This window comes from Quercus lobata, chromosome 12 (assembly GCF_001633185.2).
Source record: "Quercus lobata isolate SW786 chromosome 12, ValleyOak3.0 Primary Assembly, whole genome shotgun sequence".
Taxonomy (NCBI): domain Eukaryota; kingdom Viridiplantae; phylum Streptophyta; class Magnoliopsida; order Fagales; family Fagaceae; genus Quercus; species Quercus lobata.
Window position 1 is genome coordinate 32,369,414 of NC_044915.1, and position 69,396 is coordinate 32,438,809.

Sequence of the window (69,396 nt, forward strand, 5' to 3'; positions counted from 1 at the left end):
TTTTCCTTTTCTAGTTTTCTTTCTCTTTAACTTTTTATTCATAATCAAGTGTAATTTGCATTGAGCAAAAAGTAAAACGTAAATGTCCCACAAGTGGTCAAATGCTAGAGTAGCTCTAGGTCTCTTAAGCAGAAAAAATTCCTTCAGCGTGGAAATAATCCACAAAGTTACTCATTAACTCATTTCTTTCCAAAGTTATTTTGCAAATGGGGTCTTCCAGGTCTTAACAACTTCAAGATGGTGACAGGCTAGTGCACGCCGCAGTGTGAATGCTACCAATTCCAATACCAAACGCAACTAGAGGTAAATCAGCTATAAGTTAGTGCTTGTACAATTGTAACTTTTGAGCCACTTTAGAAAGAGAATCCAAAAAAGACACTAAATAGTTCTCCCTAATTGTGTTTTGCATATGGGCCGGGGGGGGGGGGTTCTCTTAATATCTTCAGTTTGTGACAAGTGTATATAGTTAAAGGCAATAGTGTGGCTACAGCCAATTGTGAAATTGAATACCAAACAGAATTTGAGGTAAAGGAGATGTTAGTGCTAGTAACTTGTGTGAGGCAAAGTAGTGTTATTATGTCCGCAAAATGGTTTGTCTGTGGGGCATATATCCTATCCAATGAACTCTTTGAACTACTAGATTTTTCAATAACCAAGTTCTTCCTTTACACTTCCTCTACATGTGTCTTTCTTTCTATATTTAATTGAAAAGGTGGTTTTCAACAAAGCACTAAGCCGCCCCTTTTTTGGTCGTGAAAACCACTACCCCTTATAGACCACATCTTCAATTTTCAATGGGACAAGAGTTGGTGCCCACTGCTCTTACATAATATAGACCTTATGATAAATGGGACATTGATGTGTGGATTTATTATATATTTACCTTCACATCATAGAAAACGAGGACGTGCCAAATGGATTGAGAGAGAAAGAAAAAAGAGTTCAAAAAAAAAAATGAAGAAAAAGAATACTAAATAGCATGTTGCACATGCAAAGAGGTTAAAAAGGGAAATATAATGATGTGACTTGCTTTGCCATTGAGAAAATATAATTATGCATCACATTGTTATTGAACTAAAATGGTTCTACACTTTCAAAACGATGAATGCTGCCAATCTCTCAAAATTATTGTGGTGTATGTACCCTCCAAAATCAAATTGTGTTCCCTATCAAATTCTTTGCTATTACCCCACTCCCCAGATAATCACCAATTATATGTATCCTCATCATACATGAACAAAATGTTACTTTTCCTATTTTTGTTTTCCATTAATTCATACTTTCAAACTTCAGTAATTCATATAATATGTAGGCACTCTTCATACTGACTAGGCAGGGGCACAAGATGATACGTTTATATTGGTACAAGTTTTGTGAAATAAAATTCCCACATAAACTTGTGATTACTGGCTGATTAGTGATTAGTGTTCCTTATCCACAGTGGTTGTGTTATTTAAATAAAATAAAAAAGTAGGCTTTTGTTTTTACTGTATGTAAACCTCAAAGAAGTTGTGTGTGGTTCCAAACTTGTCTTTCTTAAGTTTCTTGGAATCGCATATAGATTTTGAATAAATTCCTTCTTAGATCTACCCATCTTGATAGCTCCTTTAACCTAATTTTACAATTAGGCCTTAACCAATCAGTTTTTGGTGTAGGTGGGAATCGAACCCCAAATCTCTTATATAACCATCAGAGATTTTACCAGCTAAGCTAACTGAAACCCACAGGCCTTATATTTAACTATTATCTTATATATTATTCCTTTTATTAATGGACTGGACACCACTTCGTTTTGGCTTAGTTGTAACACTTGTTTTCTTACCATTACTTTCCAACCATAAATCTTGGCAAGATCTAATATAAGCATTTTTTTTCCCTGTTAATGTGCGCCCAAAGTTTTTCGAACACTCAACTATTTTCTTGGTGAATCCAATCCCTTGGGAGTTGGGATTGATTGAAAATAGACTTTGACTATCTTCTCTATCTTGCTAGTTTTTTTTTTTTTTTTTTTTTTTAAATGAGTCTTGGTCCCAAGGGAAGAGGGGAGGTTCGAAATCCTCCACACTTAATGAGGCGTGAATCGTGATCACCAATTAATTGTGCTAACCTGGGGTTAATTGCCATTTTTTTGTTCTCTACAAGCAACTACTTGTATTCTTCAGTATGTCCCACTGTTACTCTAACAAGAAACAATCATAGAGGGCTTTTCACTAGATTCTTGTGAAAGAAGACACTATGATCTAGTCCTAGGAGATTATGTGGTAAGAGACGTATTATCAGGGACTCCAACATACACAAAATCAACCTTTAAGTACAACACGTTTACATAATTCTATATCTATGCAAGATTCTTTCTTGCCCTTGTTCACTTACAAAGCTTGTTAACTTTAGGTAGCTAGAATTCAGATTTAATTTACTTTATTTGCAGCAAGAATTTCCGTAATATTAAATATTTTTCCACCAAAATGAGCAACGTTCTTTCATTGAGACAGAAGCTAAAAATCCTTAGGTGGGTCAGAACACATAAACAAGCATGATAAACCTATGGCAGTTAGTTGCAAGCTCAAAGAGTTCAGTAGTTAGCCAATGAGCCTATGATATGAGCTGCAACATGAGTTCATAATCTAGAAAGTATGAATGAAATCAATCAGCGAAGGAGTCGTAAATCATAATTACATCACCGGCCATTCTTTTTAAAAATGAGAAAGAGAAAACGAATTACACAACTTTAACTATCACATTTGGTCAAAATACTACAAGCCTGCAGCCAAGTATTGGTAATTCAAACCTGAGGAAAATGCAGGTGTGTCCATCAATGAAAAGTTTTTTGGAGACATAAACATCCCGCATTGCTGTGAAGAAATATCAATATCCAGCAGCTCAGATGTCCATTGAAAAGGAGTTTGAACTTCATTTGGCAGCTCAGCCATCTCCACAGTTACCCAATTCCAAAGGGGACTCGCAACCTGAAAATACAAAATAAGTGATCCATATGTATACCAGCTTTAAGAAATTGAAAAAGGAACACATTGTGGGAAAATAGGGACAGAAATGCAAACCCACCTTTCCTTGGCGCTGATCTAAAAGCACACTCTCTAACAACAATTGCATTGAAAAAAGGGAGCACAATTAGTAATCAAATACAAGCATAGAAAAGATTGTTAGGCATGGCTTTAAACGAACAACATTAAAAAGGATGAGGATTATTACCATCATCCAATCCAAGTATCCTCACAAAGAATTCCATGTCAGCTGCCCTTGTTTTCAATTGGATGCACCCTTTATGATTGTGCAGGAATTTTTCATCTTCAACAAAGCTGACCTTGGAATAATGATTAGTCTTTGAAGCCTGATGTAGATATAGAGTTTCTATATTTAAAATGTTTGTTAGTGCTTTCCTACCATTTACTTTATCTTAAGCAATAAACTGATGGCTCTTTGTTGACTGGCTTATAGTGGGTTCAAAAGCATTGACCTCCCCTTGGACAGAAGATATTGGCTTAGAGACATCAATTTCTCTATTGTCAATGCTCAACTTGTCTGTATGGTTCTTCTTTGATGCCTTAAGTGTAGAGGGTTTCTCAGAGTTTGGGAACTCAATAAGGACTTTGATCTTTCCTCCAGAAGGAGATGTTAATTTACACACATTATGCTCTCCACCAACAGCAACCAACTTGTTGGAATGGTTCTTCAATGCCAGGCATGTTGAGGGTTTTTCTGAATTTGAAAGGTCAGCTAGTGCTCTTTGACTGCCCACTGATGCAGTTTTCTTTCTAGAAACTATAAGTATGAAAGTTGAATATTGAAACTATAATAAGACACAAAATAATTACAATAAAAACAACTATAAAAAATAACATGTACAGAACAAAGGGTTAGACAGAGCTTCTAGTACCTCTACAGTGGAGTTCAAATTCTGATCCTGAATCAAGCCACCAGATTGAGTTGCCATTGTTCTTTTACTGTGAAAGAAAGTAAGGTGTGCTGCAACAAATATTCAGTGCAACATTATCAAATAGGGTTTTCAATATGATATCTATTCTGACACTGATGCTTGACATTAAGCTTGTGATATTAAACCATGTACAATTCACAGAGTGGAAATGTTATCCAGGTGGTGTAGATTACAAGCCAAAAATGCTTTGCCATTTAACTTACATCTATGTAATTAGATAGTCGAAGCTTGATCTTTCAAAGAAGCATGAATCGTGATAAGAAGAAAGAACATATAGCATATCATATGAGATATGCAATCATATATTCAAACTTCTATCCAATGTAATGATGAAAAAGCTCTAGACCAAAACTACCCAAAGCCACAAGAGGCTTAGTAAGTCATGATAAATACATATTAACAAACCTGAAAAATTAAAAAGGTATGAATTAAATACTTAAGTCAATCATTAAAAAAAAAAATCATAATGACAAAATATTTGTATGCAAATTTGTATATAATTTAATTTCTTTATCCTCTTTCTTGAATTTTTTTTAATAATTTGCGGTCACTCTGCTTTAATAACCACTAGGCCAGATTCAAGACCATGTATGAGTGAGGTTGTTAACTTGCCTAACCAATATGAACCTTCCTGCTTTGGGGCTATATAGTAAGTCAATTTGTTTTTTTCTTTGTATTCAGGTAATTGCCATCCTTAAAAGGAGGAAAATTTTGTGATATGAAAATTAGCAATAGTCTTACAAAGAGGAAGCTGAAATGTTTGCACCCCAGCTCACAATGAGGACAAAAGTACGGTTTCCCAATTCTCTTACATTAAAACAAAAAAACAAAAACAAAAACAAAATCAAATCGACTCTTCCAAGAATGTGTTTCACCCATTAAATTATGAATTTTAAACTCCAACCAAGTACTAGGACTATTATTATTATTATTATTATTATTATTATTATTTTATCAATCACAATTAAAGATTACCACAATTCTGTCAACACAAGAAAACACCAAGAAAGACTCATCAAGAAAAATAAAGGAACAGCAACAAAAAACAAAAGCAATAAAGAAACTAAATGAAAGGCAACATTTAATTTATAGGGGAAGGGCAGTGTCTCACCAAGAAACTAAAGGAACAGAAAGAATAAAAAGAAAAACTCACATTTGGGTAATCTCCGAATAGTTTTGCTGTCTATGAAATTTTGTCGAGTTGCTTCTATTTCATGGAATAGTTGTCTATCAAGTAGTTTTTTTTGTCAAAATGTTTCAACATGTTTGGAGCAAAACCTTGTCCATAATGTTTACGTAGTTGCATGATTATATTATAATCCACATCACACATTAATCACTTCTTTCCACGTAACTAAATTATCCAATCCTTCTTCTTCTCCAAAAAAAAAAAAAAAAACCAATCTCTCAATGCATTCCTAAATTTCTTTTTGACATTACACTGACCAATTGCTACCAGCCTACCACAAATTAATTTTGTCACGTTGACTCCAATTTGATTATTCTACGCTTATATAAATTTTTTTTTAAAAAGTAGATCATATAAGCAAATTAGTAAAGATGAAATTACTCCATAATTCAAATGTGGAAGGCTACTAATAATATTGGTTGGTTTGTATATGGAGAATGGGAAGAATCCAACATGAACCAATTCATGAATACTGTTTCAGTGTTTGCCTTCTATGTTTCAGATTTTGTTGTTGTTGTTGTGTGTGTGGGGAGAACCTATGAGGCATAGGTTCAAATTGACTATATAAACCAACCACAATGATGTAACTTTGGAACACTTTTAAGTTTTAATTAATAAATTTTATAGATTCAAATCACAAAAAGTCATTTTTACAGTGGTGAAGAAAAAGTATATCTTAAAATTATTATAATTTTTTAACTGAGAACTTGCAACATGGTATTGCGCTTGACCCATTCATGACATTTCCTACCCTAATTAATCCCTTATTCTTTTCATTTTTATTTTTATTTTATATATAAGTAATCCCTTATTCTTTTCATACAATGCATTCATGACTTTTCTTACCCTAATTAATCCCTTATTCTTTTCATACAATGCATTCATGACTTCTTTTCCTACCCTAATTAATCCCTTATTCTTTCTTATTCTTTTCATTATTATTAATCCCTTATTCTTTCTTATTCTTTTCATATGATAATGTATGAGCATCTCCGATTCATTCATACAATACTCATCTTTTTGCTTCTAATTCCGTACATCATACAAGACATATCATGCATCATACAATATTATACAATACTCAATATCTTTTTATTGGAAATGAATTTTAATAAATCTACCATTAGATTCCATCTTCTTCTTATATTTTCTATGACCAAACTAATTTCTTTTAAGATTACGGCAAAACTTGATTTTTAACCCATCTTGTCAACATATTGTTTTTTTTTTTTTTTTTTTTTGGTCAAACGGATACTTAAAAAAAAAAAAAAAAAGGAACTAAGGAATTACAAAATTTCTAGGGCACTGCCTGGCAACACTAGTCCCATTGAGATCAGCCTCCACAACCTCACATAAATCCACAGGCGGATTTTCATACAAAACACAATTTAAATACTAGTTGGCACCTTTCCTAGCAAGTCTATCCGCACACCTGTTGGCCTCACGGTAACAGTGTTTAATCCTAACTTGAGGTATATGCGAAATAAGGTACTTGCAGTCCTCTAACAGAGGGGCAATAGCGTTATTTGAGTAATGGGAATCAACCAACATATCCACTACAGCCTTAGCGTCTAACTCCACCTCAACCATGGTCAATCTTCTTCGATACAGAGCATCAAACCATCCCGAATGGCCCACAACTCCACCAATAAACTCATCGCTACACCAATCTTCCTAGAAAAATGAGCAACCCATTTTCCAGCCCAGTCCCGAATAACACCTCCTCCACCTGTAATTCCCGAGTTTCCCAACGACGACCCGTCAGTATTTAACTTCATCCACCCACACTCCGGTCTATCCCATTTAACCAAGTTTGTCACCCGATTCCGAATATCATTGGTTGGGCCAGCACAAAAGAAGAACTCCAAAGCATAGTTGGAGATACTCTTTGCTAACCTTGGATTCTGTGGTCACCTCTTGAACATAGCTTGGTTCCTATTCTTCCAAATCAACCACACGGCAAAGGGAAAAGTTATTTTCCACGGAGGAAAATTTTGATTGTGAGCTGTATCTGATTTCCCATTGAGCACCATCCAATCTTCAAAATTTGAGGAGAAGAAATCCCTGTCAAACCCCACTGCTCCCAATTCGTTCCAAACTATCTTTACCTTCTCGCAATTCCAAAGAGCATGAATAATAGACTCAAGCTCCTTACGGCAAAGCAGACAGAGCGAGTTGATGTTCATTCCCCTGGCAGCAAGACATTCATTGACTCCAATACTATTATGGGTACATTTCCACAGGAAGAACTGAATCTTTGGGAGTACATGAAGCTTCCAAATCCAGCCTCCATTAAATTTTGGTAACTGGTCCACCCCCACTGCCATACTGTAAGCACTTTTCATATAAAGTCACCCCTCGACGAGCCCTTCCACATTAATCTATCCTTACTGCTAGCAGCTAGCGCATAAGGAATTGCTTGAATCTCCATTTTTATGTCTTGGGGAATATCAAATGGAATACTATCCCAGCTTCATCCCTCCATGGAGGCAATGTCCTTAACTTTCCACTTGGCCACCCCTATAAGCAAAGGGCCTTGAATCAGCTGTCTTAGAGGTCCCTTATGGGTCCAGTTATCAAACCAAAAACTCAAATTGCTTTCTCTGCCAATCACCCACCTAGAACCTTGCCGGAAAAATTCTTAGCCTTTTTTTATCCCTTTCCAGGTTAGAGAGCAAGGAAGGCTGATTGGATTCCTAGAATTAATTCTCCGGGAAGAGCAGTATTTTGCCTTAATCGCACGAGCCCAAAGGCTTTCATTTTTGGTATGAAACCTCCAATTCAATTTAGTTAGCAATGCAATGTTTCTGCCTTTTGCACTTTGCAACCCAAGACCACCTACTTTCTTTTGATTTGTCACCTTATTCCACCCCACCCAGTGGATTTTCCTAGCTGATTCAAACGACCCCCATAAAAAATTCCGACTGACCTGGTCAATGCCTTCCAGAACTTTATTAGGGAGAAGATTACATTGCATGACATAGGCGGGGATTGTTGAAGCCGAGGCTTGAATGAGAACAGTACGACCCGCTGGAGATAACAGATTAGCCTTCCACCCTGCCAATTTTTGCTTAACTTTATCCAGAATGAAGTTGACATCCAAAGGAGAACCTAGGTGTTTAATGGGAATCCCGAGATATTTACCTAGATGTGGGGTTGATGCAAAACCCAAGACATCGCAGTGCGACTCCCTACTATCTCTATTCACATTTGGAGAGAAGAAAACCCGGCATGTTGAGATTGGCCTCTTTTTCCTGCGCACCCTTTTTCATTTCAAAACAATTGAGATTTCTCTAGAGATGGGATATAGTTACTAATTCACAAATACAAAATTAATTTTTTTCAGCAAAAATGTTGAAGAATAAAGCTCAAGTTCAGACGGGTTTAAGGATTTGGGTCAAAATTTGGCAGACCTCTAGGTTGTGAACATTATTTTTCCTTTTCCTCCTGGAATCTGTAAAGCATTTGATAGTTAATATAATTAAATCAAGGCAACATAAAATAATTCTGGTTTGTAGGTTTAGAAGAATTGCATGGGTATGAGGTGCTTCTATCATTTGCAACTGAAGAGGATATCTGCTTGCATAGGATTTCTGAGGATTTCAGGAGCTATACATCCCCTTCACCAATCCAAATTAACAAAAATGTAAATCCAGATCCATTATTTTTCTGGGAAAGGTACAAGTAAATTATTGCTAATTAAAATACAAAATGTAAGCATCGTTTAAAAAATCAAATGTCATGAACAATATAATATTTCTTTTGAAACCGCAAAAAAATACAGCTCATCTATTCAAATAAATCATAATTTTGAGTTGTATGGACACTTATTTTCCAAAATTTCCATTGAAAATTACAAGAAGGGCAAAAGTCATCCTCGTCAACTAGCTAACCTTGGGTACTAATCAAAGGAAAAAAGTTGGTATTGAAAACTCAGCACGAAGATGAGTGAATGCTTTTCAGTCATCATAACCATAGCCATCATCGTCATCAAGCTCCACTTCATCATCAGATCTATTCATGAAAGTGAGAAAAAGTAGAACTGAAACGAGCTGTGCTACCACAAAATATTTGGCCCTTTTTCTAAAAGTTTTCTCCTCCTTTGTTTTTTCCCTCTTGGATTTGCTTTTGGGCTTTGAACCTATGATTGATCCAAATTGTATGTAGAAAGAAATGATAAGCAAAGGTACCAATAAGGCAGAGACAAGAATCCCACATAATAGGAATGCATAAAACTGACAAAGCATAATTTTTTTTTTTTTTTTATAAGTATAAAACTGACAAAGCATAAATTATTTGTGTGCTAGTGGTGAAACATAGCAATACAATTTATTTAAGGTCAGAATATTTCAACCATATTGATATCTCACATAAAATGAAAAACAGCAAAAATTTTCAATTAGTCATGCCTCTGTTCATTCGCATACACAATAAAGTTTCTATTTCTGACGTGAACACAAACAACAAATGCATAAACTGAAACTTTCAATTCCAAAGAGACCTACAAGGAGAACCTTGTCTTGACCAAATTCTACTCCTTTGTTTGCTCAGAAGGAAGGTCTATGATTCTACTAGTACACAAAATGCTATTATGGAATGGTCATAAGAAAGTGACTACTGTCAAAATGAACTGGCAGGATATTTTACGTTGTAGAATTGGCAGTGTGTCAATGACTTATTTGGGAATGCCTTTGGGGACACCTTCAAGGCTATCTCTGTGAGGAATCCTATTTTGGAAAAGATGGAATGGAGATTATTTGGTTGTAAGAGACTATATTTGTCTAAGGGAGGTAAGCTCACATTGCTGAAGAGTACGCTTTCTAGCCTACCTACTTATTACCTCTCCTTATTAACTGCCCCAAAATCTGTAACATATAGGTTGGAAAAGATTCAAAGGAATTTCTTATGGGACACCTCAGAGGAGTTCAAATACTCTTTGGTGGCGTGGACAAGGTGTGCTCTCCTATTGAGGTGAGTGGTTTGGGGTTAAGAAGATTGGGAACTTTAACCAAGCTATGCAGGGGAAATGGCTATGGCATTTTGGGCACGAAAATATACATCTATGGCATCAGATGGTGTGCTAAAGCTGGTAGATGATCACATGGATGTAGCCTTTGTAGTGTTAGAACAAGTTGGGACTCTTTTTTCCAACATGTGGCTTTTGAGTTAGGTGATGGTGTTCATGTAAGGTTTTGGCCCACCTTCCTCTGAAGGATTTGTACCTTGATCTGTTTGCCTGCTTGGCCAATAGGTAAGCTCTTTGATTTGCTGAATTATGGGTTGGATGGGGAGGTTAGAAGTTTAAATGTATGATTTCACAGGGAATTTCATGATTGGGAGTTGCAATATGTGAATTTTTTTTAAAATCATATCTACTCTTAGGTGCCTAGTGGGAGGGGGCTGATAAAATGAAATGGTGATTAAAGGGGTGTTGCAAGTTTGATGTTTGTTCTTACTTATTAAAAAAAAGTTTGATTTTTGTACTACAAGACTATTTGTGGCACTACTGGCAATCCTTTTCCTCTTCAGAGCATATGGTGTGTCAAGGCTCCAAAGAGGGCGTCTTTCTCTTTGTGGACAGTAGCTTGGGGTAAAATTCTAACTATTGATAACCTTATCAAGAAGGGCTTATCTTTTGGTAGGATGGTACTGTTTGTGTCAGTGTTAGCAGGAAAATAGTGGATCAATTATTGCTTCATTGTGATGTCACTTACGTTTGTAGAGTGTGAAGTATTAACATGTTTGGAGTTTAGTGGGTGATGCCTCTGACAGTAACATCCCTATTTTTGAGTTTCTCAATTCTCTTAGATTTTTTATAATTTTTATAGGCACTTTGTGTCCATCATCATGAACATGATGTGATTCTCTTTTTCAATAAAACCTCTTTTGCTTACTCATCAAAAAAAGAAGAGACGTTGGGGGTTGGGGGGGGGGAAGTTTGTGATTTAACTATTTTAGAGAGGCAATTTAGAGAAAATTGAATTTGAAGAATACAAGCCCAGAAAGGAAGTGACAATGTCCAGGCTAAAATGACCTGAACTGGACAGTGGCATAACCTTTTACAAAGCAAATCAACTAAACAAAGTGTCACTCAAGGTTTACATTGTACCCTTTTTTATTGTAGCACCCAGGCAGCCATTATCCAAATTTAAAAAAATAAAGGTTTGGCTAGATCATGAAGAATGATGTAGCATTTAAATAAAAAATCACTCACATCAGATCTGCCTGTATTTTTTTTTTTTGGTGGGGGTGGGGAAGGGGGAGGAGGGGGGGATATGTACTATATCTTCCTGTCAATATCAGCAATAAATTCTGGGAAACCACAAGACACAAGCAAGACTGTGTTGATACTGATACCCTATTAAGCTTTTTTATTTACAGATTTCACTTTATTTAAGTATCTGAAATCTAATACGAACATGATTCACTAGAACTTTAAAAATGTAATCTGCAACTCTGGATTGCTCTTTTTTTATTCTCTTTTTATTCTCAATAAAATTTTTAGTTACCAACCAAAAAAAGAAAAAAGTAGTCTGGATTGGTAAAGGCACTAAAACTGCCCAACCAAAATTAATAAATAAAGATTTTAGAGAAAAAAGTACAAGTCTGGAATTTTGAAGGATCTTACTCCAATTTGAAGGACCCTTTCTTGGAGCTGATGATGAAGGGCCTGACTGAAACTGTGGGACAGAAGAAGATGACGAACCAGCCTCTATCTGCTCCATCTTATGTTTTTCAGCATACTTTACAAGATTACCATGTTCCAAGAGTGCGTTCCTCAGCACTGATGTTTCCTGATAGTATTGCAGGAAGCATGCTTAACGTCACTACCGATAATACTAAGACTTAAAAATATATTTAGTACAAAGCAAAATCTAATGATGACCAAGCTCAGACATTTTTTACCAACATGCAAGATCAACCTCCAATTGACACATGGTTACTACAATACGTAAAGCATCAGAAAAACACAAGTGCCAAAATAACTTCCGACATTAATTTCTCATCCAACAACTAAAAAAGGAAAATTGAAAATAAATTTTTCTCACGAGATGCACTAATGAGGGGAGATGTCATTTGAGCTAGATCTCATTGGCTAATAAAAATTTCACATTGACAGTTGATTTCAGATAGTGGAAAACTCAAATCAGAAGCTGTTGGTTGGGGGCGGCGGTGGGGGCGGGGTGTTAAGCCTTCTGACAGCAGCGACGCTCGCCAAATCTTTTTTTTTTTTTTTCCTTCAGATGACGGTTGATTTTATTTTGGGGGAGGGAAAACGTCATAATTTTTTGGCCAAGAGAGCGAGGGGGGAATCTAGTTTTGAGGGGAGTATACAAGAGCAACACAGAAATCAAGACTTGCTAAGTTCAACAAATATAAACTTCAAAGTCAAAACTAATTAAAATCAATATACTTTATTAATCACAAAAATAACCACAATCAGCTTTCACAAGATCATGACCATGTTACAATCTGTAGGATCACTCACAGGTAATGCTTGAAGAATTAAAAGCACATGCGCAAGAAATATTGCGTCCACACTTGATGGCCTACATGAAAGGAATAACGCATGCAGTTATTGACATCAGCATGTTAAGTTCACTTAAAGTGAGGAAAAAAATCTCAGAAAGTTCCAAAAATTAGTTGTTTAAGGAAATAAAATATCCAAGACAGGATAGCCAGAAGAGTCACCTGTTCTCAAATAGAAAGTCCTCTTCCCCTAACCTATTTGACAGAGCTTCATATGCAATTTTTGCTCTATTGTAAATCTGTCTCCAATAAAATATAATTTAAAACCTAGAATAATTGTTAAAACCAGTGAAGAACAAATGGTAAGTAGTGTATATACAATTTCCTAAAACATTTGTGTGCTTGCGTATTTGAGAGAGAGAGAAAGAGTCTGAACATATCAAAGCAAAAACAAGGAAGATCAAGGAGAAAAGGGTACCTCTTCCTCCTTTTGCTCGGCATTGTCTTTAGTTATTCCAAGTTGCAGCATTACAGTCTGAGATTGCTTCCAGAACAGAACCTTTCCTATTGGCCATGGAAGATCAGGATAATAGATCTTCTTAGCAGAACTACCATCAGACCCCACCCAGAGTTCATACATGATTGCATCTCCTAGCCAGGAGCTAACCATTGCTTTTGTTGATATCCATTCTGGAACTGACTTGAACTCAGCGTCCAAATCAGCAATACCATCTTTCTTCAGACTTTCAATAACCCCACCATTCTCATTATTATAGGCCACATAATCACCAGACTCAATATATGGAATTTGATCTAACAAAGAGCACAACAAACAACACCACAATTAGTATGCTTATTTACTTAAATATAAGTACAAGCATAATGGTTTTCTTTCTTAAGTACCAGAATACATCTACACCATGTAGATCATACACATATACAGTTATACTATACCGTTTCTACCAACACAAAGACATACACAAAAGGCATAAATGAGCATGGATGTACAGTAAATAAGAGGAAAATTAAGCTCTAACTGTATCTAAGATTCCCTAAGACATAGACCAATAGTACATGCAAAAAAAGGGTAATCAGGAATGCTCTTTCTTATTCAAACATGCAATTTGAATACGAACAATGTGATTCGCAACTTCCAGATCAACCTAAAGCACCTCACCTTATGCTTTCACCTTTTAAAACACTGATGAAGATCGAAAAGTAAAGAATGGTAAGAGAAAGAGTCTATAAGGCATACACACAGCAAATTCACAGAACCCAGAATACACACAGTGAATTATTACTTAAATACTTTAAATAAACAACAAAAATTGCAAAATAACAACACATAGCAGTTGTGAGCCTCAAACACAAAAAAGCAACCAAGCCAACACCCAGAATCTCTAATCACCAAAACTCACACAAGTATAACAATAGAAACATGAAGCGAGAGAGAGGAATTACCAGAGTCAGGGTAGATAGAGCAGAAATCCAAATGGAATGGGAGTTGAGCAAATTTGAGATACAAGTAAAGAGGGAGGCAGGAAGGGCATGCTGTGGGGAGGCCAAAACAGGGCTTCCTTACCACCAATGTGAAATTCTGCTCTTCTCTCCAGTTATTCTCAGTGTTCATCTCCTCCATATTTCAAAACGCCAATAGTCACAACAACTACAAACTACAACAGCAACAAAAGTTTACAACTTTTTAGAGATATAGCCATTTGTATATAGTTTGATTTCGTGAAATACAAGCAGCCAACAAAACAAAACAAAACAAAACAAAAAGTCAAATCGGAGAAACAAACCCAATTCAGAGCAAAAGGAAAAGAACCCAGAAATGGATTTATTAAGGGTTTTACCTGTCGAACTGTATAAGAAGGAAGAAGGTGTCAAATGTGACTGTGTAGAAGATGAAGAAGCGACAAGAGGTATGGACAATGGAGGTGGGGTTTTTCTTTGGGGTTTGAGGGATGCGTGGCTTGCAAACTTGTGGGTCTGGGCCTGGGCCCGGGCTGCTATATTTAAGACAGGGCTTAAAGTAAACAAGTAAACAACAAAAATTTTAAAAATATTGTGAGAAGATGAGGTGAATTTGCATGGTCCAATTGCTACAAGTAACTCAATCCATCCTCGGTTATGTATGATTTTTTTTTTTTTTTAACTTTTTTGGATTTAATCTTAAAAAACCCATCAAGTTGCGTAAACTGAATAAATAGAACTTAAGATCTCTAGATTTATAATAGGTTGTTTATGAACCCAACATTTTTTTTTAACAAACTAATAGTTAAACACACAATTACACTCTCAACAAGTTCAAACACATTACCTAACCTAAATTACCACTCCAAAAGAGGCTCAATAAACCCACCATCTGTGTGTCCTAAAAGAAACTATATATTGCTCATCCTATTGCATGTGATCATTTATCTATATTACAGATTAATCACTTCTTTCTATATAATCAAATTATTCGATCCTTCTATGCATTCCAAGATTTCTATTTGACATTACATTGACCAATTGGTACCACAAAACTTTACACGGACTCCAATGTAAATAATGAAGTGCTTTAAATAAAAAGGGTGGAACATGTATGTAAAAAAGTATAAATGCACTTAATGTTCCGGAGATAAAATCATTTTATAATCAAGAGTTTTGTAATTCAATTAATACCTCTGCCACAAGTAAATTAAATGTGGAAGGATATCAATAATATTGGTTAGTCAATAGAACGGGGAGAATCCAACATCAACCATTCATGAATAGTCTCTTAGTGCCCACATTTTTTATTTCTTTTTCTTATTTTTGTTTTTTGTTTTGTTTTTGTTTACGATATGTGAGGCATGGGAATTCAACTATGTTATATACTGACCATAATGAAATGAAGTAACTTTGGAACACTTTTAATTAATAAAAACTTTGGAACACTTTTAATTAATAAATTTTATAGATTCAAACCCATCGTTAGAGTTGTCCAAAACCATCTGGTGACCCGACCCACTCGGAGAACCCGACTGGAACCAATCTGACACCGGCCGACCCGACTACTTCGGTGGTCGGCGGCGGATCTTCTCCACCAAAAATAGGAGAAATTCATGAAATGGTATACTTATCCTTTTATTGCAGATTTTTTTTAAAAAAAAAAAAATCATCTTTAGATTAAATTCAGCTTAAAATATCTAATTTTATCCAAAAAAAGAAAAAGAAAAAAAAGAAGATAAGTATCAGGTTTTGGAGAAAAAAATAGTGTTTTTAATTTTATTTTTTATTTTTTAAATATTGTGTTGTGCTGACGTGGAAAATTTTAGTACCAGCAGAAACTTCGGTTTTATATATATTGTGGGGCCCAATAATTTATGGGCCAGGCCCACTTGCTCATGGGGAGTCCAAAGGCCCAAGCCGAAAAAGGTTATGGCCCGAGCTCAAAAATATAAGACAAAAAATGGCCCGGAGATGCAGCCGAGGACAGTTTAGTCCTCGGCAGACCCAAAGCTCCATTGAGGAGAGGGTAAAAAAGAGGTAAAGGAACAAATTTGTAAGGAGATCTAAAATATCTTGGGAAAGTTATCCTTACTACCCTTCCCAGATAAGACTCTGCACCTAACAGAGCCGTATTCTTCAGCTTTATCAACCATCCCCAACAATTCTGAGATTAGACTGATGGGACAAATATCAGTCTTGTAAAGGTTGACCCTACACGTGGACGAAGGACAGCAAACGCAGGCTAGTATAAAAGAAAAAGTAAGTGAACCTGGAAAGGGGCTCTGATCCTACCTCCAGAAAGAAAGACTCCATGGGTGAAAACACCTTAACAATACATGCACATCATAGGAAAAACCCACCGTTGGATAACCGGGGTAAGACCTTAATAATCCTCGGATCAAGTCTGAGGAGCCCAACCCCATAGGATGCGACGCTGTAGGGCTTAAATGTTCAAACTCAACTCTTTTTTCTACAGGAATTCCTCTAAAATCAAGACCGGAACATCGCCCCGTGACCAAAGGCAAGCTTTTCAAGCCCACTCTCTACAAATCATATTGTGAGGGATCTTTCATTTGCGAGCCCAACATCATTATTGGGCCGCAAAAGAATCGTGTCCTTACAATTGGCGCCGTCTGTGGGAAAGCTTGCGCGTTGGCGCAGGTAGTGGTGGAGTCAACTCTCTAGCAAGCAGAAATTCTTGGGGTTTCCTCCGTCTCCGGCGACACACAGTTGTTGCTCCGGCATAAACTTCTGTTAGGGGCTACGCCTTGCAGTGCCAAGGGCGCGGGCATCTCTAGGGGCTTCCGGCCTCAAGCCAACTTTCCCCGCCCTGGTATAGGGGCTTATGGTCGAAAAATGAACCAAGTAAAAAGAAAAAATCATAAGTTTTGGACAGAACCAAGGCCTTGCATGGTCCTCGGACTCAAGCCTATGGGGAAACCAAGTACAAAAAAGAAATCTCATAAGTTTTGGACAGAACCAAGGCCTTGCATGGTCCTCGGACTCAAGCCTATGGGGAAACCAAGTACAAAAAAGAAATCTCATAAGTTTTGGACAGAACCAAGGCCTTGCATGGTCCTCGGACTCAAGCCTATGGGGAAACCAAGTACAAAAAAGAAATCTCGTAAGTTTTGGACAGAACCAAGGCCTTGCATGGTCCTCGGACTCAAGCCTATGGGGAAACCAAGTACAAAAAAGAAATCTCGTAAGTTTTGGACAGAACCAAGGCCTTGCATGGTCCTCGGACTCAAGTCTATGGGGAAACCAAGTACAAAGAAGAAAAAATCGCAAGTTTTGGACAGAACCAAGGCCTTGCATGGTCCTCGGACTCAAGCCTATGGGGAAACCAAGTACTCCAAAAAGTTTTGGATAGGAACCAAGGCCTTGCATGGTCCTCCAAGTACAAAAAGGTAAGTTTTGGACAAACAAGGCCTTGCATGGTCCTCGGACTCAAGCCTATGGGGAAACCAAGTACAAAAAAGAAATCTCGTAAGTTTTGGACAGAACCAAGGCCTTGCATGGTCCTCGGACTCAAGCCTATGGGGAAACCAAGTACAAAAAAGAAATCTCATAAGTTTTGGACAGAACCAAGGCCTTGCATGGTCCTCGGACTCAAGCCTATGGGGAAACCAAGTACAAAAAAGAAAAAATCGCAAGTTTTGGACAGAACCAAGGCCTTGCATGGTCCTCGGACTCAAGCCTATGGGGAAACCAAGTACTCCAAAAAGTTTTGGACAGGAACCAATGCAAAAGCCCAAGTACAAAAAAGAAAAAGTTTTGGACCAAGGCCTTGCAGTTTGGGGAAACCAAGTACAAAAAGAAATCTCGTAAGTTTTGGAGAACCAAGGCCTTGCATGGTCCTCAGACTCAAGCCTATGGGGAAACCAAGTACGAAAAAGAAATCTCATAAGTTTTGGACAGAACCAAGGCCTTGCATGGTCCTCGGACTCAAGCCTATGGGGAAACCAAGTACTCCAAAAAGTTTTGGACAGAAACTAAGGCCTTGCATGGTCCTCGGGCCCAAGCCTTTGGGGAAACCAACTACTTGTAAGGGAAAAACTACATTACATGGACTTTGGGATTTATCCGAGGAAAACTCTCCACTAACAATTGGGTTAGTTCCTAAATTGCGAGGATTCTCAAGTCTGCTTTCGGATCTGCAGCACCAAAGGGATCGATGCGATATAGAACAATATGTCGCCTGAAAAACAATCTGAGTTCTCTACTGCTCAGTCAACCCCTCGGATGGATTATTTAGAGATTATCATTCTCGGACGGCATTCTCGCACTTATCACAGAATATTCAATTGTTACCTCGGTTAGTTTCCTAAGTTTAACTTACTATGAATTATCATCATAATGCCTGGTAGTGTTGGTAAATCAGAATTAGTTGAATTACGTTTCAAGGTTTCCCGCTCTAGGTATCATTGAAGAAACACACACATGGAGCACACCCTTTCACAAAATAGTGTTGCAAAAAGAATAGTATTCAAAACAAGTAAATAAATTTCCCTTTTTACTGAAACAAAGACATAGTACAGCGTACAATGAAAAGCTGGAATCAGCTTACGTCAAAGCTCACTACATAATTGAAAAGGAAAGATACAAGAGAATAAGATAAAGCCGAGGAGGTAGCACAGAGGAGGGGTTGGCTACTGCTTCGAGACCTGGTTCTTCCTCAATGCTTTTGCATGCCCATAGCTCAGGCAGCAAAAGAACTCAGCTTGGGGCCTGCACCGTCGAAGAAAGGGTGCAGAGAGAGCCCAGCTTCAGGCTGGCGTAGCTGAAGAAAAGGTGCATGAAACCCGACTTGAGCCTCACACCGCTGAAGGAAAGATGCAGGGAGCCGGAAGTTGAGGAGCCTTCACCAAAAATTTGCCTGCAACAAGGCAGAGGCGCTGATGGCGGAGAATCTTTCTTCTGACACACCAAAATTCTGGCATGAACAGAACCTGCTTCGGATTTTGACTAAAAGAGGGAGAAACACCCTTTTCCCTCTGTCGAAACGGAATATTCCCTTGAATTTATGCCTCCTTTGCCCGTACATCACTATTTTGAGTCTCAGGAGGACAGGCGCCTCTGTGGTGGAGAGAGTTCCTTTTCCCCAACCCTCGCCTCAAACATGATATACTAAGAGAGGAAACTAAAGGACTTGTGCGTAGGTAAAGCAACTTTCTCTCCTATTTATTTAAAAAGATAAGGTGGTGGCATTTAATTCACGCAGCGTCCTAAGGAACGCTACAGATAAAATGTCCCCGGCTCGATTTCCAACGCCATCTGCAACCATGAGATTAAAGGAGTCTCGTGAAGGCACACCTCGAACACTGGGACGCCAAAAAGTACCGCGTGACCAAAGACTACGGAAATACCTCTTAATCTGTGGGCCTAGTAAATTCGCGACCCAGGCCCGTTCTGCATGGGGGCCCAGGGACCACGGCCCACGCCGAGGGATAGCCGTTGCCGAGGACAACCTCTTGCTCGGCACCTTGTGAAATACCTGAGGAAAGGGAGAAATTGAACTATGGTCCTCGGACTCAAGCCTATACCAAAAAAAAAAAAAAGTTTTGGACAGAACCAAGGCCTTGCATGGTCCTCGGACTCAAGCCTATGGGGAAATCAAGTACTCAATAAAGTTTTGGACAGAACCAAGGCCTCGCATGGTTCTCGGACTCAAGCCTATGAGGAAACCAAGTACTCCAAAAAAAAAAAAAAAAAAAAGAAGTTTTGGACAGAACCAAGGCCTTGCATGGTCCTCGGACTCAAGCCTATGGGGAAACCAAGTACTCAATAAAGTTTTGGACAGAACCAAGGCCTCGCATGGTCCTCGGACTCAAGCCTATGGGGAAACCAAATACTCCAAAAAAAAAAAAAAGTTGTTTTGGACATAACCAAGGCCTTGCATGGTCCTCGGACTCAAGCCTATGGGGAAACCAACTACCCGGATGGGAAAGTCCTCGGCTCAAATACTGTAAAATGTTAAGGCCAATAAGAGTGCTAGGATGAGGGCGAGACACTCCACTATTCGGTAGCCTAAGGGGGCTGTTCATTTTTGCGGGTGATATGTCTTCGAATGATTACTTCCTACACCGCATAAAGCATCCAGTTCTAATCTCGGCATTGTTTCGGGCAAGTATCGTTATTCACAGGTGCGCATTGCTATGACAAACAATTTTATTAAAGTTATGGTGACATCTTTTTATTAGCAAGTATTTTGGCCTTAGTCGTCATTGATTCAAATGCTATATTATTGTGCCGAGCAACGCTTGCAAATTTATAAAAACATAGAGACAGAACATGCGAAATAAAATAACAACAATTTTTATTAATATGAAAAATTATTACAACGTACAAAGAGGGGCTCAAACAAGCCTATACAAAAGGTGAACTGCCGAAGCAACGGTAACATCCGCAGTACAGATAAGTGAACAGTCAGGTGTCTTTTAAACTCGTCTTCAAAGTCTCTCCAATCTCTGCATCAGTATTACTCATATTAAGGTAAGAACCTTCTTTGGAAAAAGATGAAGGAGAAGGAAGAAGAAGATGAAGGAGAAGGAAGAAGAGGATGGAGGAGATGAATGAAGAAGATGGAGGGGATGAATGAGGAAGATGGAGGACATGAGTAAAAGAAGGAGGAGAAGAAGAGGGAAGAGATGAAAAGAAAGAGAAAGGAGCAAAAGAGGGAGAAGTGAAAGCACCAGGATGGATCTGGTGCTGGGAAGACTAAGAAAGGGAGGCAAAGGGGGGCACCAGTGAACGAAGAGAGGAAGAAGCAGAGGCACTTAGTCCCTGCCTCGTTCCTGACTCCTAACACACTGGGGCCATATTAGGTATGCTCGTAAGAGAGCGGTTGGTTATGATGATGGGAGTTTTCGACTCAGTCACGCCGAAAGTTTGACGTGATGAGCCCCTGCTTCGGATTTTGGCTGAAAGGAAGGCGAGACAAGTCTTGAGTCTCCGCCATCCTTGCCCTGACCGAGCCATTTCGAGTTTCGTTAGGACATGATGTTTCTGGGAGGGGAATGGTTTTTTCATTGCTTACTACTTTGGTGAGTGTATTTCAGGTTAAGGTATAACCGGAGAGTAAAAGTAAACTCCGGAAGAAATCTAAGGGTTTCAAATTTTGGGCGGATTAAAGGGATTCATCTGTGGGAGAAACAACTCTTGTTTCTCCTCTTTATATAGGGGACGAAGGGGAGAGTACTTAATGTGTTCAGATCCCCAAGGAAATCTGCAAACAAGAATACACCCGTTTCGTTCCCCCACGCCATCGATAACCGTTAAATCTGGGAGGTCTCGTAAAGGGAAGATATTAAAGACGCGCTTCGGATAACCAAACGGCATAGGCGCATCATGAAGAAATTAAGAGGAGCATCTTGTAGACCGGTACACTTCCTGAGCAGGTGAAGAGTCGCCAGCGTCAGTCAAAGGCTGAATTAAGTGAGTCACAATAAAGGCTCGGTATTACCAAAACCCCCCACTCCAACCAAGATGTTGGACAGCAGGGTTTTGAGGGGCTATTGTGGGGCCCAATAATTTATGGGCCAAGCCCACTTGCTCATGGGGAGTCCAAAGGCCCAAGCCGAAAAAGGTTATGGTCCAAGCTCAAAAATATAAGGCAAAAAATGGCCCGGAGATGCAGCCGAGGACAGTTTAGTCCTCGGCAGACCCAAAGCTCCATTGAGGAGAGGGGTAAAAAAGAGGTAAAGGAACAAATTTGTAAGGAGATCTAAAATATCTTGAGAAAGTTATCCTTACTACCCTTCCCAGATAAGACTCTGCACCTAACAGAGCCGTATTCTTCAGCTTTATCAACCATCCCCAACAATTCTGGGATTAGACTGATGGGACAAATATCAGTCTTGTAAAGGTTGACCCTACACGTGGACGAAGGACAGCAAGTGCAGGCTAGTATAAAAGAAAAAGTAAGTGAACCTAGAGAGGGGCTCTGATCCTACCTCCAGAAAGAAAGACTCCATGGGTGAAAACACCTTAACAACACATGCACATCATAGGAAAAACTCACCGTTGGATAACCGGGGTAAAACCTTAATAATCCTCGGATCAAGTCCGAGGAGCCCAACCCCATAGGATGCGACGCTGTAGGGCATAAATGTTCAAACTCAACTCCTTTTTCTACAGGAATTCCTCTAAAATCAAGACCGGAACATCGCCCCGTGACCAAAGGCAAGCTTTTCAAGCGCACTCTCTACAAATCATATTGTGAGGGATCTTTCATTTACGAGCCCAACATCATTATTGGGCCGCAAAAGAATCGTGTCCCTATATATATATATATATATATATATATATAGATATAGATTATAGATTTCGCACATGCAAATGGATAACTTGCCATGTGGCATTGAGCTTGACCCATTCATAATTTTAGCTACCTTGTTGAATTTTTTAATCTCTTCTCTGTTCCTTTTCCTTTTTCATTTTATTTTTTATTTTTTTTAAGTCATTAGATCTCGAAAATATGCAGGAATGTTTCTCTCTTTTTAAGATAGAAGTAAAAATAAATAATTAATTATTGAGCAGCTTTATTAAATGTTGTTGAGATTCTCTTAGAGATACAAATTAGAACACATTCTAAGTCTTTGACAAACAAATTGCACTTCCAAGTGCTCTAAGTTTCTAAGTTTAACCACAAATTTCTTTCTATCTTCAACAAGGCTTGAACGAAAATTAATTGTATATAAATGGATATTCTCTTTCTAAAATACTAGGCATCACCAATTTCATTTTTCAACCAAAATTCATATCTCTCGTGAAAACAAATAAATTTCATAAGGCTTTCTTGAATTCTCAAAAGTCACACCATTCATGATAGTACAAAAACTTGAAGGTTTGATACATTTACTCATATCCAACCATGAGCATACACAAACAAAACATTTTACACTTACAAAACTAAGTTTCCTTGTGGTATTTTCTAGAAACTTCGGTATTTTCTAGGAACTTCTCAATCCATTTTGAGACTTAAGAGATAATTTACAGGGTAATTATTTTCTTAGTTTCTTCCAATATCTTAAAGGTGGCTGTGGGGACCGGCTCAGAATAATAGGTTGGCTGGGCCTTGGGCCCGTCTGAGGACCATTCTGTCCGAGGAAACGTTGCGGCCCAGAATCCTTGCTCAGGCCCACTGGAGCAAAGAGAACACGTCCGAGGAGTAATTCCTCCTCGGACGTTCCAAAATCCAGGTCAAAGGTGCGTCCCAGCTACTATAGTCCTCCCTCCAAGCACTTAAAAAGAAAGGAGACCTAAAATATCCTAGTAAAGGCTGCCACCACCACATTAAATGCACCACAGCTATTCTCCTGCCCGCATTAATGAAGAGAAGACCCCTGAACAGTGCTACCTTGGCCACTGCAACTCACAAAGAACTGATAAGGGTGTCTGATGGGACAGGTGCTTAAGTAGGGGTTTGGATAATCAACAAGTGTAAGGCCCAGATGATAAAAGATGGCCTATATAATATGTAAGAGTCCCCCAAGAGAGGGGAACGAAGAAAAAAAAGGAGAGAGAAGGAACAGAGGAGCAAATTTTCACTGTACGAATGTATGCCCATGAATAAAATTTCTCCCTTCACATCCACTTTCTTCATTCTTGTTTCTATATCCCCTGAGTCCATGCAACGAACCGTTTAAGCCAACTGGAACCAAGTTCTTTAGCCCACACTCTACAAAAATTCATTGTGTGGGACTTTTTGGGCCAAAACTTGACCACTCAGGATCGGGTCAACTAAAATTGTGTCCCTACAGTGGCCATCTGAACACTTCATTGCAAAGCTACCAATTTGATATTTGTGTTTTTAACAATCTTAGCCTCAATTGAATTGATTTTTTAAAATATTAATACTACAATGTAATACTAAAAGCATGAAATATTAACTTTATTAGTGGCTTGTTAAATGTCTTTCATGCAAAATATATCCACATTAGTATGACGATTTTTCATGTGCATAGAGCATTTCAAATAAAAATAATTTTTAAAAAACTTCTAAATTCTAAATGGTATTGTTTTTGTCAAATACCTCAATAATACAGCCCAATCTATGATAAACTCTATACATTTTAGAAGCTAAGGTGACAATTTTTAGTAGGACCTTTTATTTTAAATATTAATTGAACAATATTTACATTTTAATATAGCTTCATTTAAAATATATTTTCTTGCTTTTTGAGATGTAATATTACTACTAATTATGTTTTTTTTTTCTTGCCTCCGCCAAGATTTTCTCTTTAATTGGTAAAAACAGTAATATCACTAATTCACTTCATCTTTCTTGTTACATAGTCAAGCTTACATAGGATTTATCAATTCTAATTTTGGCTTACTCTTTTCCTCCAAACACAAATATAAAAGTATTGTTAGTTAATATTTTATAAGCAATACATTACTTAATATATTAATTACACTATTTTAATCTATTTATAATATTTATGTTAAATTTTAAATTCTAAAAGTAAATCTAAACAATCAATATAAGAATAAATATCATTATTGAGATAATTGTGGGGCCCGGCCCAAAAATAATGGGCTATTCCAAATTCAGGCCTGATCGAGGAGCGTCCTGTCCGAAGAGAAGCCACATATGAAGCATTACTCAATCCCAATAACGGCAAGGAAACCTGTCCGAGGAGTAACTCCTCCTCGGACATCACGAAACCCAGACGAGGAACTCTCCCCAGCCAATTCAGTTCATCCTCCCAACATATAAAATGAATAAAATCCAAAATATCTCACGGAAAGCTACCGCCACATTAATTGCGCCCCAACCACCCTCTTGGCCGCATTAATGAGGAAAAGACCCCTGAACAGTACCACCTTGGCCTCTGCAACTCACAAAGGGAGTGATGAGGGCGGCTGATGGGACAGGTGCTCAAGTAGATGCTTAGATGATCAACAAGTGTAAGGTTGAGATGAGAGAAGGAGAACTATATAATGTAGTGGAGTCCCTCAAAGAAGGGGACGGAGAAACTGTATTAGGAATTGAAGAAATAGAATCATACGTGAGAGATTCATTCTTGTGTTTTTATTTTCTGCAACAATATTGTCCATGTATCATACCGAACAGACTCACTGAGGCTAAGTTCTTTGACCCATCCTCTACAAATATTTATTGTGGGTTGCGCTTTGGGCCAAGGCCTGATCAATAGAATTTGGGCCAGGAAAATCGTGCAACTACAATTGGCACCGTCTGTGGGAAGAATTAGGGCATCAGCTAGCACAACGGTCGAGCATGGCAGAACTAGGTCCGCACCAGGAGAATCCTCATCAGGCTAACTCCCAACAGACACAACCCGCCGAGTCCCAGAGGCAAAATAACCCCGTCAACCCAGGCCACAGGGGAAATCGTGAGGGAAGTGTGCATACTATCCGGACAAGTCAGAGTCACACTCAGATAGGTAGTCACGTGTCCTAGAGGCGAAATAGTCACCAGGCCATGCAGCGAGAGATAGACGATCTGAAGAGGAAGCTACGACGGGTACAGCGAAAGCGATCTCCTTCAGACTCAGACGAGTCCTCTAATGCGGAGGATGCGAGTTACCGACGGAGATCAAGGACCCCCTCAAGTGAAACCTTTTCCTACGAAAAGGAACCACGCCCTGTGCGGAAATATGAGAGCACATCCAGCAAGGGTTTGGGAAACGATGCCATGAAGAATGCGTTGGACCAGGTTTCAAGGTCCTCCTTCACGTATAGAATTGAAGGGGCTAAGCTGCCTCGACGGTTCAACCAACCGGTATTCGCCATCTATAACGGTCGAACAGACCCGGTAGAGCATGTGTGTCAATTTAACCAAAAGATGGCGATCTACTCGCAAAATGAAGCCCTTATGTGTAAAATCTTCCCGTCCAGCTTGGGATCAATGGCGATGAGGTGGTTCAACGGCCTGAAGACAAGTTCCGTAAGCTCATACAAGCAGCTCACTCAGGATTTCTGCTCCCGCTTTATCACCAACACCAGAGTCCCCAGGCCCCTCGGTTCGCTATTGTCCTTATCCATGTACGAGGGAGAGACTCTGAAAGCATATTCGGATAGATACTGGGAAGTGTATAACGACCTGGATGACAACCATGATGCTGTCACTATCAGCACATTCAAAAGCGGGCTCCCCACCGACCATGGCTTAAGGAAGTCCCTCACTAGTAAACCGGTTGCCAACGTTGATCAGTTGAGGGATAGGATCGACAAATACAAAAGGGTGGAGGAAGATCAGCTGCAAGGGAGGGGAAAGGAGAAGGTTATCCCCCCCAAAGCAAATGATTTCAGGTCAGAACGACACAACCCTGGTCAGCCGAGGAGAGATTTTTCGCGACAGGCTGGGCAGAGCAACCCGCAAACAGTGAATGCCGTATTCAGAGAGCCAGTACAACAGGTACTGGAGAAAGTAAGAGATGAGCCCTATTTCAGGTGGCCGGGAAAGATGGCTGGAGACCCTTCCAAACGTAACCAGAACCTGTACTGCCACTATCATCAGGACCATGGGCATATTACTGAGGACTGCAGGAATCTATGGAATCACCTAGATCAGTTGGTCCGAGAAGGAAAGTTACGTCACCTGCTGCACCCATCGAGTGGCCACCCCGGCCATGCAACACAGGAGCCTTGAAAGGACGTGTCCTTAAGATCCCCCACCGGGACGATACATGTCATCCTCGCTGCACTAGGAAGAACGGGGCCGCCCATCCCCAGAGTATTGGCTGTTGATCGGCTCCCCTCCGAGGGCAGGCAAAGGGAACCCAAAAGGTCAAAAAAGGGAAGCTCTTTGATACTGGGATTCTCGGATGAGGATAAGAGAGAAACTATTCAACCTCACGATGATACCTTGGTGGTCACGCTGAGGATTGGGGGCTTCGACGTGAAAAGGGTGTTGGTGGATTCGGGAAGTGCAGTAGAGATAATGTACCCTGACCTATACAAGGGGCTGAACTTGAAGCCAGAAGATTTGGCAGCTTATGACTCCCCCCTTCTCAGCTTCGAAGGAAAAATTGTTACGCCAAAAGGGCAGATCCGACTACCCATACAGACAGGGTCGGAGGTGGTGGAGGTGAATTTTATCGTCGTCGACGCTTACTCACCCTATACCGCGATAGTCGCCAGGCCATGGATCCACGCCCTAGAGGCCGTAACCTCCACACTTCATCAAAAAGTGAAATACCCATCCAGAGGACAAGTAGAGGAGATCCGAGGAGATCAGGCCGTGGCCAGAAAGTGTATGGTGGCCGCCATTTTACATCGGCCCCCAATCGAGTCCTCGGCCCCAGAGAACTTATAGCAACCAACCCCCTCGGCAAGGCAAGGCGATGGGCTGGCCGAGGAGATAGGGTGTGAAAGTTTAGATAAGATCACTGTCAACGACGACCCGGAAAAGTTCTTTCAGGTCGGCTCTGAATTACCTTCTTAGGAAAAGGAGGAGCTGGTCAGATTTCTCAGAGAAAATGTAGACGTGTTCGCATGGGACGCCTACGACGCCCCGGGAGTTGATCCTAGCCTTATTTGTCACCACTTGAACGTCAACCCCTCTTCCGCTCTGAAGAAGCAGCCACCCCGACGCCTTTCGAAGGAACATGCCAGTGCCGTAAGAGACGAAGTGGCGAAATTAAAAAGGGTAGGGGCTATTAAAGAGGTCTTTTATCCCGAATGGTTGGCGAACACGGTGGTGGTAAGAAAGAAGACAGGGAAGTGGAGGGTCTGCGTGGACTTCACGGACCTGAACAAGGCGTGCCCGAAGGACCCATTCCCCCTACCCCGAATCGACCGACTGGTGGACGCAATAGTAGGACACCCTCGAATGAGCTTCCTGGACGCCTTCCAGGGCTATCATCAGATACCCCTTGCGCTAGATGACCAAGAGAAAACGGCTTTCATGACGCCCATCGGAAACTATCATTATAAGATGATGCCATTTGGGCTAAAGAACGCAGGCTCAACTTACCAAAGGATGATGACTCGGATGTTCGAGCCACAACTGGGCAAGATCATTGAAGTTTATATAGACAATATGGTTGTGAAGAGTAGAAGGGTGTCCGAGCACGTGAAAGACCTCGGAATAATCTTCGCTATCTTAAGGGAGCACCGGCTGCGGCTGAACGCTTCCAAATGTTCATTCAGGGTCGGGTCTGGGAAATTCCTAGGGTACATGGTCACCCATAGGGGAATAGAAGTAAGTCCCGACCAAATCAAAGCCATTAACAGCCTACAGGCTCCTCGAAATCCGAAGGAAGTGCAGAAGCTCACTGGCATGATTGCGGCATTAAACCGGTTTATATCACGATCGGCGGATCGATGTCGGCCTTTTTACCTCCTGATAAACAAATGGAAAGGGTTCGAATGGTCGGAGGATTGCGCTCAGGCTTTCCAGCAGCTTAAGGACTACCTGTCCCGACCACCCATCATGTCCAGCCCTGAGGCAGATGAGGTGCTATTTGCATAAGTCGTTGTAGCTCCCCATACTGTAAGCTTGGTACTGATACGGGATGATAATGAGGTGCAGCGACCGGTTTACTATGTGAGCAAATCATTACATGAGGCCGAGGTGCGGTACCTACCTTTGGAAAATGCAATTCTGGCGATAGTGCATGCAACCCGGAAGCTTCCTCACTACTTTCAGGCGCATACGGTCATCGTTCTAACTCAGCTTCCCCTTCGAGCAATGCTGCGAAGCGCTGACTACACCGGAAGGATCGCCATATGGAGTGCGCTTTTGGGGGCCTTTGATATTAAATATATGCCCAGATCCTCCATCAAATGACAGGTCCTCGCAGACTTGATGGCAGAGTTTGCTGAGCCCTCTGTAGAAACAATAACTGAGGAGAAAGACATGGATGGAAAATCGGTTGGTGCGATTTCAACAGGGAGGGCCATGCACTGGAAGGTCTACGTGGATGGCGCAGCTAACCAGAGAGGGTCAGGAGTTGGGATAGTTTTAATATCCCCAGACGGTGCTGCCATTGAAAAATCACTGAGGCTCGGATTCTCGGCTACAAACAATGAAGCCGAATACGAAGCCTTACTCCAAGGGATGACGATGGTTCAAAGATTGGGCGGAAGAATAATAGAAGCATTCTCGGACTCCAGACTGGTAGTCGGACAAGTGATGGGTGAGCTGGAAGCTCGAGATACTAGGATGCAAGAGTATCTGGGACAAGTCAAGCGGCTGCAGACGAATTTTGAATCCTTCAATCTGACACACATTTCCAGGAGTGTAAACACCCATGCAGACTCGCTGGCCACTCTCGCCACGTCCTTGGCACATAATCTGCCGCGGATGATCCTGGTTGAAGATCTAGCCCAGGGAAATCCCATTAGCAGAAGCCCAGCCAGAGTCCATCAGATCAGAAAGAGTCACAGCTGGATGGACCCCATAAAGAACTTCCTCCAAAACGACATCCTGCCGGAGGAAAAATTGGAAGCCAAGAAGATACGTAGGAATGCTCCTCGGTTCTGGCTATCAGAGGACCACAAACTATATCGGCGCTCTTACTCTGGACCGTACCTACTTTGCGTGCATCCAGAAGAATCTGAATCTCTACTTGAAGAGTTACACGAGGGGATTTGTGGAAGTCATACCAGAGGAAAGTCGTTGGCGCACAGGGCACTTATCCAAGGGTATTGGTGGCCGAACATGCAAAGAGAGGCCCAAGAATACGCTAAGAAGTGCGACCAGTGCCAAAGATTCACCCCAAATATTCACCAACCCGGAGGGGTTCTCAACCCCCTCTCTAGCCCATGGCCGTTCGCACAATGGGGCCTTGATATAGTTGGACCCTTCCCCAAAGCTACGGGGAACAAGCGATAAATAATAGTCGGAACTGATTACTTCACTAAATGAGTGGAAGCTAAACCCTTGGCCAACATTAGGGACGTGGACGCCCAAAAATTCATCTGGAAGAACATCATCACCCGCTTCGGGACTCCGCGTACACTCATTTCCGACAATGGTCTGTAGTTCGACAGTAAGAACTTTAGGGAGTATTGCCGCGAGTTTGGAATCATTAACCGATACTCCACCCCCGCCTACCCTCAAGGAAATGGGCAGGTTGAAGCCGTGAACAAGATCATAGTGAACGGACTGAAGAAAAGACTGGACGAGGCAAAGGGGAGATGGGTAGAAGAGCTCCCCCACGTCTTATGGACTTATCGGACGACGCCACGACAATCGACCGGTGAGATCCCCTTCTCGATGACTTATGGGGCTGAGGTCGTGCTCCCAATCGAAAACAACTTTCCTACACTAAGGTCTAGATCGTTTACCCCAAACGGTAACGACGAGTTATTGGAAAGGAGTCTGGACCTAGCCGAGGAAAGAAGAGAAAAAGCAATGATTCATATGGCCTATTATCACCAAAAGCTGAGACAAGGGTATGATGCTAACGTCAAACTGCGGCCTCTGAGTCCAGGTGACCTCGTGATGAGGAAGATTCTGGGCAGCACAAAGAACCTCTCTTGGGGCAAGTTGGGGCCCAATTGGGAGGGACCGTACCGTGTCACATCCGTGGCCGGAATAGGCGCCTATTACCTAGAAGATTTGGACGAAAAAGCTGTACCTCGACCATGGAATGTAAATAACCTCAGAAGATATTGTTATTAATGAGAATGGCTTAGCATACGTTTTCTTTCATGACTATCCGCTGCTTGCTGGTCTGCTGACAACTATTCATAGTTTTAAACAGAACCCAAGTCCTGCATGGCTCCTCGGACCACAGACTTGGGGGAAATTATTACTCATGACAATTTTTATAAGTTTTAAACAGAATCTAGTCCTGCATGGCTCCACGGACCACAGACTTAGGGGAAATTAATACTTACGGCAACTATTCATAGTTTTAAACAGAACCCAAGTCCTGCATGGCTCCTCGAACCATAGACTTGGGGGAAATTATTACTCATGACAATTTTTATAAGTTTTAAACAGAACCTAGTCCTGCATGGCTCCACGGACCACAGACTTAGGGGAAATTAATACTTACGGCGACTATTCATAGTTTTAAACAGAACTCAGGTCCTGCATGGCTCCTCGGACCACAGACTTGAGGGAAATTATTGCTCATGACAATTTTTATAAGTTTTAAACAGAACCTAGTCCTGCATGGCTCCACAGACCACAGACTTAGGGGAAATTAATACTTACGGCGACTATTCATAGTTTTAAACAGAACCCAAGTCCTGCATGACTCCTCAGACCACAGACTTGGGGGAAATTATTACTCATGACAATTTTTATAAGTTTTAAACAAAACCTAGTTCTGCATGGCTCCACGGACCACAGACTTAGGGGAAATTAATACTTACGGCAACTATTCATAGTTTTAAACAGAACCCAAGTCCTGCATGGCTCCTCGGACCACAGACTTGGGGGAAATTATTACTCATGACAATTTTTATAAGTTTTAAACAGAACCTAGTCCTGCATGGCTCCACGGACCACAGACTTAGGGGAAATTAATACTTACGGCGACTATTCATAGTTTTAAACAGAACCCAGATCCTGCATGGCTCCTCGGACCACAGACTTGGGGGAAATTATTGCTCATGACAATTTTTATAAGTTTTAAACAGAACCTAGTCCTGCATGGCTCCACAGACCACAGACTTAGGGGAAATTAATACTTACGGCGACTATTCATAGTTTTAAATAGAACCCAAGTCCTGCATGGCTCCTCAGACCACAGACTTGGGGGAAATTATTACTCATGACAATTTTTATAAGTTTTAAACAGAACCTAATCCTGCATGGCTCCTCGGACCACAGACTTAGGGGAAATTAATACTTACGGCAACTATTCATAGTTTTAAACAGAACCTAAGTCCTGCATGGCTCCTCGAACCACAGACTTGGGGGAAATTATTACTCATGACAATTTTTATAAGTTCTAAACAGAACCTAATCCTGCATGGCTCCACGGACCACAGACTTAGGGGAAATTAATACTTACAGCGACTATTCATAGTTTTAAACAGAACCCAAGTCCTGTATGGCTCCTCGGACCACAGACTTGGGGGAAATTATTACTCATGACAATTTTTATAAGTTTTAAACAGAACCTAATCCTGCATGGCTCCTCGGACCACAGACTTAGGGGAAATTAATACTTACGGCAACTATTCATAGTTTTAAACAGAACCTAAGTCCTGCATGGCTCCTCGGACCACAGACTTGGGGGAAATTATTACTCATGACAATTTTTATAAGTTTTAAACAGAACCTAATCCTGCATGGCTCCTCGGACCACAGACTTAGGGGAAATTAATACTTACGGCAACTATTCATAGTTTTAAACAGAACCTAAGTCCTGCATGGCTCCTCGGACCACAGTCTTAGGGGAAATTATTACTTATGATAGATTGGGGGATTATTACTTAAAGGAAATCATTTTAAGGCGTGCGCGCAGTCGGGCACCATCGCGACCCTCAAATGCGCAACGCCAAAAACCCATTTTATTTTTACCGTTTACCCGTATCTACATCGTTGCAAATGTTTAAAGAAGAGCGCTACTGACATACATCCATAGTAAGCAAAACGAACATTTTATATTAATATTCCGAGTACATTAGAAAGAGAGGTCCTTACAAAAGAATGGAAAAATAGGACGACTCTCATTCAAAAAAAAAAAAAAAAGGGAAAGAGTACAAAGATCAAAAGCCTAAAAGGCTAAGCCTTAGCAGGAGGATCTTCTTTCTGCTCGGGCTGAGGAGGAGGAACCTCGATGGTAGAGTCTGCGACGGGATCCTTCGCCATATCAAGCACGAGGACAGCATCAGGCACCGCCAGGTCCTGCTCTGAAGCCACTTGGGCGTCATCAGGATTCTCTCGGATCTCCTGAGGATAGAAGATGTTCTCGGGCAGTCTTAGTGCCGAATCCGCAGGAACTCCTGCAGCATCGAGAGCATGAGCCCATGAAATACTGCAGTAATCCCTGCACACCTCGGGGATTTCCTCGGATAGCCTGGCCTCCGTCTCCTCGGCCCCGAGCTGGCGAGCAGCACTCTTCTCAACCTCTGTAGCCTCTCGGATCAGCTGGGCCTCCTCTTTGACCCGCCTCAGCTCATCCTCGACTTTTTGCAGGGCAGTCTTGAGATCCTACACTGCCTGCCTCTCGGTGGCGAGGTTGATCTGTGTCGAGTACAGTTCTTTGCGCTGGTCCTCCGCCTGGGTCTCAACACTCTTCAAACCAGCCTCTGCACTTTTGCGCCGGTTCTCCGACTCCTTGAACTCGTCCGTGAGTTTAAGGTGATCGTGCTTGAGGGACCCCAAGGTTTTCTCTATCTCCGTCCGAGCCTGGCTCTCGACCTCAGCTCGACTACTGTTAGCACGGCAAAATTCCTCAGCCACAAATACCTGCTGAGTAATCTACAAACGAAACAAGATTGCTTTAATCTAACAAAGTCAAATAAGTTAATGAAACAGTAACAGGATTACTTACCATCGCGAGATCCCTTTTAAGGGATAGGAAGATCTCGGGTTGAGAAAACCGCCTATAAGCCTCCATGTCCCGAGAAAGGAGTAGGGGTTGCTCTAAGGCGTCAGCCACGTACCCTACCCGACCTCGGTTGTACTCTCGAACCGAAGCATTGTAGGGGATGGCAACCCCATCCAGCTCCAACTTGGGACTCCATGTACGCGGAGTAGCGCGCACCTCAGCAATGTTCTCCTCGTCCCGTCTCTCCAAGGAATTACCCCTTCTGCTCCTTGGAGCACGAGTGGTTTTTTGCTGTTTGGTCGGCTGGGCAACCACCTCACCCTCCTCAGGGGTGTCAATCGACCTCTTCTTCTTCAGGTCCGAATTAACCTTAAGGCCAGGTTCCGAAGTGCCCTGAGGGACCACAGGAGAAAGGGTTTTGACTTGTGATGGAGGTGGTCCCTTCGATGACTGACCCTTCGATGGCTGACCTTTCCCTCGGGAGGCCATCAGCTCCTTTAGAGATTTTCCCTTTCCTGGCATGGGCTCCGTCTCTTCGTCCGAAATATCGTCCGAGCAGATAACGATGAAAGGAACGCCAACTGCAGAATGTCGGTCCCGCTCTCCTTCAGGATCGGAAAGTTCCACCAAGGGGGTCTGCTGAACTTCCTCCTCAAAATAAAACTCGTCTATCTCTTCCTCAAGGGAAAGACGAGATGATTCAGCTTCCTCTTCAACCTGAACGGCAACACCAGGCTCGTTTGGCGGAGGTAGCTGCTCGGCTAAGTAGGGATTTCTAACACCGGGCAACATAACTGGTGGCAGATCGTGTTCAGCTAGGAACCCGTCCTTGGACACGTCAATCCTAGCCAACCTCGGACTGCCAGCCCTTATAGCGTGACCGATAGCCTGGAAAGAGCTGCTCAGAGGTTGATAGCCCAGAACCAGATGGGCCGCACGCAACTGTCCGTCTTCGGAAACGTAAATCTCCGACCTAAGAAGGTAGTTCAACGCTGGCACGTTCACAAAGTTTAGCCGATGAGCGACGTAAACTTTATCTGCAAACAACCAAGAAAAATGGGGTTAGTTCACGAAATTTTCCAATTACAAAGAAAGCAAGAAAAACAACCCCTCAATACTAAATCCTTTCCCAAAAAGGACCGATCCTAAAAATGCCGCACCTGGGTTTCCTGCCTGAGTTGGACAATGAATACCGTCGAACCACTCCCCAGAAGTAATAAGGAAGTCATTCTTCACGGTCTTATTGGATATTGGGAGACAAGAGATCAACCTAACGTCCTCGTTCCGGGATTTAAGATAATACCCATCATCCCCGAGGCGGTGACATTCGTGCAGATAAGCCACATCATGCCAAGTAAGGCCTAGATTCATCCGCTCGTCTAAGACATCTACACAGCCTAGTATCTTGAATATATTCGGGGCACACTGATACGGCGTCAACATATGGTTGAACAAGTACTCCCTTGTAATCCTACGCATGGGAAGTGTCATCCCTCCCTCTATGAAAGCAATCATGGGGATAACGACTTCTCCCTCACTTCTATCTGTCAATACTCCTTCAAGAGGACAAAACTGCAGCCCAACCCCCGGGGGAATGTGATATTTAGCCCTAAAGGCCACCATAGCGGCTGGAATTTTTACTAATTTCTCAAATCTACCCATCTGAACTGAACTGGGGAAACGAAAGTAAAGACTGAGAAGAAAAGTAGAGTCCGAGGAGGGAATTGAAACGGCGAGATGAACGAAATGTACCGGTACCTTCACAAAACGCTCAATGGAACGCCTGGAAATCTCTCTTGGACGAAACGCTTCACAAAAAACGGCCACGGTGGTGTAACGGACGCAAGTGTTCGAAGATCTCTGGGATTCGATGGAGTTCTCTGGAATCCTTTGAGGTTTATGAAATGCAGATAAAAAGAAGGAACTGAACCCCTCTGACGTCTTATATAGCCGGGAGGAGAAAGAAAAGATTACTCCTGCCTAAAAATACGAGAAAAAAACGATGGCCGTTCGATCCACGCCACACCGTTGGATGAAGGGAACATAACGCCTCCAGAAGTTAATGGCCGCGCCTCGTAAATTGTAGCGCGTCAAAAGTAACGGTCCGCACGCGCGCCCTAAGCTCTACTTATTTCCATCCTCTCACTAACATCAAAACCCCGCTTTTCTCCTCGGAAGGAGATAAAAACCGGAGTTTTGAGGGGCTATTGTGGGGTCCGGCCCAAAAATAATGGGCTATTCCAAATTCAGGCCCGACCGAGGAGCGTCCTGTTCGAAGAGAAGCCACATATGAAGCATTACTCAATCCCAATAACGGCAAGGAAACCTGTCCGAGGAGTAACTCCTCCTCGGACATCACGAAACCCAGACGAGGAACTCTCCCCAGCCAATTCAGTTCATCCTCCCAACATATAAAATGAATAAAATCCAAAATATCTCACGGAAAGCTACCACCACATTAATTGCGCCCCAACCACCCTCTTGGCCGCATTAATGAGGAAAAGACCCCTGAACAGTACCACATGGGCCTCTGCAACTCACAAAGGGAGTGATAAGGGCGGCTGATGGGACAGGTGTTCAAGTAGATACTTAGATGATCAACAAGTGTAAGGTTGAGATGAGAAGAGGAGAACTATATAATGTAGTAGAGTCCCTCAAAGAAGGGGACGGAGAAACTGTATTAGGAATTGAAGAAATAGAATCATACATGAGAGATTCATTCTTGTGTTTTTATTTTCTGCAACAATATTGTCCACGTATCAGACCGAACAGACTCACTGAGACTAAGTTCTTTGACCCATCTTCTACAAATATTTATTGTGGGTTGCACTTTGGACCAAGGCCTGATCAATAGAATTTGGGCCAGCAAAATCGTGCAACTACAATAATCATTATTTCTCTGGGCAATATTGGATTTTAAGGTGCGGTTTGAATTCAGCTTATTTAAGTCTACGTTTTGCTCTTTCACGTTTTTTTTTTTTTTTTTTTTTTACCAGAAGTTAACTCTGATGGGGGACAGACCTGCACAGGACCTTGAATGTCCACCCATTAGACTGAAATAGCACTGTTTGTGGGTCCCGTGAACACACAGGACCCACAAACATCTTTTTTCATCCAAACTTTAATTAAAAATAGGTCCCACAGCACTATTCACATATTTAAAAATTATTTTGCTACAGTGTTTTCAGTTTTCAGTTTCAGCAAAAATAAGTTGTATCCAAACGGACCCTAAGTATTGAAGTAATCAACTTGTCCGGAGAACTATTAATTATAATTCTAAATTTTGATAGGAAGAGAAAAGAAGAGTAAAATTTTTAGGAGATTAAAAATATTGACACTCTTAAGCTACCACAAATATAGTAAAATGTATTAATAAAGCCATTAAAGCACAGCAATCGAAAAGAATATAATATTTTCAAAAACAATTTATATTCATTAAATTCGTAGGCCTTAATTACAATTTTTACATTGTAAGACTGATAGACAATGCATCCTATTAGGTCTTTTTTCTTTTTCTTTTTTTCTTTTTCCTTTTTTCTTTGCTAGGCAAGAGGCTTACTTTTTTTTATTATATTTTGTTTTGCAATATTATAAGGCAAATAGATTCAATATATTATATTTTAGGACTTTCTTCCCTTTGGGGGCCCTTAGGCCATTAGGCTATTCATTGCCTAAATAGCCTAATGGTTGAGCACCCTGAACTCTTTGATTCTCTCGAGCATATTAACAGGCTATTTGTAGAGAAATATACAAAATGCCAACTCATTATAACATCATGCAAATTGTGGGGTAGAGAAACATGAACACCAATAAAACCATGGCATCCTGGTAGTTTGAAAGCTCCTCTCTTTTTGGGACATAAAGATAAGTTGGCTTATCATCTCAAGTAAAGCGCCTTTTGAACAGGTGATGTCGCTTGGCTGGATCCTTGGGCTTACCCTTCAACTGGCCTTGCATTTTTCGCCCAGTACTGCAAATGGAATAACAGTTATATGACAATTACAGATTTACATGATGAAACGAGAGTTATATGGCAATATGCATTAAAAAGAGTGGCACAAAAAATCTGTGGAAAGCAGGTGTGGGAAAAATGGGATACCATACCTGTACTCCATGTAAACCATCCCATTTGCACCTGACATAGCACTCATGGATCCCATAAAACGACGGGCTTTATGAAGCGCTATGTCATCTGCATCTTCTTCTAATTGCTCTAAACCAACTGCATCATCGCCAGCGCTCAACACCTGATGTGCAAGAAAGGTCAGGAATTTCTTATTCAATGACTGAATTTAAAGTTAGAGCGCAGTGCAGATAAAGACCTTGGAAAGTAGTGCCAATTGATCTTGTAAACTGTGGTAACTCAAATCAGCTCCCGTATCAGATGGAGGCAAGCTTGTTATTACCTGTCACAAGTAAAAGTTGAGTGCCATTTACGAACTAATAATAACCAAATGAAATAGAGTTTTGACAGCTATGTGCATAACAGCTACTGGGCAAAAAAGCAAAATTCTACATGTATTAGCAATTAGCATCCTCATCAGAATAACTGCTTCTGCAATAAAATGAGACGCATAATAAAACACAAACATATACCTTAAAGCTATAACCTTGATCAATCAAAAACTGCTGCCTTTTGGTAGAGTAGTACATCTCCTGCATTCAGACCCAATAATTTGGATATCAAAAATCTTAACCAAATATTAAAAGGTTCATACTTCCAAATTATAAAAAAAAAAAAAAAAAAAAAAAAAAAAAAAAAAAAATGATTTGACAAATTACGACTAGTCCCAAAAGCTTAAAGCTAATAGGAAAAGATGAATTTAATCACTTAAAACATTATTTTTAAAACTCCTCCACCCAGACTCCCCCATTAATATGTGAAAATTTTAAATTGGAGGAAGAGTGGAGACAAGGCTCTAACTCAAGATACCTACTCTAGGAAGTGGTGATTTAATCACTTAATCATTATTCTCACACAGTTCAATAACTAATCAAATCAAGAAAAGAGAACAGATGCATACCTGTGTATCTGTTGACACAAGGGAATAGAAAAATGCATTGTACTCCTCTTTACCTCCCGCCATCCTATCTTGAAGTTTACCCTGTACATCCAAATGGACAGAATCTTAAATCTGATGGTTGGCATAATCCATTAAAATGAAACTCGCACAACAATGTCCAATGCTTTTTTATTCCAAAATCATCGCAAACAATCTTCCATAATGATGTCAATCAATTAAAGTTGCCAATTATTTCTGATGAGCCTTAATTAGTCTATTAAGATCCATAGCTAACACCAAAATTTTGGGACTAAGGCTTCTTCTTGTTGTTGTTACCAGCTACTAAAGACAAGCCAAGATTATATTGTATATAAAGAGGATATGAAAACAAACCTTAGCCCTAAGAATACGACCCAGACGTTGGGCTTCTTGACGTCTTGAACCAGCATGTGAAGAAATCTGAATGATAACATTCGCCTCAGGAATATCTATCGAATTATCACCCACCTGAAAATGACAAAACAATTAGGACAACCTTCATTGATATAATGTTTCAATTTTTTTGTTTTTTTGTTTTTTTGATAATTAATATAGTGTTTCAACTTCATAAGCTGCATCTAATTTAAAAGGAAAAACTAGTCAATATTGTGGAGTTCTAACTGTTTTCAACTCTGAAAGAAGAAAAAATCAGAAAATTCAATAGTATGGGCAAGTCGACCACATCAACCCAAGTAGGATCACATATATGCACCAGTTTCTTGACCTTGACACACACCCAATAGAGAGTTCATACATTCAAGCATGTCATAATGATCTTACAAATAATTCAATCATCAAGTAGAGCAAATTGTATGAACCCAACAGAAATAAGATGCCAATATTTTGAAGAATCAAAATTACTGAAAAAAGAAGATAACATCAATTGAGTACCTTGGACAGGAAAACTGTGTTTACTTCCTTGCTAGTTTTGAAAGCTTCAAGAATTTTTGTCCTCTCAACATGGCTAAAACAGTACACAGAGAGATTGCCAACATTAGATATGAAGCAGCACAAGTAGAAGCATACTTCTTAAGGAAAAGATCTTCATAGACAACCTGGTAGCACCATAGATCATAGGTTTGCGTAGTTTCATCGCATACTCTGTGAGTGCAAAAAGATTGTCAGCAAAGACAATTATTTTATCGCCACGCTGCTGTTCATGAAACCTTATAAGAAACTCACATGCCCTGAACTTATTTGGGTTCATCACATAGAGTGCCTGAAAATTTGAGAGACCATTAAGTTAATGGAGGGGGATATATAACAGCTGGGAACCTGCTGACTTTCTATAAAGCAATTACTTCCATAGAGAAATGTATGTATAAAAAATCACAATCAGAAAATAACAGCATCCCATGAAAGTCAAAATAGAGCAGCAGAAGTTAATCAAGAAAGACATGTAACAGCAGCAAATAAAAGCATTATATGAAGAAGAATTGACATGGTGCAAAATAATACATACATCCATCCATGATTTTCAATTAAGAAATAATTTGCATGAAGAGAAAACAAAAATGAAGGATTTGTAAACCAGGCAAACCTGCTTTTTCTTGGAGTTTTCTTTCTTCAAATATTCAGCAAAAAACTCCTTTGTCATTGGACACCAGACTTCAGCACACTGTACATTTGCAATAAATCCACCTTTTACTAGATCCAACCAGTTTGCTTCATACAATTTCGGCCCAATAAGAAAGTTTAGATCGGTAATCCTTTCATCCTCTCTAACAAGAGTGGCTGCAGTAAAATTAGTCAACAAATTTTCAGTTATCATCAGAAAAAGGCAAGGGTGGATGTTGCAACATTCGAAACAAATAACTGAAGACATACCAGTGAGCCCAAGTTTGCAGTGAGATTTAGTGATACTAATGACCTTTCGAAACATGTGAGCAGGAACCACATGCACCTGAACAAACCAGATGTAATTCACCAACCTATAATGCATATAACATTGACATAATCTTATAGGTAGGAGGCCACAAACAACAAATGAAGTAAAAAAGATTACCTCATCCATGAGAAGCAAACCCCATTCTCTATTTCTTATCTCTTCAATAATCTTTTCAGATTCTTCAGACCGTTTACCACCAAAAGCAACCATGTTATATGTTGTCACAACCACCCCAGCATTACCGCGGAATCTTTCTTTGCTATCGGATGTGAAACGACAGATTTGATCTTCTCGGATGGTTGACCATAGCCTGAACTGGAAAGCCCACTGATCCACAGAAACAGCATTTGTTGCTAAGCAAAGGCAGCTTTTTTTTATTCGGCAAGCTGCAGAGACACCAACTAGAGACTTTCCAGCACCACAAGGTAGCACTATGATGCCAGATCTTGCTCTACCTACAATTAAATAATTTTTTAATGTCATTATTCAAAACGTTAAGACAAGAGTAATATATTTGCTCTTGCCACAACCATCAAAGAGCTTGAGAAAATCTAACAACGAAAAAATTGTAAAAATGTTAGTAAGAATACCAGTAACAAATAAGGAGAGAAAAATCATAAATTTTCAAGTACAGAAGATTTAACATTAGTATGTGGGGTTTCTACACCATTCAAAAATCGGCATAAATTGTATAACTAATCATGCTTTCTTTTTATCTACTCATGTAATCTACTGTGTTCCTTAACAATGGACTGAAAATCAGTCTTAAAAAATGTGACTCAAACTATATTTGGTCCCAACCAAGAGATAATTAAACTAAGAAATAATATAGAGGGTGTCCCAAGTTAAAATCAGTTAAATCAGATCTTAGGAAAAGAGGTATGTACAATCACAAACTAAGCTTACCATTTCCAAACATTTTACTAAGACTCTTTTCCTGATATGGCCGTGGTTGTGCATGAGGCTTCAATTCCATATCGAGGTCAGGGTTGACCTGCAGTGTCAAAGAGCAAAAGTTATGTTGGAGGGGCACATAGTGACAAAAGGTACGTACAATCATCATATGTGACTCCATAATATGATGAAACTTGAAAAAGTGCTGGATGTCCCTTCACTCCACAACACTGAAATTCAACTTAACATTCAGTAATAATTTAAGACCAGGGAAAAACATGTGAATTCTAACTCACGGTATCATTTCTGAAGTCATACTCCTCCAACATGGGGTAATTTAAAGCATTTGGCAAGCAACGTTGCTTTACATTCTCAACCTGTCAATTAGAGAACAAAAAGAGTTTCATTAAGAGATCTCTTCAAATAAGCCATGAAGGATCCAAGTATAAAAATGATATCTTCACCCCATAAATATTAACTCAACCAAATCTACAGAATGCAATGTTGTCCATCTTTGTGGGCATTTCTGTTTTTCCACCACAATGGAACAAATTGATATAAATGTTCAGATTTATTGCTAGTGAAAGAAATGTATCTACATATAAACATGCTTTTTTAGGAAAAAAAGTTACAATTGCACCCCATGGGTCTTGAACCCACAACCTCATCCTCCACTGTGCTCTTACAAGGGGAGAAGGTGCCTTTGGATCTAGAACTTGTTGGCATACATATAAACCAACTTACTCATGCAGCATACAGAAACAAGCAGATCTAAAAGATCCTTTATAATAATAATAATAGTGATGAATAATTGTATTGATCATTTAAAAATAGTACAACAAATCATGGGAACAATTTTAGAATACCAATTATATCATATATGTTCAAACCTCCCCAAAAAACAATTCAGACACACAAAGAATCCAAACATCTACAATATTATATGGTATTCACTTATCTAATACCATCCAGTTGAACAAAGAGCCAAAAAATTATTGAATCAGATCCAAAAGGTTAGTACAAGCCAAGCCTCCCCAATAAACCCTTTCAAAGAGAACCTGGAAGAGAAGAAGGGGGGGGGGGGGGGTTGATGAAGCTGTGTATGCTTTCTATGCACTACATCAGTCAAATTTAAGTCACAGATTGGGACCAGGATGACCTAAATCCAGCTGATATCCTTTTGCACCAAATGGGTGCCTTACTGCTCCAATCTAAGGAGTTTAGGCCTGACAAGGCAACACAAATCATGAATAGTCTAAGATGTGTTCGATTTCAGAAAACTCTTATAGATTACCTGAGCAGGGTCAACCTCAAATGCATGAGTTTCTTTTTCTTCTGCTGCAGCTGCCACTTCTGCTCCACTAAGCAAATCCTCATGACCAGTTCCAATTTCACCCTTTGCTTTGCTGATTGTAAAGCCATCACTTCCATTTGAAACCTTAAGTCCACATAGAGATTCAACATTCAACTAATAGAAAATGCTGAAATATGATATAAAGCTACTTCTCCAAGTAAAAGAGAAAAAAAAAAAAAAACAAAACAAATACACAATCATGTACAGCCGTTAGATTTTAAAAAAGGAATAAAAGGAGTGGAAAGCAGCTATAGTTGACAAAAAAATTGTGAGAAATATACTGGCACTAGACAATATACATCATACATTGATAATGTTGAAAGTTTAAAATTTTATGTACTAAAGCTCACCATAATGAAGCACAAAAATGAATCTTAATAAGGTCTGATAAGACAATCAATCTTCAAAAATTATTGGAAAGAGGCAAGTATACACACAAACAAAGAGACACACAGTAAGCACAGCATATGAACCTAAAACATGCCTACAATTAAACATGGTCTTCAAAAAAAATGTTCAAATAACTGGTCACCATGGATCAAACAAGCCAGTCCTTAGAATAGTATCCCTTAAGCCATTTCTCAATATCTAAAAAACCACCAGTCAAATCATCCAAAGATTAGAAAGCTATTAGAAATAAGTCATGCCATGGAAAACAAAATACACACACCAGCCATTTACAAATTCAATTGTATCAAGTAACCAACCTCAGCATTAATCCTTGCTTTGGATATGGCTTCATCCTTAAGCAACTTCTTCAATACCTGCAAAGAGTTCACTAACCATTAGCATCACAACTTGAAAATCTCTATACACTGCCAATAACCAAAAAAGCTCAAAACATAGTCACTTGCCTCAGGAAATGGAGATTCCACAAAGTACCTATTCTTCTTTAGCACGAGCTTCACTTTGCCATAATTGGCCGTGGAAGCATGTATGAAATCAATCATTTCCTTAGGCAGCTTTGTCTTTGACAGTTTATTCAAAACAGCTATGATAGTTTCAGTTTCAAGACCAACAGACACCGCGGCATACAACGAATGAGGGGTCAGGTTGTACTCATGCATCGACTCGGGCCTATAAATCAAAATTCACACACACAACACTGCTATAATCTGACAAATATAGACCCATATAAAAAAAAAAAAAATACTCAATACATAAAACACAAATTGATGTGTTACACTCAAAATTTGATACCTGCAAACGGGTTCAGCTATAGCAATGAGAAAATCATAAGCTTGTTTATACAAAGGCGAAAATGTTTCGAGGAAAATACGGCCATCCGCGCAAGCCCACAAAGGCCTATTAGCGTGATCCGGTTTCAACTCTAATTTGGTAAAGTCTCTCTTTTTCTCACCTTGAATCAATCAAATTGAATTCAAATCAATAAAAAGAAGTAAAAAATAAAAATAAAAATAAAAACCCAACAAAATAAAAATCATTATAGTTTATACAAAGAACAATGACCATACCATCGCGGTTATCATCGTCGACTTCTTCGCCATAATATGCATCTTCATCTTCAACAATGATCCTGTGATCTTCCTGCACGTGGTGCTTTGGTTTTGTGAGTAACATAGCTTATAGAAAGTTAAGAACACCCATGTGGGTCCGTGTAAAAATCAAAGAAATTTGCATTAGTGATAGTGGGTTTTGACGAACCTTGGCTGAAGATTTGTGCTTTTTGTTGGGTCGGCCTTTTTCACCTGGAATCATGAATTCAAACCAAAAAAATAAAAATAAAAATCAATAACTTTTTTTTTCCCATTAATTTCTATTTAGACAACAAATTTTATACTAGGATTTTCATGAAAGTACCGTGTCCCATGACTGTCTGTTCTGTCTGATGTAGTTTGAGGAAGCGAGGTGAGATTTATACAGTACAGTTACAGAGGAACCGCCTCAGATTTTTCGGATTCGGGAATCGGTGCTCGCCTTTTGTAGTTCAAACTTTTATTTATAGCCAAAGGCCCGAACCCATCACGGTTCAGAAATAATGAACAGGGCCTACTATAGAGCCCATCACGGCCCACGTTGAAAGTCAATTTATTGACCAGCAATATCCGGGTCATATCCGTCAAGCACAAGATGGTCAACCAACCGGTTCTCTAAACCGGCTTAGACCTCCGTTTATTTCACTGTAAAACATTTTTCAAAATACATTTTCAATAAAATGTTAGAAGGTGTTTGGTGTGATACAGCTAATTCAGTTTATTTGAGGTTTTAAAAATTGTGTATAAAAGTTTTAAAAAATAAAAAGCTAGCTTATAAGCGAGTCCCAAACACACACGTAAAAGTTTCAAGCACAGATCATAAAAACTTATGACTCAATTATTGGAGTTGTCAATGTTGAAGATCTAGCGACTAGACCGCCAGGACTAACAACTCGCTCAATCGAACTGTAGCAACTCTAGAAACTAGACAAGTGATTTAGGCAACTGAGCGCCGACATCAACCACTAGACTAGGGGCTACTGCGACTAGAGAATTAACCATAGTTGTTAGATCAACAACACAAATACCAAATGATGGTCGAGAGATGATATATGTTTTTGTAAAATGTTTTATAAAATAAAGGTAAATAGTTTTACTATATTTTATAAAAATAAGGAACCGTTTGATATAAGAATTTAAACATATATTTTCAGTTTTTAAATAACATTATATACGATTTTTATATACTTTTTCATGGTTTCAAAAAAATACAAACAACCTTGTTAGATCAACGTTACCGATGACCAAAAATGAAACAAAGACGGTAATTAAAGCAATTAAAGCCAAACAAAAACAAACAGGGAATTAATTAAATTACACACGCACAGTAATTTTTAAACGAGAAAAGCGATTTCTCGGTGTCCACCATTGCCATTTCCCCATTTTCGCTCTCCTTCTTCTTCGTCTTTCTTTCTCTCTCTCTCTCTCTCTCTCAGATAGAGAAGACGAAGACACACAGACACAGAGATGAGTGGCCACGACTCCAAGTACTTCTCCACCACCAAGAAAGGTGAAATCCCCGAGCTCAAAGAGGAGCTCAATTCCCAGTACAAGGTCTCTCTCTCTTTCTCTTTCTATATGTTTATGTAATGGAGCTCTCTGATCTGGATCCATTTCGTTTCTGATTTGATGCGCGTGATAATTTTTTGTCCAATTTTATGGGACTTGCTGGCAGATCTATTAGTTTACGATTTGATTTGCATAAAGATTTCATCGGATTGCCTTTCTGTGATTACGAAACGTTTCTGAATTGTACGGATCGAAGTTGTTTTTCTCTTTCTTTGTATGTCACGAACCTTTTTCTCTGTTTGTTGGCTGAGAAAATCGCTGGAAAATGAATTAGAATCTGGATTTTTTTTCTGAATCAGTATAATTAGGCGCAGGATGAGATTTGCTTTAGCTGTTAATTTTGATAAATAGGGGGTTTCAATTTACGTCTCAAGCATTTTTTGAGTTTCTGACTGGAATTTAGATGTTCTATTTGATTGTCGTGGAATCATAGGAGAATAGAAGATGAAACATTGAAATGGAATTGGTTTTGGTATTACTCTTGAGTCTGAGCTGTTTTAACAATTTGGGGATTTCCATTTCACCTATGTAAGAGGGTTTGTGGGTAATATTTTGATTAAAAAAAGCATAAGTATAGTTAATGGTATATTGCTTTTGGGGTCTTAGGAGTAGAGATGGAAGCTACCTTTATGTTGATTGAGTTTGAAGTAAGACGTCAATGTGAAGAGATAGGCCATTGAATCAAGCAGAACATTGTGGTCAGATTGCTGAGCAGCATAGTGCTGGCAGGAATGTGAGGGTATCATTATTGCATTTTAGGCTTTAAGAATAAATGTCAAGACTACCTTTACTTGAGAGGAGTTCTTATTTAGAGTGTGACTTGAAGAAGTAAGCTGTTGCGTCTAGGGGGAAATTGTTCGATGCTAGAATGTGCCTGTGAAGGTTAGTGTTGGAAGTAAGAGAGGCTTACTTGTAAAACTGAACAGAATTACTAGTTTTATAGAACTCTTGCATGGCTAAGGAAAGTGACAATGCTGGTATTGGTATTAAAAGAATCTATGTATCGGACATTTACCTATCAAAAAAAAAATTTATCGGACATTTACTTGTAATATTATTTAGATGTGATTTATTTCTGTTTTACTTTTTAATGACCATAAATTATTGTTCTTTCTCCATTGCAAGAAGCTTATGGTGTTTCTGGTGCTCTTAGATATCATTCCCTTTGATTGAGAGGTTGTTAATAAACCAATGAGCCCTACTTCAAATTGCACCTCCTTCCCTTGTAAAACCAAGGCAGAGGGTGACGTTGTAGGTTTAAACCTATTTGGTGCACTCATAATTACAAAAAAAAAAAAGAAAAAAAAGAAAAGAAAAGAGAGTACTTGTTTATTCCCCTCTGTATTGGCTGCAATAATATTTTAGTATTTAACTCTCTCTCTTTCTCTCTCTCTCTCTCATTTTTAGTTCATCAGAAACTATGTAAAGCAGACTCTTCTTTTATTTGTTATGCAGGATAAGAGAAAAGATGCTGTTAAGAAGGTGATTGCTGCAATGACTGTTGGGAAGGATGTTTCATCCTTGTTCACAGACGTAGTAAATTGCATGCAAACAGAGAATTTGGAGTTGAAAAAGCTTGTTTATCTGTATCTTATTAATTACGCTAAAAGCCAGCCTGACCTAGCTATCCTCGCAGTAAATACATTTGTGAAGGTAAGAACTAGAATTGAATCATCTGTCTTGCATTGTTTAAAACTTTAAATTTGTTAATTCTTAGTATAATTATTGACATCAGTGACACAACAATTTAGTATATATTTAATAAAATAAAATATAAAAAAACACAAAATGGATGTGTTTTTTGCAAACATCCCCCTATTTCACAGGGATGGAAAATACCCCTCCATCCTAGATGATAGTACATTTCTATCTTATACCATATTGAAGGCATATGTTGATATCTTTTCCTTCGAGTGATTTTGAAACATAATATGTTTGACACTGTAATGAGCTTTTAGGCATCTCTAATTAACTTTTACTTTATGAGCATTTATGCAGGATTCACAGGACCCAAATCCTTTGATTCGAGCTTTGGCTGTACGGACAATGGGATGCATACGTGTTGATAAAATCACAGAATATTTGTGTGACCCCCTTCAAAGGTGTCTTAAGGTGATTTAAGGAGGGAATTTTTACCACTCATGCATGATTGTTGGAATTAAGTGTCAACTTTTGATGAGTCAGATACATTCATTACTTATTTGGCAATTATCCTTCTCTTGCACCATGCTACACCTCTCTCTCTCTCTCTTATTGTTCTATGTTAAACTCCTTGAAATTTGACCCAGCAATCTGAGCTTTCCTTTTTCTTATATTTTGACAGGATGACGATCCATATGTCCGAAAGACAGCAGCTATATGTGTTGCAAAACTTTATGATATCAATGCTGAGTTAGTTGAGGACAGAGGTTTCTTGGAATCTTTGAAGGATTTGATATCTGACAATAATCCAATGGTTGTAGCAAATGCTGTCGCTGCTCTTGCTGAGATACAAGATAATAGCATTAGTCCCATTTTTGAGATCACTAGCCACACACTCTCGAAGCTTCTTACTGCATTAAATGAATGCACAGAGTAAGTTTGCGTCTTACTTTTATTGATAATTTGAATATAATATATATGACTGATATATAAGGAATGACATCAATTTGCTTTAAACAATATGTTAATTGTTATTTGAAGCAGTTGCTAGTGTGCTTCTTTAACAATTCAGCATAGTTTGAAACCAAGCCTCACAGTTGACCTTGCTCTTACAAGGGAAGGAGATGTCATTTGAGCTATAGCTCATTGGCACAGTTTCATCATAGTAATATACTGTAGAAAGCAAACTTCATGTATTTGTTATCAATATCATGTCTCAAAACAGTCTTAAAGTTTCTTTTTATGCCAGTATCCATTCCTCAGTTCAGTGTATGTGCTTGTGTATTGGTATTCTGAGGCTAGCATTGATTGTCACCATAGGCTAGAGCTGATACTTCATGTCTAACTTAGGTTTTGTGGTAGCAGTGTAGTGATAAGCTCTCAGTGCACGCTTCTAGCACCTTTATAGCTATCAATCTTTTATTTAGTTCCTCTCTTTTTTCCTGTTTGTTTCTTTTCCTGTGCAATTTTCTGCTGCAACAACTTGCTTGTCTAACATTGGTTGTGATACATATTCAGGTGGGGTCAAGTATTTATCTTGGATGCTCTTTCTAGATACAAGGCAGCCGATGCTCGTGAAGCTGAAAATATAGTTGAGAGAGTTACTCCACGGCTACAACATGCTAATTGTGCGGTTGTACTATCAGCTGTTAAGGTGGCATTTATTTCCTTTGATTAATTGGTGTTCTACATCATTATTGTTGCTGGTAGCGTTTTCAACAGTTACCAACTTGTCAACTATGATAAATATCTATCATCCTTTATCTTCTTCTCCTTTTGCTTTGCAGATGATTCTCCAACAAATGGAACTTATCACCAGTACTGATGTGGTTCGAAATCTTTGCAAAAAGATGGCTCCTCCTCTTGTGACATTACTTTCTGCAGAACCTGAGATACAATATGTTGCATTGCGTAACATCAATCTTATAGTACAAAGACGGCCTACGATCCTTGCCCATGAAATTAAGGTGAGCTCAACCCTATACATTGTCATATCATTATATGCTGATTAATGTACTTAGGGGGCTCTTGCATCCTATGTTTTACTGAATACTTTGTTCGTTTTTAGGTGTTTTTCTGCAAGTACAATGACCCAATATATGTGAAAATGGAGAAATTAGAAATCATGATAAAACTTGCTTCTGACCGAAATATAGATCAGGTATGTTTCTTTTCTAAAAGTTGTTGTTGTCAGTTTGAGTTTGCCTCACTCTCCAATATCTCTTCATCAGAGTTTGTGATGCTCTCATGGTTAACCTTTCTTCAGGTTCTATTGGAATTTAAAGAATATGCCACAGAAGTAGATGTAGACTTTGTTAGAAAGGCTGTTCGTGCTATTGGCCGTTGTGCCATCAAGCTAGAAAGAGCTGCTGAGCGATGCATTAGTGTTTTGCTTGAACTGATCAAGATTAAAGTGAACTATGTGGTTCAAGAGGCAATTATAGTCATTAAAGATATCTTTAGAAGATACCCCAACACGTAAGTTAACCTTTCTATTTTGGTGGGGGGGGGGGGTGTAAGAGTGGTTTCAACAGCTTTCTTTTTGATTTGTTGTATTTGTTTCAAGTACAGAGTGTTCATCATTGTGAACACTACTTTTTAAAATCAATAAAATCTCTATTACCTATTAAAAAAAAAAAAGAGTGCTTTCAATGGTATTTTAGTGAATGATGGTATCTTTCTTCCAAACTTAATTGTAAAACTCTGTTATCCCATACAGCTATGAGTCTATCATTGCAACACTCTGTGAGAGCTTAGACACTTTAGATGAGCCGGAAGCTAAGGTAGTGCTTCTTCTTCTGTAACAAATCAATTATAAAAGTTTTAAGCTTTCTATTATCATTTTTTTTATTAACAAATTAATACCCCCCCCCCAAATAATAAAAAAATCCCCAAGGCTTCAATGATCTGGATAATTGGTGAATATGCGGAAAGAATTGATAATGCTGATGAGCTCCTTGAAAGTTTCTTGGAGAGTTTCCCCGAAGAGCCTGCACAAGTCCAATTGCAATTGCTGACTGCAACTGTCAAACTTTTTCTCAAGAAGCCAACTGAAGGCCCACAGCAGATGATTCAGGTTCTGATTTAATATTTGACTAGCACTTGTTTAAATCAGTTGTGTGTACTTGCTTTATTCTTTGTTCATTTGTCTTCAGATGGATTTCTAGAATGTCCACTACCTCTTGTTTGCACATATTCGCAGCTGACTGAGCATGATGATATTAAAGCGGGGGTGGGGTTGGTGTAGATTATAATTACTTTTGTGGAAAATCCAGGTTAATCTTTTGTCATAGAGGGTGTCTGAATTGACCACATTAAAGCTTAGAAAAAAGGGGGATGAGAGAGAGAAATTTCATCTAAAGGAGAGTGAAGTTATTGGCTTTGTAGCCTAATGGTACTTTTCCTTCTTTTCGAGGAGGTTTGAGGTTCTACCCATTGTAGGTGTAGGATTTGTGGGGATTTATGAGATAAGGGGGACCTAGGGTTATTTCATGAAGTACGTAGACAGCAAGACAGCATATATTTTTGGTATGAACAAAGAAATATACAGTGATGTTAAAAACCCAAAGCAAATTTTTTCTTTTAACAACATTTCAAAAGTGACACATTGATTGGTGTTGTATGTGTATGAATAGTAGAGGCAGTGGAGCTACTTTTTCTTCATTGTCCTGTAATTAGGAACTTGCGGTCTCTTTTGTTTTTGCTTTATCTGGAGTGTCTTTGGTTATGCCAAAGATGGTAGTTCAGATGTTGGCTTGTTGGCAAGGAAGGTTCCATAAGCGCAAGAGAGTAAAAGTTCGGAAGGCTGCTCCTTTTATGTATTTTGTGGACTATGTGCTGAGAAAGAAATGGCAGGAGCTTTGATGATGTAGAACTTTCTATTCATGTTTTTAAACCATCATTGTTATGATCCTCCTACGATTGGATGAATGCCTTAGGCAGAATCATTCAGTGATTCTGTCATAAATCCTGTGTTTGGAGGGATTGTGGCTTTTTTGGAATGTTCCTTGCATAAACTTTGTAATGCCAAATACTTAAAAAGTCCATATGATGTTCCTCAACAGTACATTTATTGCATGCATGCCCTTTGAGTAGGCAAATCTAGATTGAATATGAAACAATTTGCTGCTAACCTTGTTGGAGTAAATATCATCATGATTGGGACGTTGTAGTTATGCCATTCTTTTCTGCCTATAGAAAAAGTATAGAATGGCATCCTATGCTTAAGATGAATTTTTGGCAAAAAGGGTACAATGTTAAGCAGTCCTTATATACACAATACAATCTTCAATCTTGTTTTGAGCAATTTTTCTTTATGTCATGTTTACAGGTTGTCTTGAATAATGCCACTGTGGAGACAGACAATCCTGATCTGCGGGATCGTGCATACATATATTGGCGTCTCTTATCGACCGATCCTGAGGTATGGTTTTGCCAAAATGAACTTTAGTTTCTGTGTTGATTTAAAGTCCACTACATTATCCTTTTAATTATTTTAGAAAGAACTGCATTTTGAGATGGGAGGCTGCTGGGAGTCCTCATGCTTATGTCTCAGTTAGCACTTCTATGTCAATTCCATGTTGGATTAGATGATCAAACTCAGCTTAAAAAAGCCTGTTCCTTTCTTGGGGTCCTAAGAATCCAACAAATTTCAACCCCTGTAGGAAAGAGGCTGGTTGCACAGGTAGTCAGCCATGTCATGCCCTGTAGGGTTTTCATAAGAAGTCTGGCTGCAGTCATCTATAATACTGTAATAGACAATTTTAGGACCACAATATTGAGTTGTACATTAATGGGCCTATGTTCTTATCTCTCAGGCAGCTAAGGATGTTGTGTTAGCCGAGAAGCCTGTGATAACTGATGATTCAAACCAACTTGATCCATCTCTTCTGGATGAGCTTCTTGCTAACATTGCTACACTATCTTCTGTGTATCACAAACCCCCAGAAGCATTTGTAACCCGTGTGAAGACAACAGCCCAGAAAACCGAAGATGATGACTATCCTGAGGGTGGGAGTGAAACAGGATATTCTGAATCATCTGCTCACGCAGCTGATGGTGGTGTATCTCCAACTAGTTCAAGTAATGTTCCATATTCTGCTGCAAGGCAACCAGCCCCTGCACCACCTTCACCTGCTGCTCCAGTGCCAGATTTGCTTGGTGATCTGATAGGCCTTGACAATAACGCTATTGTTCCTGTTGATCAGCCTGCTACTCCTAGTGGGTAAGTATGATATAATGTGTGAACTGTCTTCTTGGTGTAATATGTAATTGTTACACGGTATTTTTTTTTAATTGAAAAAAAAAATTATATTAATAATATGTCATGAATGTTGGGAAATGTCCTATAATTTCTTGAGATAATCCAGGGAGCTTGTGAATACTTAGGAACAGTATAACATTGTTTAGATATGTATAAAATTGGTCTACATGAATTTAATGATAAACTTGGCACGATTTGTCTAGCTTGAAAAGATTCTGATTATTTTGTTTCTAAGACGAGCAAAATCTGAATGTATGCTATAACTCACACTTACTGGATTTGCTGGCCTTAATTGCAGCCCTCCATTGCCTGTTGTACTACCAGCATCAACTGGCCAAGGTTTACAAATCAGTGCACAGCTGACACAACAGGATGGTCAAATATATTACAGTTTATCATTTGAAAACAACTCCCAAATTCCACTCGATGGGTTCATGATTCAGTTCAACAAGAATACATTTGGTCTTGCAGCTGCTGGACCCTTGCAGGTAACTAATACATTCTTCCATTGAGATTTGAGAGGGATATTCCACTTTGGGTTGTTTGGCTTACTTCCCAGCCCTAATAGGACCCTTGTATATCTCTATTTATTTTGCATTTATTGGTTTTAAATTGATACCTTTCCATCTAATAGGTTCCACAAGTGCAACCTGGGACATCAGCTAGTACTCTTCTGCCTATGGTTATGTTCCAGAATTTGTCTCAAGGTCCCCCAAGCTCACTTTTACAAGTAGCTGTGAAAAACAGTCAACAGCCAGTGTGGTACTTCAATGACAAAGCCCCATTGCATGTGTTCTTCACTGAGGATGGGAGAATGGAGCGTGGAAACTTCCTTGAGGTAAAAATATATGTAGTCATTTCTTCCTTTTGGAATAACATGGTGGGTTTGATCTCTGTTAGCAAATAAATACAAAAAGAAGAGAGAGAACAAAACTTTACTTCACTGCTTTCGCTTTTTTGTGCTTGTGTTTATTTAGGATTGTTATGTAGTTATACTGTGCATTTAATTTCAAAGGGAAGAACAGACCTGTTTTAGTCAGAGAGACAGAGACATTAAAATATCAAAACAATCTCATCTCTACCACGAGTAAGACATAATAGAAAACTACTTTATGTTCACTGCTCTCTCCACCAATTGCAGCAGCATAGCTAGCCTTTCTTTACTTGCAAACCATGTGTTGATGTGTTCTATCTTGGTAAGATTAAGTTGAAATCAGAGTGGAATGATAGGTAGAGAGAGAAATTTTTAAGAATGAAGGTTAGGTTGAGAAATTTATGGAATAAATTGCATACAGCTTGTTGAGTTATATGAGCTAATAGTTAATGAACAAGTATAAAAGTTGTAGGCTGATGACATGTTGATTCAGATAATGATTTCACTGTGCATTTATAATTTGAATTGATTGATTATGGCAATTGAAATCTGATACTTATTTCCATCACAGACGTGGAGGTCCCTTCCTGATTCAAATGAGGTTTCGAAGGACTTCCCAGACATTGTGGTGAACAGTGTGGAAGCAACTCTAGATCGGCTGGCTGCATCAAACATGTTCTTTATTGCAAAGCGCAAGCATGCAAACCAGGACGTATTCTACTTCTCTGCTAAACTCCCTCGAGGGATACCATTTTTGATCGAACTCACAACTGTCATCGGAACTCTTGGGGTCAAGTGTGCGATCAAGACTCCAAGCCCTGAATTGGCACCTCTTTTCTTTGAATCCCTTGAGACTCTCCTCAAGGTTTGAATCTGTTAGGTCAATTTAATGTGTATATTTTTTGTATTTCTTAATTTGGCTATTATCTGTAAAATCTATATTAGCTGTTGGGATTTTGACTGATTTTCTTGTTTTTGTCTTCTCTGTTATTTGCTTTATTGTTAGCTGTCCTGCCACTTACATTATTTTTAATTTGTTCAGACTCTTGAGATTTTGTTCCAGGAGTTTTCTATTTTGATGGGGGGTCATTTGTCTGTGTCGTATCTATTGTTCTTATTACTAGATAATACTTACAATTTTGTAACTTGTTACCTTTTTGTGTGTATGCCAGTTTTTACTTTACCTTTATGGTTGCACAACTCTATGCCTTTTATTTATTCTTCTTTTATTTTGATAATTTGGAGCGGAGTGTTATTTTATATTTTTTAAATGGGGTATGGTAACTAGTAACTCTTATTTCGTTATACCTATGGAATATTAGTGTAATTCATTTGAGTGATTTTGTAAACAAGAACAACAAACGAAATATAAATTGCTTTACTGGGACACCACTTGTATTTTTTTTTTTTTTTAAAGAAAAAGGATAAATAACTCATAGACCGGATTACAATAAGTATGTGCAAAGATTAAATAGAAAATTATTTCAAACTGGGCTCAGTCTACATGGAATTACACCCATGCTGAACCCGGCTTTGTTCGGGTGGGCAAGATGTGTGTGGATGGCTCACTTGGATAGGTCCTCTCCCTTCAACAAAAGCAGGTAGTTAGCTTAAGTTATCCTTTGAAGTTATTAATATTATTATTTTTTTCCATTTCATGTAACTTGAGTCCATATTCCTTTTACTTAAATAGTGCATGACGCAACAGTTTAAAAGAATGTAGGAGTGAATTAAAATGCAATGTTTGTTTTTCAGTAACTTTCCTTTTAATTGGGAAATGTAGCTTGGAGGAAAATAAGGTGGCTTTTCTTCGCTAATTCTTGAGCTCAATGGGCAATTTGACAATTTGAGTAGAATTGGTTTGGAAAAATTTGCACAACCGATGAACCCACATGTGGGAATGATATTAGATTTGCTTAATAATCCACATTTTCGGCCATCAGTCATTTCACCATAAATGCTAGCCATCACCATTAATATGTTGATTTTCACAAATCCCACAAATTTAGCAGGTGTTGAGAGTTGTATTTCCCTTAAGTGAACAAGCTTGATGGGATTTTGTCAAGTAGATTGCCTAGTAAGCACAAAACCATATCAACTCAACTTTTTGGAAATCCCACCACTAAAGGCTAGTTTATGGTAAGAGAAAAAGAAAATTTGTGGCTCACTTAATTATGATTTTTTTTTTTTTTCTTCTTGAGAAGTGTCGGTGGACACAATTTTTGCCACAATTATGATGTGACCAATTGTGAGTGGTAGAAAAAAAGTGATATTTTTTTTTTTTTTATATACAATATAGAAATTCTAATCTAGTCTAATCTAAGTGTATATATGTGTAAAGCTCCCTCCTAAAGACATGAACCCCGACCTTTGCCTCCCACACTTCACGAGCACTTATACTTATAAAATGACCATTGCATCAAGGGTGTGCGGTGGTAATAGATTCATATAAAAATAATAAACAATCACTCACATCAAAATTATGATACATAATAAAGCTACTATAAAAGCCTAAGTATTCCTAGCATTAAACACCATCGTTTAAACCCAAAATTTTAATTAATTTTTGCTCAATTAACTTTTGTCCAAACATGGTTATAAAAAAATTATAAATAAAATAAAATAAAATAAACTTTTGTCCAAACATTCAACTAATACATGCATGGTTTCCACGTGTGTTAGAAGCACAGTGGAGCATTTTTTTTTTTTTTTAACCTCCTTACCTACCTTTTTAGAATTAGATCCCCTCTCCGGTGATACACTAGTGACTAGATTGAATGTACCATTAATAATTTTTTTTTTTTTTTGAGAAACAATGTACCATTAATAATGATTGCATTATTATGATTTGAGATTTATTCATTAAAGTGCAGATCAATGAGAGCATTCTCATCCAGCGTTTCAAAAGCACCAAAAATACAAAATAGATGTCCAAAAACACAAAATCTCATCAAAAACCACCCACACCTAGTAATGTATAGTACAAAATTTTATATAACATGCTATAGTGAACATGAAAATATTCATGTCCACGGTAGCTCATCTATTTTTTTTAATTCAGTTCTCTCTTTTATCTACTTAAAACTCTCTCTCAAGATTTTCAAAAAAAAAAAAAAAAAAACTCTTTCTCACTCTATAAATTATTTCAATATGGTATATTATTAAGGTGATTTTTTTTTTTTTTAATGGAGAAACTATTAAAGTGATAACGTAAAATAAATAAAGTAAATTTTCAGTAATGTAAAATACTTGCTTTTTTTTTTTTTTGAGCATTTCCAAATGTGAATGTGCTTACACACTGTTAGCTTTCACCTTATCAATGTGGTGAAAATAGGTAGTGGACTTGATTTGTTAATCTTAAAATCTTGACTCAAACCTTATACATTTTAGACAATTGCTTATTATCCCAAATATATATATATATATATATATATATATATATATATTTTAAAAACCATAATAATCTTGGTCTTAAAGTATAATGCTATACTTGTATAACAACCTAAAATAAAATAAATTTCACATAAACTTACATTCTATTTTGGAAAAATGTTTGTTTTCCTAAAATGAAAGAAATCATTTTTATCTCCCTATATCACTGTAAAAGTCTTTTATCATCTAAAAACAAAACCTTCTTTCTATCTCCCCGTCAAAAAACTCTCTCTCTCTCTCTCTCTAAAAAATAACTCTCATGAATAGTGACCATTAAATTGACCACGTATACTTTCTCTTTCTCTAAAAACATTTATTGATAATCAATCATCATCGGAAAATTATTAGGTATTTTCGGAATACCATAAATACGTACTCCCTCCTCTCACATTCATGGTGGGTCCCACCATGAATTTAATTAGTGGGACCCACCATTCATGTAAGAGAAAGGAGTACATATTTATAGTACTCCGGGAGTACAAAATAATTTCTCATCATCAACAACCGACTCCTTTTCTCTCTTACTCATAAATTCATTACATTGGGATGTCATATTTAAATTAAATAAATTTGTTTTATTGTATATATATTGTGCTTTATATGCACAATTAATGTGAATAACTATATTTAAATGTGAATGTTGAGACTATTAAACGATTTTATTGTTAAACAAAACTGTAATAGTTTATTGATAAATCAAATTTTATGGTTATACGCATTAATGTTATTTTCATTATGAAATTGATAGCTTAGATTTATTTTTTAGAACTAAAGTTTTAAAAGAATTCTTACAAATAGAAGACAAGAAATGCAATTGACATAATAAATTATATAAAAGACTATGTTTTTGTTTAAATGCCTGTATTGCTACATTATTTTATTAAAAAATACATGTTAAACTTGTTTTTGTAAAAAAGTTTTCAAATTTAATATTAATAAAATCATATGGTAATTGTACACTTAAAGAGATGAGAAGAATTGATTTTAAATTAAAAAAAAAAATTGATAAAATAGAAAGTTAAATAAATATAATTTAACTTAAAGTTCTTCTAAAAAAAAAAACTTAAAGTCATTGTCTTTGGCCTCAAATCTTATTGACTTGCTTGAACCCAAAGAGAAGTCAATCAAAATTTAACTTTGGGACAAAACAACCAAAAAAAAGTACCTACTTAACTGAACTATGATCCCAAAAGGATGTAGGGTTGTTTTGATTAATGAAAGGGAATAAAAATGCTTACACGACATTTCGTAAATCTTTGTTTATTCTGTATTTTTTTTCGAAGTTAAAGTGAAACTTTAGTTAATGTTTATAAAATAATTCAATACCTTGTAAATACACAACTTCAATGGCAGTCTCACAAGCTACGCGACCCACACTTGCCATACGTGACCCACTTCGCTTGGTCTCTTACAAATTACCTACTATGCTGTCTTTTTTTTTTTTTTTTTTTTGATAAGTACTTTGCTGTCTTTGTAGTTTGTACAAGTTGAAGATCAATATTGGCCCTTAGATCTGTATAAGCAGGTTGGGAATCGTGGTGGCCTAGTAGTGGGTTTTAGCTAACTCAACCGGTAAAGTTTTTTATGGTTGTATAAGAGATCTAAGGTTCAATCATAGCCTACACCAAAAAACTTATTGGTATCTTGGTCTGATAATAAAGAGCTATCATCAGGAGCAGATGTTATACGTTGAAATTCTTTATAAAAAAAAAAAAAAAAAAAGTGGTGACCTAGTCTATAGAAGAAAGGCCAACTTTTCTTTTACATAAATGAATTTTTTTAGGCAAAAAAAGATAGCTAAAATAAAAAGAGAATATATTAGAGTCCTTCCTAAAAATTACAAACTAAAAAAAAAAGCATGAGTCATCTAATCATATAAATATCTAAATTATAAAACCAAATAAAAAGAATACAAATTTCTATGCACAATCCCATCCAAGGTCTTACCACTGTTACCAGGCCTCTCTCTCCGCAAACAAAACCAAATCCCCAAATTAGTAACAACTGTTTAGAATTTAGAGGAGAAATGTAGATACATAGACTGATTGACTGTAGTCATGTTACTGCTCTTAATAACATACAGGGAAGAAAAATAAATAGTGTTGCCAAGAAGATAACATTGTCTGTTCGGAACAGTTTATCTAGTTTTTTTTTTATAAAAATATGTTAAAATATGCTTATATTTTGAAAAAAATTTATTAAAAAAAATGTGAGATAAAATAAAATTTTTAAAAGTGGTACATAAAAACTAAAAAGACCGACATATAAGTTGATGCTAACAGATGGGAAAACGTGTTGGAAGAAAGAAACTAGGAAAGCTAAACTTTTGTTCGGTAGGAAGAAACAAAGAAATGTAAAAGCAAGTAGAAAAGACGAGGAAAAAAATCATGTGGACTTACTTTTCAGGTCAAGGATTAAACTGGAGTCTCCTCAACTTTAGCGGATCGAAGATGATGGGAAATTGTCATGGTCAAAAACGTGGATGAGGTGCTTGTGTTTCATTAAATTAATTAATCAAATATTAATATTTAATTGTTTATCCAATTTTCTGGACAAGATTACATGGTAGAAATGAAATAGCATGAGATTTTTTTTATACTAGCTAGCTCCTATCTTTTTTTCTTTCTTTCGTTCCCTATTACTATCTATCAGTGCGTTAACTGCCTTGTGCATGAATTTCTTTCCTCAAAGCTTCATTTTCAGCCACTTTTGTAACCTGTCTTTCAATTCTCTCTTATTCTTGCACAGCAATCTGCACATTGTTAGTGATAAACCCATAATGTGTGATGCCATTAATGAAAATTACTTAAAATACAAGGATTAAAGTACAGTTTTAGTCCTTAAAGTTGGGTTTTTTTTTTTTTTCCTCTCATATATATATATATATAACAATTTTTAGGAGGTTGCACTTGCATAAAACAGAGATAAAATTTCTTATTTCAAACATGAAACAAAAAGGTAGTATAGTTCAAGGATAAAAAAAAAAAAAAAAAAAAAAAAATTATAATCTAAATATTGGATACAAAAATGTTGACATGACTATTAGAAACTTTCATATACACACTGAATTCCATAATCGTGTAAATACGAATAAACACAAAAGTTATTCGAAATAACAAAATTGAATATTACCCACTAATTTATTTTTCCAAACCAAAAAAAAAAAAAAAATCACCCACTAATCAAAATTTAACTTTGGAACAAAACAACAACAAAAAAAAAGTACCTAAACAATCTCATGTTGTGTACTTAACTGAACTATGATCCCACAAAAGGGTGTAGGGGGGTTTTGATTAATGAAAAGGGGGATAAAAATGCTTTCACGACACTTCCTAAATCTTTGTTTGATTGTATTTTTTTTCGAAGTTAAAGTGACACTTTAGTTAATGTTTATAAAAATAATTCAATATTCACATACCTTGTAAATACACAATTTCGATGGCAGTCTCACAAGGTAACGCGACCCTCACTGCAAGTCTGCAATACGTGACTCATTTCTCTTGGTCTGCTCTCTCTTTGTAGTTTGTACAACATGAATTGTTGAAATCAATATTGACCCTTAGATTTGTGTATGACTTGGACTAAAAAGCCATTTCTCTCTCATCAATTCTCAATCCAACGGTTACCAACTATGGTTGCACAAATCCTTTTTGTCCCAAGACTACAAGGTCAAGGTCACCATCCCTCGTTAGTTCTTAGACAAATCCTACAAACAAGTCTGCATGATAATACCAAAGTTTTACCATATACGACTCTCATAAAGTCTTCAGTTTCTTTTCCCAAACGGACTTTGAGCTTTTGCCTATGAAGTATAAAGACTCTCTCTGTTTTCCATATTAACAAAGTTCTTGAATTTTTGCTTGTTCATGAACTGTGGCGAAGAATATCCAATCATGGGATTTTCAATGAATGGTTTCTTTTTCCTATTGTGCCTCTTAGCCATATCTTCTTCTTCTCCTTCATTTGGTGACAGCTCTGAACAAATAGTGACAAACATGAGCTATGTTATATCTGCAAGAAATCTCAAGCCTTACCACTGGCGTTACATTAAAGGTTTGAGCTTATGATGATAAGTCTTTGCAGTCTTTTTCATTGTTTTCCACTTTTCCTTGCTTGCTTTATTATATGTCCATGGACTGATTGATTGTTTCTGGGTTTGCTTTAAAAAATATATATCAATGTTTTTAATGTGGGAGTCTTTAATTGTTGAAATTTATTTTTTGCTGAAGGGTCTTTGTTAAATTTTTAGTATCGTATATTTTTAATTTGTATTAGATATTGGAGGAGGGAATTAATACAATATGAAAATAGGGATACACAATTTTTAAGAAATGACACTCCGTCTTGCCCATTTTTTGAATTATTTTGCCGGTAGAGTGTCATTTTTTATCATTTGGACAGGAAAGCGGGATAGTGTCAATTTTGGTTATTTGGAAGTATAGTGTCATTTATTGAAAATCGGTTATAAGCTTATAACAAAGTCTAATTTCGCTATATCTTAGGAGTATAACTGTATTAGTGTAATTTACCTAAAATTAAAAAATAAAAAAATAAAAATTATGCTCTTTAGTGTTCTTTATTCTTTCAATAGGATATATATATATATATATATATATATATATAATATGCATATTTCACTCTCATAGCATATATAATCCTAGATCCCAAACCACACTTTGAAAAATTAAACGATATATATATACTATCGATGCCTTACTGTTTTTTTGAATGGTTGCTTTTATCTTGCACAGGCACATTAGCAAAGAATCGTTGAATTCAATGTTATAAAGACTAAAAAGAATAAAATAAGAAAGTAGTAATCGTTTATGACCCAACCTACTCACATACTTTTTTTTTTTTTATAATACCCAGTCACATACTTTAGAATGTTTTGTCTGTCAGCTTTTAGGAATTTCTGACCATGGGTCATATAACAAATTCTTAATGCATTAGTGTCAAGTTCAATTTAATAATACTAAAGTCATTAGCTGCCTTGCATTAACTCTTAAGATGCACCACAAATAATTATAGATTTCTTGCGGCTAGTTTTGCTTCTTATTATAACCAGTATAAGAATTTCTTAGCCATTACTATAAGAATCTAATTAATTATATAGTGAAGAATGATGAAGATGATGGGATGGATGGAATAGACTAGGCAGCATATTTGGTACAATCATTAAAATGCGATATGTAGGCAGGGGGAGTTAATGTCACTATTTCTTTTGTTATACGGAAATACAACGATATCGAAAGGAGTACCTATCTTCTTCTTCTTTTTTGAGCAAGTGGAAGTGTTAAGGATTTTCCTCTTGTTCCCCATGCATTTTTCTTTTTCTTTTTTAAGAACAAAAAGAAGAAGAAAGAGTACAAATAATTCTTTTTCAGCAAGTTGTGCATTAAAAACATTACTCATTTCGATCATGTCTAAAAGGTCCTAGTATGATTTAGATCAACTTTTTCAAGATCTTAACTATTGTGAAAGCATATGTATATGCTTTATATTCATCCAGTGAAAAAATAAATATGCTTTGTATTTCAAAGTTTGATATAGACTATATTGGTTTCAGTTGAATTGCCACCTCCTTCTTTTTACGCGTCAGCATCTATTGAATTATCATCAAACGTCAAACTTGTGAGTATATTCAGATATTTTATGTAGTAAGAATGTTGCAAATCTATATAACCTACATAATATTTGAAAGTTAAAACGTAATATTTATTATTACTACATTCTTTTTAAATCACATCAGCCTAGCATTTTGGTCCATTCGGACTATTTCGGTGCACTTACTTAAGAATGGAAATTTAGGTTGAGAGTAATTATTATAAATCCAAATTTATTAAAAATATAGATCTCAAACTCGTTTTTTCTAATTGTTTAGCATCTTTATTCTTGGAATCAGCCTCCCAAATAAATGGGAGTAAGGTTGTCTACCAATCATCTCTTCCAAACTCCGGCAAAAATGAGAGCTTTGTGCATAGGGTACAACCTTTTTGTTTAGTCTCTTCTATTGAGTTATTAGAGTTTGCATTATAGGAGGTCTAATGAGGCTTTAAAGTGTCTTATCTTAAAGAAAAGTACCTCTACATCGCATTCATTACAAGGTTGTCTAACTTTTGATCCCTTTCTTGTTATGATTCATTATTGTCATTGCAGAACCTTGAACATATAGACAAGTATCCTAAGATGAAGTTGCAAATCATATGCTTTCATTTTGGTGGTCCGCCTCTTCCAGACGTCTCAAATACTGCTATAGAAGATCTAGGTAAAAAAAAGAAAAAATCATCTCATGATATGTAAATTAAATATCCATCCTTATTTTAAGTATTTCAAGGTACTATTGCATTAAGAAAAGTAAGTGATTCGGTGATAAACAGAAGGCTAGCAAATTGAAAGCTGCTGATAAATCAATTGTAATTATAATCAAAATTCTAGTACACTTTTCATACTTCAAATATGTTAACAATCATATGCTTTATGTGTTTTTTTTTTTCAGTGCTAAATGACTTGCCTAGTGGATCTGTTGGAGACATACAGAATCTTCAGAATGAAGAGCAATGCTATCCTTTGCAGGAAATGATGACATTCAAATTGTCGTCTCTGCAGGTTGTTCCTTTTTCAGTTTTGTGGTAGGATTTAAACTATTTTTGGCTGTAAATATGCTTCCTTTATTAATGCATGAGGAGGTTCTGTGTAGATCACACCCGGAGTTTACTATATTGGCCTGTTCAATGGCTTTGGACCTACTAGAACTCAATCAAAGATGGTATGTTAGGCCACTTTTACAAGCTATACATTAAAATGTTTAATACCATATATTTTTCATATTTGAAACTTAAGTTATTGAAGTTACTAATTAGTAATTGCTGCCTTATATTAGATAAATAGGGGCTCAGGATACTCTTTCACTGCAAATATTACTGTGGAGGGCTGCTTGCACCCTAGAATGTGGGGTGAATACTGTAATCGGGCAGTTGATGACCTTTCCATGGAGCAATCTGATGGGAGATATAATGAAACTGTGGAAAGCATTGCTTACAGGAATTATTCTAGGACTATATGCACACAAAAATTTGATGTGAATGCCTATGCCTTGACTGTAATGGAGGCAGTAGAACAAGTGAGGATAAGAGTGAAAAATATCAGTGAAGCTTCAAGGAACTCTGGTGAATTTTCCATAATGTTGTATGCTCGTTATAATGCACTTCCAGACAAAATTTTGTATGATTATACTACTGATATAAGTGAAGATCCTCTAGTCATCCAACTACCAAGGGCTGGTGTATGGTATTTTGCCATTGAACCAGTTTTTAAGTCATATGTACAAGAAGGAATGCAAAAAGGAAATATAGAACCTTGCTATTTGGTGGAATGGGAAGTAATTGCATGCACGCAAGAAAAGGCGGGATCAAATTGTACTTGGAAACAACACGTTCTTCAGGTTTGTTAGTATGCTGTTTGTGTGCGTGCACCATTTTATGGATTCATCTACTCTTCCAACTTGGATTGTGCTTACTTATGTAGCCTACTTTGATCAAATGTGTTTGAAATTTATCGATTTGGATTAGGAAAATGACCATTTTTATATGCGTTGATGCAGGCAATTCTTTATCAAAACCAAAACATTCCTATAGTTTATTTGCCAGACAGAGGAATTGTATTCTCAGAGTCAGTTGATTTCTATCTGGAACCCTACTTAAGCAAGTCTTCATATGGGAATGGTCATGGATCAGATTATGGTTGGACTTATTTTCTTCTGTATACAGAACAAGGCACAGAAGGTTATAATACTCACATTCAACTCACATCAGACAGAAAATTAAGTTATGGGTTATATATTAGGTTTGGTGGATTACCGTCTCTTGACATGTGGGACTATAGCTACTTGGACCAGACAAGCAAAAGCAATAACAACTCCATGTTTAAATTGTATGATACAAGTCAAGAAGGAATCAACTTGTATATCTTATATCCCACAGCAGGACTTTGGATTATTGGGTTAAGGCATCCTGTTGATTTAAATAATCAATCAAGCCCCCGAACCATGATGACAATCTCAACTGAATACTGCCCAAATCAATGCTCTGGTCATGGGACATGTGTGTACCGTCATGATTTAAGTAAATCAGCAGATTACAGGTTATTCATTTTCCCTCTTTTTCTTATTTTTTATTTTTATTTTTATAAATCTTCTGTAGTTCCAAGTTATAGCTTCAAAGGAGGACTTAGCATTTGTTTGTGGATCTCTAAATAGTTGCAGAAAACTTTAAAAAATAATCCCACGCTGCTTTTCAGATTATAAAATGTATGATATATAAGAATATTAAATAGCCTATGTTTTATCCCTAATATAGTGAACGGTTCCCAAATCAATTGAATGTCCTAGAATGAGACAGGCATGGCTTTCCATGAGTGATTTCATCATCAGCTTCTTGGCTTTTGCCCATTAGTTTTAGGGTTTTTTTTGTTGAACTGTAACACTAAGTATGCTAGTTATGTAAGTTGCTGAGGCAACTAGTTTAACTTTCCTGGATATCAATTAACCCCTTTTTAAAATGTTATTCTCAGCTACTGCTCCTGTGATAGAAACCATGGGGGATTTGACTGCAGTGTCACTCTATTATCAAAAGCAGGTTATTACACAGTACACTTTCTCTCTGTTCATGGTTAGATCCCATCTTTATTTTCAGCTTCTACATAGTCAAAATTAATTAATCATTTTGGCAAATAGTTCTCTTTCCTTTTACATTTAATTATGTATAAGCTATGTTGGTATGTTCATCATTGATGTTAATACTGTATCAATCTGAATGTGGTCTGTTATGCATCTTTCTACTCTCTTTTTTTATGTAATGCGTGCAATAGATGCTCTATTAACTACAATATTTTCTGTACTTGGTTTATTACCTAAAGGCTAATGGATGGACTGAAATGTAATGTAGAGCAGAGATTGCAAGCTATTTTTCTTATTGCATCAAATGCTGCAGCCTTACTTCCTGCATTTAAAGTCTTTCAACAGAAGGTAAGATCCAAGTCATGAGGGTCAGGTTCAAAACAAATGTAACTTAAAACTACTCTCGATGACAATCTTCATATGCAAAGAAGATTTGATTTGTTGTGACTTGTGTCATGCAGGCATTCGCAGAATGGGTGATCTTCATGTCTAGTGGAATTTCAAGTGCACTGTATCATGCATGTGATGTAGGTAGCTGGTGTGCTCTATCTTATAGTACTCTACAGGTGCGTGATCTGTTCAAAACATCTTCCTTAGTTCTACTGTTCTTAAGATTTTGGTTTCAAGTTTTAACACTTTTACTACTACTTTGGTTTCAGTTTATGGATTTTTGGCTTTCTTTCTTGGCTGTGGTGAGCACTTTTGTATACCTAACCATTTTTAGTGAACCTGCAAAAAGGACAATCCATACAGCTGCAGCCATTATTACAGCACTCCTAGCTGAAAGGGGTGCAACCAGGTATTGAACAAGATTGGCATGTATATTTATGACTTTGGATGGTTCATTTAGCAGATATAAGTGTATTTAACCATTCTAGAACCATGCAGGTCCAGTAATATTATAATTGTACTATCAATAGGGGCTTTGGCCTTTCTTATTGGATGGTTGATACAACTATGCACTCGATGCAAATCATTTTCATTTCCAGTAGGATCCTCCTTAAAGATAACTGAAAGGTACACACTTTCATGCTCAACTTAGTCACAAAATGTTCACTTAGATAACTATTTCATAAAAGGATAAAGTATAATTAGACTCATTTTCTTGGTAGATGGCGGAGTTCCAAAGACCAGTTGCTTGGTCTTATGATGGCAATCTATAGATACTTCCGCTGGGGCTATGTGCTTCTAGGTCTAATTGCAATGTCCATGGCTGCAATAAGCTGGACTAAGGAAGATGGTGAAACTTATTGGATATGGCACAGGTACAAAATAATCCATAATTGTTGCACAACTATGATTCCCCACCCCCAAAAAAAAGACTGTTTTCCCCATGTTTTTTCTCTAATTGTGCCTTCTTTTTTTTCAGCATTTGGCACATTTCTATTTACACATCAGCCTTCTTCTTTATTTGCTCGAAAGCAAAGACTCAAAATGTAGACAATCAAGAAGCACCGGCTGCAGCATCATATGAACTAACTCAGCAGGAATCATTCGCTTCAGTTTGATAAACAAGGATAAGAAATGTTACTGAGAAAGATAAAGAACCCCAAAAGAGTTGGGGTCAGGGGGAGGGAAGAATAATAAGACTTCCTCATCCTGAATGATTTGTTTAAAGAATTGTCAATATCTATATATATGAAAAAGTGAGGCTAGGAAATGCACAGATTAGACAATGGAGGCAATATCAGTTTTGATCATTTTTTTTAACTACCTTTTTTGTAGTTTTACATGATTCATGTCTTTCCAAAATATATTGATTTGCTGGGAAATTGGTAGAAAATGCTATAATTGATGAATATGCACTTTCTTTGTGGTAAATATCTTCACACTACATAAGCACAATTTCGGAGATCTATCATGTTGATGCAAATTTATTTGTTTTCTTGGCATAAATTCGTAGCTATTTAGCAAAACAACATTGTAGTATTTTTTGTTAATTATATACGATAAGATTTGGAACCTATGTCATCCGTTTCATAATAATTACTCTTTATCTTTAACTCAAAACATCAATGAAGTTCTTTTTTATTATTGGTTTTTTGGTACAAAGGCTTTTAAATATGTGAATGAAAAGAAATTTACAAGCCTTTTAGTGGAGTCACCATTAGCATGCCCCTTTGGACACAAAATCACAAATGCAGCCTGACTCACTATGTGAGTAACAATGCAAATATGCAAGTATTTCAAGCACTTCCGTTCGTCCTTTTGTTTTGTTGTTGTTGAAACTCTAATCCAATTAACCTTATTATTAGGGGAAGGTATCTCATACACTTGTTATATTGTGTCTCAAAGTATACAAGTCCTGTATTGTGAGACATTTATTGCATGTAGCACATTCAAGAGATAGTATGGTCATAAGAATTACATTACATTCCATTATTAAATTGCTTCTTTTTTTTTTTTGGAGAACCAAATTATTATTATTATTATTATTTTAGAAACAACCAAATTATGTTAAGTTAGAATACTTATTAAGGTACCACTATACATTTTTAGTACGATGGTCATCCCACAAGTATAAGTGTTTGTAGGGTATGAGGGGAGAGAGTAAAGGCCGAGACTCAAGTCTCCAGAAGAGAACTTCACATACATATATACTAAGTTTAGGTTAAAGTATAATTTCTATCTTGTATAAAAAAAATATAAAAAATAAAAAATAATACTTATTAAGGATGAACTTAAGACTTAGGCTTAATGGATTTCATTTATTTCAGGATAAAAAATTCTTAAGGGGGAAAGTAAAAACAACATTTAAACTTGTAAAAAATTTCGAAGTAAAATATTCTTAACTTATTTATTAGTGATAGAATAGATTTCTAGTTTGCATTTAGAAGTGTGTATGGGTTAGATTTGGGATATTTTTCAATCTAACTTTAACTTTTTTCGGATTGAAAATTTTCCAACCCAATTTGTAGGAATCTAGTTGAGCTAGATCGAATCATCAGTTTAGAGTCATTTTGTGAAGTCTAATTAAAGTCATTAACTAATTGGGTTTTCATTTAGCTAATTAAAGTCATTATTTAATAATGACTACAATTTACACATTTGTGTGTAATATTCTAACTTCGCCCATATTAAGTCTCAAAAAACCAACCAAAAAAAATAATAATAACAAAATTAAACTCAAAGCACAAAATCCAAAGTAAATGAAATTAACAAATTTAAAATAACACACACACACAAGAGAATTCTTCTTTTTCTTTTCTTTTTTTTTCTTTTTTTTAGACTTTTATGTGGTTTAAAAATACATTCATTAATGAAGGGTAACTTCATTTAGAAATAGGGTCATAAATGTTAAATAACAAATTTCATTTTGAATTTAAAAAGAGAAATCTTAAAATTTAGGATTTTTTTTTTCCCTTCACTTTCAAAAAAAATTTACAATTATTTTTTATCTCTAAAATTTATCATTTTTATTTGTTTGAAAAATAAAAATATATATTTCTAAATTATAATAAATGCAAATTATTAACATTTACCCAAAAAAATAGAAAAACCTTTAAGTATGCACAACGTGCGTGCTGAGAGGCTAGTATATATTTCAACTGAACTTTTATGTGGTTCAAAAATACCCCCATTGATGAATGATAACTTCATTTAAAAATAGGATTATAAATGTCAAATAACAAATTTCACTTTGAATTCAAATAGAGAATTCCTAAAATTTAGAATTTTTTTCCTTTCACTTTCTAAAAATAAATTATAATTATTATTTATCTCTAAAGTTTATCATTTTTATT

At 37.6% G+C, this 69,396-nt stretch overlaps 5 protein-coding genes across 9 annotated transcripts; 2 read left to right on the plus strand and 3 right to left on the minus strand.

Moving 5' to 3' along the window:
* Positions 1-6,539: 6,539 nt before the first annotated feature.
* LOC115970547 lies at positions 6,540-7,471 on the minus strand. Its single transcript, XM_031090166.1, has 2 exons — positions 7,253-7,471; positions 6,540-6,818 (listed from the first exon to the last, which is right to left on the minus strand). Exons 1-2 carry the CDS (start codon positions 7,469-7,471, stop codon positions 6,540-6,542), a joined length of 498 nt encoding a protein of 165 aa, XP_030946026.1.
* Positions 7,472-8,849: 1,378 nt separating this feature from the next.
* LOC115972510 (mitochondrial outer membrane import complex protein METAXIN) lies at positions 8,850-14,592 on the minus strand. 2 transcript variants are annotated; one of them, XM_031092821.1, is made up of 7 exons: positions 14,471-14,592; positions 14,076-14,287; positions 13,093-13,427; positions 12,837-12,913; positions 12,634-12,694; positions 11,773-11,938; positions 8,850-9,285 (listed from the first exon to the last, which is right to left on the minus strand). In XM_031092821.1, exons 2-7 carry the CDS (start codon positions 14,251-14,253, stop codon positions 9,104-9,106), a joined length of 999 nt encoding a protein of 332 aa, XP_030948681.1. In that variant the 5' UTR covers positions 14,254-14,287; positions 14,471-14,592; the 3' UTR covers positions 8,850-9,103. The 2 variants fall into 2 exon arrangements, with proteins under 2 accessions (XP_030948681.1, XP_030948683.1); XM_031092823.1 differs by having other exon boundaries at positions 14,417-14,471.
* A 22,462-nt stretch (positions 14,593-37,054) lies between these two features.
* On the minus strand, positions 37,055-44,642 carry LOC115971930 (general transcription and DNA repair factor IIH helicase subunit XPB1). Its single transcript, XM_031092035.1, has 20 exons — positions 44,523-44,642; positions 44,367-44,410; positions 44,177-44,249; positions 43,902-44,061; positions 43,556-43,778; positions 43,409-43,465; positions 42,642-42,785; positions 41,644-41,724; positions 41,360-41,447; positions 40,571-40,908; positions 40,393-40,468; positions 40,106-40,299; positions 39,621-39,784; positions 39,457-39,529; positions 38,920-39,033; positions 38,548-38,628; positions 38,120-38,179; positions 37,846-37,929; positions 37,628-37,770; positions 37,055-37,493 (listed from the first exon to the last, which is right to left on the minus strand). The coding sequence occupies exons 1-20, from the start codon at positions 44,530-44,532 to the stop codon at positions 37,406-37,408; spliced, it is 2,295 nt and encodes a 764-aa protein (XP_030947895.1). The 5' UTR covers positions 44,533-44,642; the 3' UTR covers positions 37,055-37,405.
* Positions 44,643-45,519: 877 nt separating this feature from the next.
* LOC115971931 (beta-adaptin-like protein C) lies at positions 45,520-54,731 on the plus strand. The gene is made up of 15 exons (XM_031092036.1): positions 45,520-45,751; positions 47,222-47,419; positions 47,765-47,878; positions 48,090-48,340; positions 48,926-49,061; positions 49,195-49,374; positions 49,476-49,568; positions 49,674-49,885; positions 50,127-50,190; positions 50,304-50,483; positions 51,738-51,830; positions 52,225-52,631; positions 52,969-53,158; positions 53,305-53,508; positions 54,116-54,731. The coding sequence occupies exons 1-15, from the start codon at positions 45,665-45,667 to the stop codon at positions 54,413-54,415; spliced, it is 2,709 nt and encodes a 902-aa protein (XP_030947896.1). The 5' UTR covers positions 45,520-45,664; the 3' UTR covers positions 54,416-54,731.
* Positions 54,732-60,501: 5,770 nt separating this feature from the next.
* LOC115970861 lies at positions 60,502-67,609 on the plus strand. 4 transcript variants are annotated; one of them, XM_031090478.1, is made up of 14 exons: positions 60,502-61,029; positions 62,546-62,610; positions 63,136-63,244; positions 63,476-63,585; positions 63,677-63,745; positions 63,860-64,420; positions 64,580-65,118; positions 65,548-65,645; positions 65,922-66,001; positions 66,115-66,219; positions 66,313-66,452; positions 66,542-66,670; positions 66,766-66,918; positions 67,023-67,609. In XM_031090478.1, the coding sequence occupies exons 1-14, from the start codon at positions 60,843-60,845 to the stop codon at positions 67,159-67,161; spliced, it is 2,484 nt and encodes an 827-aa protein (XP_030946338.1). In that variant the 5' UTR covers positions 60,502-60,842; the 3' UTR covers positions 67,162-67,609. The 4 variants fall into 4 exon arrangements, with proteins under 4 accessions (XP_030946338.1, XP_030946339.1, XP_030946340.1 ...); XM_031090479.1 differs by lacking the exon at positions 62,546-62,610 and adding an exon at positions 62,882-62,961 and having other exon boundaries at positions 65,548-65,612; XM_031090481.1 differs by lacking the exon at positions 62,546-62,610 and having other exon boundaries at positions 60,503-61,029.
* Positions 67,610-69,396: the final 1,787 nt, after the last annotated feature.

Bases quoted from the DNA above. Each gene is read 5' to 3' on its own strand.
- LOC115970547 (XM_031090166.1), bottom strand. From the start codon at position 7,471: ATGGCAGTGGGGGTGGACCAGTTACCAAAATTTAATGGAGGCTGGATT. The intron at 6,819-7,252 runs GTAAAGATAGTT...TCATTTTTCTAG, and splicing joins CTCTTTGGAATTGCGAGAAG to GAAGATTGGTGTAGCGATGA.
- LOC115972510 (XM_031092821.1), bottom strand. From the start codon at position 14,253: ATGGAGGAGATGAACACTGAGAATAACTGGAGAGAAGAGCAGAATTTC. The intron at 13,428-14,075 runs GTAATTCCTCTC...GCTCTTTGTTAG, and splicing joins CTCTATCTACCCTGACTCTG to ATCAAATTCCATATATTGAG. The intron at 12,695-12,836 runs GTGACTCTTCTG...CCTTTCATGTAG, and splicing joins GACTTTCTATTTGAGAACAG to GCCATCAAGTGTGGACGCAA.
- LOC115971930 (XM_031092035.1), bottom strand. The intron at 44,062-44,176 runs GTATGGTCATTG...GATTGATTCAAG, and splicing joins CGACGATGATAACCGCGATG to GTGAGAAAAAGAGAGACTTT. The intron at 38,180-38,547 runs GTATGCATCTGT...GTCTGAATGCAG, and splicing joins TTGTGTCAACAGATACACAG to GAGATGTACTACTCTACCAA.
- LOC115971931 (XM_031092036.1), top strand. From the start codon at position 45,665: ATGAGTGGCCACGACTCCAAGTACTTCTCCACCACCAAGAAAGGTGAA. The intron at 49,062-49,194 runs GTGGCATTTATT...TTTGCTTTGCAG, and splicing joins TTGTACTATCAGCTGTTAAG to ATGATTCTCCAACAAATGGA. The intron at 51,831-52,224 runs GTATGGTTTTGC...CTTATCTCTCAG, and splicing joins TCTTATCGACCGATCCTGAG to GCAGCTAAGGATGTTGTGTT.
- LOC115970861 (XM_031090478.1), top strand. From the start codon at position 60,843: ATGAACTGTGGCGAAGAATATCCAATCATGGGATTTTCAATGAATGGT. The intron at 65,646-65,921 runs GTTAGATCCCAT...AATGTAATGTAG, and splicing joins ACACTTTCTCTCTGTTCATG to AGCAGAGATTGCAAGCTATT. The intron at 66,919-67,022 runs GTACAAAATAAT...CTTTTTTTTCAG, and splicing joins ACTTATTGGATATGGCACAG to CATTTGGCACATTTCTATTT.